At 31.9% G+C, this 72,089-nt stretch overlaps 3 protein-coding genes across 3 annotated transcripts in view; 1 reads left to right on the forward strand and 2 right to left on the reverse strand.

Moving 5' to 3' along the window:
• Window positions 1-7,784: 7,784 nt before the first annotated feature.
• Window positions 7,785-37,196, reverse strand: LOC143075953 (uncharacterized). The gene is made up of 8 exons (XM_076251555.1): window positions 37,139-37,196; window positions 32,669-33,394; window positions 29,091-29,223; window positions 25,520-25,940; window positions 24,211-24,433; window positions 23,150-23,363; window positions 19,760-19,813; window positions 7,785-19,412 (listed from the first exon to the last, which is right to left on the reverse strand). The coding sequence occupies exons 2-8, from the start codon at window positions 33,363-33,365 to the stop codon at window positions 19,178-19,180; spliced, it is 1,977 nt and encodes a 658-aa protein (XP_076107670.1). The 5' UTR covers window positions 33,366-33,394; window positions 37,139-37,196; the 3' UTR covers window positions 7,785-19,177.
• Window positions 37,197-46,511: 9,315 nt separating this feature from the next.
• LOC143074054 (transforming growth factor beta activator LRRC33-like) lies at window positions 46,512-48,551 on the forward strand. Its single transcript, XM_076249604.1, is given in 3 exon segments — window positions 46,512-46,685; window positions 46,687-47,305; window positions 48,535-48,551. Coding segments are annotated over 3 exon segments (810 nt in total).
• A 16,679-nt stretch (window positions 48,552-65,230) lies between these two features.
• Window positions 65,231-72,089, reverse strand: part of LOC143074055 (uncharacterized) — a 21,297-nt gene continuing 14,438 nt past the window's right edge. The window contains exons 4-8 of the mRNA XM_076249605.1: window positions 70,041-70,157; window positions 68,084-68,256; window positions 66,986-67,146; window positions 66,250-66,440; window positions 65,231-65,325 (exon numbers count right to left, since the gene is read on the reverse strand). Of these exons, the coding sequence (XP_076105720.1) occupies window positions 65,273-65,325; window positions 66,250-66,440; window positions 66,986-67,146; window positions 68,084-68,256; window positions 70,041-70,157 (695 nt within the window). The 3' untranslated portion in view covers window positions 65,231-65,272. The remainder of the gene's footprint in view (window positions 65,326-66,249; window positions 66,441-66,985; window positions 67,147-68,083; window positions 68,257-70,040; window positions 70,158-72,089) is intronic.

Here is a 72,089-nt window from a genome sequence, read left to right on the forward strand (position 1 = left end):
ATGTTAATTATAGACATTCCTTAAAAATTAAATACACACATTTCTTCAAGTTCCTTTCAAAAAACATGTATACATATCCAAATAAGGGGAACAAAAAACGATTGGTAAAAGTTGTCAATCTTAAAGCATTTGAAAAAAAATTGGAATGTTTTACAGAAAAAGAGAGCCTCTAGAATTTTCATATAAAAAAGAATACAAAGAAATGAATACTTGACTGTTAAGAGTTGTGGAAATAACAATAATTTGAAATATTTTGTCTCAAATCTGAGTGTTTTTTAGAACATATTGAGTAAGAATGTTTTTTTTACAACAATTGAGAAAGAATAAGTTATTCTGTATACTACTGATTTATCTGCAGTTTATTATTACTTTACTTTTTTCTTGAAAATTGAAGTTGTTTGAAAGAGATTTTGCATCATATGCCACTTTTAGGGCAGCAAAATATTCATGAGATTTGACATTGATTAACCCTTTTTGCCTTATTGTGAAACAAGGTTAGCTTTTGATATTGTGTTTTTCTGTATGCATAATGGTCAGTTTTATACACGTAGCTTGTAGAAAATAGCAAGTTTGTTTTAATGTATTTAATTTAATTTAAATTTTTGACCAAAGATGTATAGTGTGCTATTTCAGCTTATTTATTTTGAACCATTGTCATTATATTTGTCTGAAAAAAAGGATGCATGCAAAATTTCTTTCCATATTTTGCAATAATAAAATCATAGCAATAGTTAAAAGATTTTAATGATGATGCTAAAGTTTTAGTTTTAGTTGTCTGAACTTGAAGATCTATCTATTTATTTTTGCACAAGATATTGATAATGTGAATTGTATATATATTTTCTTTTTATGATTTATGGTGCTTAATTTAAATCAAACAATTTTAATTTCATGTGAAATTAGTGTTTTTTAGTCACATTCATAAAATGCTATTTTAAAGTAAAATGCAAAAGAAAATTTGACAAAAATAAGCTGATTTTTTTAAAAGAAATATGTGAAATATGCTATAAATCAAAATGAAAAATATATACCTGTATAGAATATCTGAAATGTTACCTTAAGATATAATACTTTTTGGAAAATGGTTTTACCTGTATTTTAATCACAGTTATTAATATTTGCTTAATCATTAATAATAAGTCCCACTTGTTTAAAACTTGTGTATTATATTATCATCAGTATTAATAACTTAAACTTTACAATATTGTATATTTAAAAATTATTATGTTATAAATATACACAAGTTCAATATTAGATCTTATATTCATAATTAGAATGTCATTTATAAGAAAAAAGTTTTTATTTATTAGTAACTCAACAATTCTAATATAGATAAGTCCTGCCATCATATCAAAGTAACTACTCAATTTTATTAACATTGTCTCCATAGCAACAAGAATGCTCTGTAAACATATTACTATCGTGCAGACAACCGTAGAATGTTCTTTTTTTTTTTAACAATTTATGTAAATGTTTCGGATAGCCAATGTTTCATCCTTAGGAATTGGCATAGGTATGATAGTATCTTGACACTAGTTTGGAAGTATTTTGAGCAAGTCACTTTTATATTTAATGAATGACTATTATTTATTTTGAATTTATTGAACCATAAAATTAATTATTGACTCTTCACATTGAATAATCCACGAAGTGGATAATGTAAAATGTGAAGAGTCAAAAATTAATTTTATGGATCAATAAATTCAAAATAAATTATTGCCATTCATTATAAATAAATTTCTATCAAAAATAAAGCTCAAAAAACTTTTTAAATTATTTATATTAGCAATAACAACATACACACATCTTGGCGTATGAATACACAACGTCAGAGTGGGCATGTTGCCATAAAAATTGACAACATTGAAAATAAAACTAATACTTTTAACCAATCAGAAGACAGTAAATACGCCAATTTTATTTATTTCTTGTTGAAGTTGAGGGTTTACTTTGATTTCCATGTAAATTTCTGTATCTATAGATTCACATTTGTAACCAGTGATTTTATATCAATACAACTTCCAAGAATCAAAATAACATTCCAATGTCCAATGACATTCTGGTTAGTTTTCTATAGCATAACATGGACTTTGCCATATCTTCAAAGGGGAAGAAATTGTGTGTTTGCACCTTATCTGAAACCATTTGCATATTTTCAATGAAACTTTCACAGAATCTTTATATTTAAATTGCATGATGATTAAACAACTTTGTGGGGTTTTAGACAAACCATAAACCCTATTATATAAGCATAAACATGTAAAATTAACTTTAAGCAAAATATAATTGTCTTATTCTTGTAAAAAAAAACGTTTTAATATTGAATGAGGCTGAGATTTTATGTATAGATTAAACTTAAATATTTTTAGTAGCAGTTCATAATAAATCATGTGATATTTGCATAATATATTTATTGAATTTCTCTTATATTCATATTTTTGACTTATTTCATTTTGTAAATATTTCAAAATCTCCATTGCATTTGATTTTTAAGCATTTCCATGCATTGATTCAAAGTAATTCATACGTTTTATTGATAGCAAGTGATTCAAAGTAATTCATACGTTTTATTGATAGCAAGCTTGAATGTATAAATGGTGCTTCAAAGTCTGCCAGCTTCAGAGATCTTTTAGCTCTTTGATAACTGGCTTATATGTTTTCATTTATTATAAGGCCAAATACATTCTTATTTGTGATTGAGATAGGAACTGTACATTTATTCTTGGACTGTGTTGCACTTAGTGACTAACTTCAATTAAAGTTGAATGCTGATTTGATTTTAATTGTAAATTAAAATTGTTTCATAACAAATGGTACAATATAATTAAAACTAAGATTTAAATGCTATTTAATGTTAATTACCTTTCTAAAATGCCGTTTTCAATATTGAATTGTGATTAAATTTGATTTAAATTTCTCACAAACAATAATTTTGGGAAAATTACACTGTTTAATATTCTTTATCCCCAAGTTAACATGATATATGATCGACTACTTTGGAAAAAAGAAAAACCCTTTAAAGGTGTTGAGGCAAACATTTATTCGATACTCGCCCGTTTTATGCTGTCACTAACATTGTTTGAGGGGGACTTTTATGTGCAGGTTAATGAAGAATTAAAAATTTTGAACTAAATATAGTGTATCCTCAATGATATAATATTCAAGAATAAATATACTGTAACATTCAGAGTACATGGTGCTTTAGTAATTGTCTTGTAAGATATTAGTACATAATGTATGATTTTGAATGAATATCTGATGAAATTACCATTGTGTATGTAATTTTTATCTCAGATAATGGTAATGTTGTTTATGAAGACTTTCATATTTTAATGTATTGCAAATATATGTTTGCATTAAAATTTAAAATTTATCTGCACTTATGACAATTATTATTTCAATATTTTACTTGTCAGCTACTTTACAAATGTAAACTGCATTATACTCCTGTGTGTTATTTAAGGGGATATACATTGGTAAAAGGAGGGTATTTGAATTCAGTAGATTGATCAATGGTAAAAGTATCACCAAAAAATTATTTGTAAAGCTGATAATGGAATTTGAATAATCTGCGTTGCTTAGTAGCAAAGGGTATATTTATGAAAACGACAGATACCAGTTTTTAGTTATTTAAAGTCCCTAAACTTGGGGTTTCCTCTGTAAAGTAAAAAAAAAATATATAAAGACTTATAAGTGTAGTACAAAATGAAGTAATGCTGTTTTTATGGTCTTTTTATATAAATTCAACTTGAATTTGATTTGTTTTTAAGAGATTTCTGTTTTGAAACGATGTAACTTTGAATTGTGCAATAGTAGTTTCTTTTTCATTGCAAATGTGGAAAATGTATTTGTGTAGATAAATTGTTACCATATGCTGCTTACTATAATATTGAAAATAATGCAATCGTAGGAATGAAATTTAATTAGTAAGTTTGAATCCTGACAAATATCTGGCAATTTAACAAGCTGCAGTTTAGTACTGAAGTTAGTTATTGACACACAAGCGAAAATCAAAACATATAAACTTGGAATTTTGTGTTCCCTGAATCAGTATTTGCAACACACAGCTTATCCCAAATATTAGATAAGTAGTACAATTTTAATTATCATTTCTCATTGCATTTCTGTATGTATTGTCCAATTTTATTTTCTGTATAAGCATGGACCAGTAACATTACTCTATATCTATGACCTTTTAACTTGTTATGTTTTAACCAATAATCTGTCTCATTCTAAGGGGAGATAATCATATGTGGATCTCAGTGTGTTGATATTGTGGTCTGTATATTCCTTGCTCATTCTGACTGAGATACAATAATAAAGTTTAAAAATTCAATTATTTTGTTGTTTATTTTATTATACCCCGGCTTTAAAAAAAGGGTGGGGGGGTATACTGTTTTACCTGTCTGTCCATCCATCCATCCTTCCGTCAGTCCGTCCGTCCCATGAATATTTTTTGTCGCATTTTTCTCAGGAACTATAGAACTAGGATTTCTGAAATTTGGTTCCAGGGTTTATATTAGTCAGCTATACCGCTTGATGCGTTTTCAGATTCATCACTCAACAACTTCCTGTTCACCGAACACTTGTATGATTTTACACATGATAGCCAAGTTGAAAATTTTGGTCACATTTTTCTCAGGAACTACAATACAAAGATTTCTGAAATTTGATTTCAGGGTTAATATAAGTCAGCTATACAGTGTGATGCGTTTTTCCGATTCATCACATTTACACTATTAATATTATCCACTTGGAGTGGGGGTATCATCAGTGAGCAGTAGCTAGCAGTTTCACTTGTTACATTTGTTGTTCTACTTTGTGAACAAGATAAGGATTTGAGGAAAGATGAAATTTGCAAGAATCTTATTTGACCAAAGCAGATTAAAAGACCTTTCCAGATTACTGAACTATAAATGCATTTGGGTACAATCATTTGTATGCATCGCCTGCTATAGGGGCATGGTGAGTAAAACAGGATCCTTTTAATCCATTTTTGTCAAGCCTGTGACTTTTGTTGCAGAAAGCTCGACGTAGGGATAGTGATCCTGCGGCGGTGGTGTTAGCTAACATCTTTAAAGCTTTATATTTTAGAAGGTGGAAGACCTGGATGCTTCATACTTGGTATATAGATGCCTTATGTTATGATTTCCGTCTGTCATATGTCCACTGTCCTTGACCTCATTTTCATGGTTCAGTGACTACTTCAAAAAAAGTTGTAATTTTTTGTAAAGTTAATTTATCTCTTATAATGAGTAATAGGGTAACTATATTTGGTATGTGCATACCTTGCAATGTCCTCATGCCTGTCAGTGTTCACTTGACCTCAACCTTGTTTCATGGATCAGTGAACAAGGTTAAGTTTTGGTGGTCAAGTCCATATCTCAGATACTATAAGCAATAGGTCTAGTATATTTGGTTTATGGAATGATTGTAAGGTGTACATGTCCAACTGGCAGGTGTCATCTGACCTTGACCTCATTTTCATGGCTCAGTGGTTAAAGTTAAGTTTTTGTGTTTTGGTCTGTTTTTCTTATGCTGTATGCAACAGGTCTACTATATTTGGTGTATGTAATGATTGTAAGGTGTACATGTCAAGCGGGCAGGTGTCATCTGACCTTGACCTCATTCTTATGGTTCAGTGGTCAAAGTTAAGCTTTTGAGATTAGGTCTTATTTTCATACACTATATATGCAATGGGTCAACTGTATTTGGTCTATGGAAATATTATATAGTGTATGTCAGTCTGGCAGGTTTTTTTTTACCTTCATTTTCACGGTTCATTGCTCAGTGTTACGTTTTTGTGTTTTGGTCTGTTTTTTTTTTTGTTTAGTTTTCTTGGTTAAGTCTGTTTTTGAGAAACTATAAGGAATAGGTCAACTATACTTAGTGTATTGAATGATTGTAAGGTGTACATCTTTTTCTTGTTTGGTTTATATGACCTTGACCTCATTTTCTTGGATCATGTTTAGTTTATGTGATAATTGTAGTAAAGCTTTATATCTAGGACTATCAACATAATATCAATGATAAGTAAAAAAGGCGAGATATTTCAGAATGTGCAAACAAACATAATGAAAAATTTTCATTTTGTTGAAAATTTAATTTTGTGGTTCACCAATACCAATGACATCCACAGAAATTGGTATCCCATGAATAATAATGAATCCATAGAAGTAGGTTCTGTTGAGGGACCATCACATTGACATTAAAATGCACCGTAAACAGGGAAATTTTCGCTATTTTTCGAGGTAAGACTTGAAACACAAAATAAAACGACAGCTAAAATTTCAAGGAAATTCTAGTCATAAGATGAAGACCATACATGTATACGTGTATGAATAGGATATGAAGAGGACCACTGTAGAACACGATTTTTACGGACCACAGATCGATATCTAAAATCATAACTGTATTTCTAAATGAAAAACAATGTTAAAAATAATGACTTTAACTCAAGTTAATCTCATTAATTAACATTGAAGACATCTCAAGCAAGCGTACATTACGGATATTGTTATGTACACAACACTTGTAACAAATAGGTTAATGACATCTGTCAATCAGTTAAAAGTATAGCATCGTTTGACAGCATTTAATATACTCTTAATTAGGTCTTCTTTTCTGTTATTGCGTATGTGCTTTTACAACCAGACAAGACACAATTTTTAATCTCTTTTAACAATAATAAACCAAACACCAAAAAATTCTGATTGATTTTATCTCTTTGTTTACAATACATGTAAAGTTGTTCACTTTCTATTTCCCTTATGAAAATATTTATATAGGCCATAGGGAAATTGTGAATTCAAAACGGCCTGAATTAAGATTGTGTTCACAAAACGCAAAATAAAGACGGTGCGAAAAATCTTTAGTTCACATATAAATTCTAAATAAAACCCTTTATAAACTTTGATTGATTTTCATATGCTGAAGACATCATCTTTCAATTAGTGTAATTGAGGTCTGGAGGAAGTACACCACTAATTAATGGCCCCATTGCTTTCTATGTTAAATTCCTCAATTTCGAGTGGTCACAGCTCTTTTATCTTAAGTTCAAATAAAGTGACAATCATTGCATGTCAAAGCAACACCTTCTGGTGTCCTGTACTGAAAAAATCAACATACCTTACATTGCATATAAGAAAGAACTGGTTCCCGGAACTTCGGATGTACCAAAACAGGTATTTCCGATCTGACAAAAAGGCAAAATGTACCCTCCTTTTTAAATTTCATGCCATTTTTTTATTATTCAAATTTATCAGTCAAAAATTGTTCTGCAATGATCACCAGTCATGCAGCTTTCATTTGATACCAAAATTAATAAAATATTCTAAATATATTGAAAGTTATGTCCATGCATAGGAACTATTTTGTGTTAAATATGTACTACTTTCTGGTATGTGCTTTCTGGCCGGGCCTGAATTAGTGGTGTTACACCTGGAGTTAGCATGTGAGTAACTGGTATTCATTGTTAGTAGTCCTTTGTTAATCCATGTTTCAATGTTATTTTGGGGCCAGCTGAGGACCACCTCCCAGTGTTGGATTTTCTCTCTCCATTGCAGACCCATTGGTGGCCTTTTGGCTGTTATCTGCATTTTGGTCGGGTTGCTGTCTCTTTGACATATTCCCCATTTCCAATCTCAATTTTATTTATGAGTCAAAAGCCCTTTTTTCAGTTTACCTTCATTAGGAAAGCTCAAATCAAGACATTTGAAAGCCTCAGCCAATGGATGCATAAATATGCTTCAACCCAAGGAGCTATATAAATTTAAAACAAAAAATACAATTAAACCATTTAATTTTCTAATTAAATAATAACAAGTTAAAATGAACTGTACTAACATAATATCAAATGATATGCATAAAATAAGGATACTAATTAAAAATATCATATACATTTATCTGCTGCAATAGTATACCTAATATTACTTGAGTATAAAGTCAAATGGAATTTCTAGTATAATATACATTATGTAATACTTCTGTCAAAATACCATAATGAATATGTTTGACATCTTTTAAGTTATTAAATAATTAAAGTCAAAAATAAAATTTAATTTCAGCTTCTTAAGCCAATTAACAACTTAAGCAAGAGCTTCTCTTTAAAATAAATTGGGTCTAATATCATAAAAAAATAACAAATACAATCTATGAATACAATTTCTACATAAAAATGAGACTAAGATCTCAAATTTTGAGTTTAAATCTGATATATCTTCTTCTTAAATACTTTTATAACATGAATAAAAATGCCAGTTTTAAATAATGCAAAGCAGACCAAATTACATTTATGAATAATAAAAATAAATATTGATTTCAGAAATTATATAAAATCAGACTAACTTACACTGAAAAAAAGACATGGCTATTTCCCCCGAATAACTTACATGATCATTGAAGAAACTTAAATAAAAAATATTTCTGTTTTTATGTCCACTGATTTTTCCATATACAAACTGATTTTTGTAAGAAATTTATTAGCTGTCAATTATCTCTCTAGGTATGACTTTTGAATTAAATATTACATACAGAAATACATGTTCAATGATTGTTCTGCAATAGATAATAGATACAGTAACATAATACTGAAGGCGGACATTTACTTTTACAGATACTTAAGTCTGGGGTTGACGTCATAAAACTTTGCTCATTGCTTGGAGCACAAAAATCATGCTCAATACATGAAATAAAACATTTTTATTGGTTGCTTTTCGAGTACGAGTACAAAAAACTAACTCGAAAGTTTTATGACTGCAAGGCCAGGATTGAACTTTACCCATGTAATGGTCTTTATTACAATTATATATAATTCAAGTACAAGTGCTGTAAATTTTCTGAATTCTAAATTTACAGAAATCAAATTTTAGTAAGATTTATCAATCTAGTTTTTGTAATATTGTGAATTTTTCATACAACTTTGACTTAATAAGACTACTTTTTATTATAATTTAATAATTTCTGACAAACATACTTTTTTCTTAAAAAAAAAAGAAAACAAATTTGACTGCATTATGGTTTCACAAGCTCTGATTGGCAGTACTGTACCATTTTCTTCAACAAGTGAATGCTGTTTACAAGACAACAGGTCAATACAAAAATATGTTTTTAAAAATAAACATTTCAAGTCATTTTGTTTAAATCTTGAAATTGTAAAGACATTTTTGTAAATTGGATATATCCAAATTCAATCCTGTTGCAGTAAACAAGTTGAGTAATATATAATGTACATGTATACGAAACACAGAAATGCTGTCTTTTAATAATAAACATACATGTTCACTTGTTAATCAAGCTCAGACACCTATCATAAGCCTTTATAAAATTGAGACAGGGAAGTGTGGACTGATTTAAAAAAAAAAAGAAAAAAGTACTGAATTATGAGTCAAATGAACTTATGTTCCAATTGCAGAATCGAGAAACATAAAATGGAAATGCATTGACTGTGAACTTTTCATCTGTGCCACAGTAAAATCAGTTTTACAATTTATATATATTCTTTTTCATTATTTTTCCAGCACTTTAAGACTTTAAAATGCAAAAGCTGCAAGTTGTTTTTCTATTTAAGACTACACCCATCTAAATAAAAAAAAATATGATTTTTTAATCTTATTTTTTCCTTTGAATTCACATATCTTAGTTTTAATTTAAGTTCCATACAACAATGATATTTGGCTTGATATTTGGTCAGACCCTTTAAATAAAAGACCATTAAAAAAACAAAAGAAATGCAAACTTATCAAGTGATGTTCACGTATTAATAAAATGCATTCACTGCAGTTGTACAGACTAGCAAACAACACCACAGTACATGTTAAAAACTAAAATTTTTAATTGCACGAACTCAAAACCAATAAAATGGAAGTGTATTGACTGTGATTATTTATTGTACACTAACAGGGGAAAACACACTATAAAATGGAAGTGTGAAGACTGTGAAATTCTATTGTGAAATAAATCAAGAAACAAAAAAAACAAAAAAATTATGTTAAAATGCTTAAATCCTTTAAATATTTTGTAATAAACTTAGAAAAACACAAAATATAAAATGGAAGTGAAATAAATGTGAAATTCTTATGTGTTCTTACTGTAGAAATACATATATATAATATTTTTTTTACACAGAACAAATTAAATGGAAATGTTTAGACTGTGAACTTTTATTGTGCCATATCTAGTAAAACACAAAAGATAAATTGGAAGTGAATATAGCGAAATTCTCATTTGTACTCACCGTACAGACCAAGAAAGAGAAATAATATCTAACAAAAAAAAATAATTTGGAAATGTCTTGATTATGAACTTTCATTGTGTCTTAACTTGTAAAACGAAATAATAAATGGAAAATGGAAATGCAAAGAATGTGAAATTCATATGTTTACTAACTGTACAGACAAAGAGAAATAATTTCTTACACAGAAAAAAATAAAATGGAAATGCATTAATTGTGACGTTTTTGTGTGCGATAAACAAGAAAAACACAAAAGATAAATGGAAGTGTAAAGATTGCGAAATTCTTATTTGTACTCACCGTACAGATAAAGAAAGAGAAATAATATCTTACACAGAAAAAAATAAATGAAAATGTCTTAATTATGAACTTTTCTGGTGTCTTAACTTGTAAAACGAAAAAAAATAAATGTAAAATGCAAATACAAAGAATGTGAAATTCTCATGTGTACTATTTGTACCTGTAGACAAAGAGAAAGCATTTCTTATGCAGAAAAATAAAATGGAAATGCTTTAACTGTGACATTTTATAGTGCAATTACAAGAAAAAATGCAAAATATAAAATGCAAGTGTGAAGATTGCAAATGTCATGTGTTCTAACTATACAGACACAGAAAAAATGAAAATGTTTAAGTTGTGACCTTTTGTTGTGTAATTACAAAAAACACAAAATATAAAATGGAAGTGTGAAGACTGAAATTCTAATTTAACAGAAAGACTATAAAATGGAAATGTATTGACTGTAGTATTCTGATGTGTACTATTTGCAAGAAAAGGACATTCCGTAATATTCAATAATTGAGTTATTAAAATTCAAGTACCAGGACTTCAACACAGAAATCGAAAATAGTAAAAACTTTCAACACATGCGTAATTCATACTGTATGATTATACAGCAGAGTTTCAACAGAAACTCTTAAAAAGATCTGAAGAATATTAGCACCTCTTTTTGTATAAAATATGTACAAACTTCAGAAAGAGAAAATTAAGTCCAATTGAAATGCACTGAAATTAAACTCTTATCCTGCTTTAACTGATTGTTATATAAATTATTATGTATGTATAAATTATTGAGAGTCATTTTTTTTTAACTTGTTTGAAATAAAACTTCAAAGGCAGAAACAATCCACTGGAAATGTTTACAATGTGACTTATTAATGTGTGACAACTAGTAAGAACAAGTGGTAGTGTAATCCATGGGAATGGCAGATAAAAACTGACACAATTTTTTTTATAAATACAACCTATGTACAAACTTTAAAGAAAGAATGCAGCAGTTCACTGGAAATGTAGCACATGTGAATCACTTTTGTGTGACAAGTTTTAGAAAAAGTTCCAGGGACCAGCCAGATAAAACTTGAGACAATATGTTTATTTTAAAATGTACAATCTGTGTACAACATCCAAATACAGAAAACAATCCACTGGAAATGTAGCACATGTGACTCACTTATGTGTGACAAGTTTTAGAAAAAGTGCCAGGGACCAGCCAGATAAAACAAGAGACAATTTGTTAGTTAATGTACAATGTGTGTATTCAAAATGTGTACAATTGCCAAAGACAGATCCATTGGAAATGTAGCACATGTGACTCACTTATGTGCAACAACTGTAAGGACAAGTGCCAGTGTCATCCATGGACATGGCAGGTAAAAACTGAGACATTTTTGTTTCAATAACCTGTGTACAAACTTTAAAAACAGAATACAATCCACTGGAAATGTAGCACATGTGAATCACTTTTGTGTGACAAATTACAGAAAAAGTGCCAGTGTCATCCATGGACATGGCAGATAAGACATGAGAAAATTTGATTTTAATAAACAATCTGTGTACAAACTTCAAGGACAGAATACAATCCACTTGAAATGTATAACATGTGACTTACTTTTGTGTGACAACTTAAAAAGAACAGGCGCCAGGGATCTGTTAGCTTAAACAATATGTTTGTTTATATACAATCTATATCAAAATGAGAAGGGGCACGACCTTTTTTGTGACGTCTAGATGGGGTGTTTTTAAGCTTGGGATCTTAGGATTGATCCTTTCAGGATCCAGGATTTTTTTTCTTCGAATTTCGGGATGTCTGGATTAAATTTTTTTGAATTTAGGACTCAAGATTTCATTTTTTTAAGCCTGAGAGTTCGGGATCAGGACCCCTCCGACTCCCTCCCCCCCCATTACAATTGCCAAAGACAGAAAAACAAATCCACTGGAAATGTTCCAAATGTGAACTGTTAATGTGTGACAACTGTAAGAACAAGTGCTAGGCACATGTCAGATACAAAATAAGACAATATGTTTTTACCGTACAATTTGTACAAACTTGAAATACTTATTAAATCTTATCGAATCTTGTTAAAAAATGTATTCAATGCTTTATAAAATCATAGACTTTAAAGATGTTTTTTTAACTATTTTTTTTAGTAAACACTGATGCTTCTTTCAGAAACATTCCAGATTGAGGAAATCAAGGAAGGTTTGTGATAATGGTACTTGGAGAAAATGGGAAAATCAACCCAGTTACCTGGCAATCCATGAAAATTAGAAGTACATTAGCTAGCGAAACACTGGCTTTAGCAGATGGTATTGATTGTGCAATATCACTAGTAGTCCTATAATATATAACTTTGGAGTTTACATTCAACGTTTTTTATCGGATTTTTTTTTTTTTACTATCATCACACTAGCTACTTTGTATAATGAGCTAATAGTTGATAAATGTACTTCAGGAGGAGGTAATCCAGTTCGCGGTGTTGACAATAAGGACCTTTTTGAGGCGGTACATTCAAAGAAAAATGTATTTGAAAAGAGACAAAGACTGGAAATTTGCTGCATCAAGGACATGATCAAAACAGGAGAGTTAACCGTCCATTAGATTGAAACAAATGGACAAATTGCTAATGTAATGACAATGTATGGTGCCAGTGCACAGAACTTTTTACATTGTTTTGAGACTGGATTTGTTAATACTGTTTTTGTGAAGTACATTAATTTGTGACACTTACAAAAGTGATATATATACAATGTATTCGAGAACAGTAGTTAAAAAAAAAAAACAGGAAGAGAAATTAGTTATTATGTAGTAAGGCAATATCTATACGGATCAGATTGTTAACTATTTAGTTTAGTAGTTTATTTTATTATTCACAAAACATAGATGTCAGAAACAAATATGTATGCAATGTGTACCGTCAACTGTTAACATTAAATCTTATTTGAAGTACATGTATATTGAATGATTATTTCTTTCCAGAGGATAACAAAATCATCAGCCTAAAGGATGTAGGCATGCAGACCGAAGAATGAAATTTTTACCGACATCAAGTGTGATGAACATTCTCAGTAGGATTGTGTCTTGTTTTGTAAGACATCTTGTGGCAGTATAGATGTACACAGTAATTCATTAGAAACAGAAACAGAATCTGAATTAAAAAATGTCTATAATCAAAAAAACTTTGAAAATGGATTAATCTGTGCAAAAAATACAACAATTATTACTTCCTATGAATATTGTTGTTATCTATATCTGACAGGTGTTTGAGCTTGCAGTCTGTATTACATATTTTTTACGAACTTTCTTACTATTTGGTTAAATACGACTTTTCATAATATGTCAAAAAGTCTGCAAACAGAACAACTTATTAAGATTCAAGCTAAAACAGTTACAGTTCATATATTAACTTATTTAAATATTTAGAAATGAGTTATCACAAAAGACAAATTTGTTCAAAATTAAGTCAATAAAAAATAATACAGATTTTATCCTAACTAGAATAAACACATTGTGTTCAACTAAACAAAATTAAGCCCACAAATACATATTAGATGATTTTTGTTATATATAATATCCATAATATTTGTTATATAGTACCTGATTTCAAATCACATTTATATTTACAAAAAGACAAACTGTGTGTACACTTAAACAGATCTTCAATAATTCTTTGGTCATTTCCAAATGAATACATCTTGCTACAAGTGATTTACCCTTTTTAAAATAGATAAAATCTGACTACAGTCAAAAACAGCCTTTTTAAAAAACTAAAGTAAATATTTTTTAAAAATATCCAAAGAAACCAGGCTTATAATTTGTTATGCCAGACACACTTTTGCCTGCATAAGACTCATCAGTGGTGCTTGAATAAACAAGAATGAGTCCCAAGTACACGGATGCCCCATCTGCACTATCATTTTCTATGTTCAATGGACCGTGAAAATGGGATAAAATCTCTAATTTGGCATTGAAATTAGAAAGATCATGTCAAAGGGGACATGTTTATTAAGTTTCAAGTTGATTGGATTTCAACTTCATCAAAAACTACCTCGACCAAAAACTTTAACCTGAAGCAGGACAGATGGATGGATGAATGGACGAATGAATGAATGGACGAACAAACAGACGCACAGACCAGAAAACATAATGCCCATAAATGGGACATAAAAAAGTTGGGGAAAGGAATAAGTTAACCCATGTATAACTTTGGATGTAAAGGAAAACACTATAAATTGCACAAAAATGAATAACCATACATTAGTATTGCAGTAAACATATAAGAAATTTGAAGATATTGTAGATCCATTAGATATTAATTCTTGAAACAATTTGTAAAATATTCTAATACTTTTATGAAAAGGCATACATATATATATTCATTAATCACAAAGTTGTCTTCAAGTAAGAATTCTCCGTTTTGACTACAATATATTATATGGAATGATTATTGTGAAAATATGTTACTTTTCCCCTCATTTTTGTTATTTGAGCAGTATATATAAAGTTATACAGCTGTTTCAACAATTCAACATGCACTGATTAACTGTAAGAAATGTAAAACAGTTGCACTTCATTTTTTTATAATAAAATATAAAATGTTGGTAAAATTGAAAAGTTTTGATTAAAATTTAATCTTAGTTTCAGATTTGTGAAGTTTTCTTTTTTTAATAGCACCAAAGAATGAACACTGGTGGAAAGAAATGTATGCCCATTTTTTTTTAAATAATAAAACTCAATTCAGATTATTGACATCCAAATGAAGTTGCATAAAAAAAACAAATCAATTTACTGAGGTAAATATCTTATTTAATACCATACACAATAATATACCCACGATTTATTAAGAGTAAACTTCATTATATTACAATTTAAATAAAGAAACAAATATATACCCTAACAAAATTCTTTCTAAAACAATAACCAAACTACGATAACAATCTGAGCTAAAATATATATCACTGTAATACACGGATATGGAATGAAAAATATATCTATTTATACGAGATCTAGGAGTATAATATATAACATGGCACTTTTTATTTTACAATACAGCTTGGATCCAGGATTTTAAAAAAAAGGTGCCCCGGCATTGGCAATCTAACGTTTAGAGTGATACTTGTAAAAAGTCAATGCATTTATCTTATATGAATTATTCAATGCATTTATCTTATATGAATTTTCTAAGTCCACCTCTGCAGTATATTGGTACTGTACTTCAATTTAAAAGACAGACCCTGATACATTGGACATATGAACTCCGAATTGTGAAATGTTGCAAAGGCTAATTACAGATTTTTTTTCTTTAATTCAGCAAAATTTTAATTTAAAAAGTTAATATTCTCTTCGTCTTGATATTGTACAGGAAAATAACACATATAAATTATGTGCATTCAAAGCATTTTTTCTGGATTTTTATAAACCTTCATCAGGAAAACTTTAACCTAACATTTTATTGTAAGAATTGTATAAAAACATCTAGAGCTATTACCAAAAGGTGCTGAATAAGAATACTGAATTTCTTCTACAACCAACTTTGACTTAGGATGTTGGAACCATAGTTTCTAAAGAATGTCTGAATCTTAGTTCAATAAATTAGTGATTTGCTCATAAAAGGCACTCAGAACTATAGTTCTCTTCGTCAAAAAATTAAAAAATTGTCTCATGTATTAACCAATTTTGTATAAGCATAAAAAGGCAAGAGCAGAAATCTCATCTTTTTTATTTGATATTTCATAAAAATTCTAAAATTTTCATGTCTCGTTTCACATTATTGTGTGTCTCCAAAAATAATATATATACAAATGAGAGACTTTTTACATTTAAAAAGGAAAAAAACACAAACTTTCAAAAAATATGTTTAAAATAAAATTTAAAAAAAATATTTAAAAAAAACAATCTGCTAAAAAAATGAGATTGGATTAACCTGATAGCAATGTGGTCCAAGTATTATTATACTTTTCTTTAAAGATAATATCATACCCCAGAAATGATTGAATAAGTATACCTTCAGAATAAAATTTACTTTGGTATTTCATTTGGCACTTACACATATTTTAGAGTGAGGTATAGGATTTTTTGTACACAATGTTTGACAATTTTGCTGAAAAAAATTGTGCTGAAAGCTTGTTTTTATTTTGCTCAAATAAATAGATGTGCCGTTGAAGCCTGGAAATCGTTCAGAATGGAAGTTTGTATGAAATGATATTCAGGGGTATGCTTTTGACAGACATGTACAAATTGTTTCAGTTCTTTCAAAGGAATACCACAACCACTGCATAACACACATATATCATCTTAACCAAACTTCAGGTCATCGAAATCGAAATATGACTTAGAAACATAATGTCAACTTAAAAAAATCCTGTGTCACTGCTCTCATATATAATTGACTGTTTTTAATCATGACAAAAGTTTAGAAAGACATTTTCCACGTAAATTTCTTAACTATTGCGAGAACAAACAATACAGGAACCTTGATTGTCATTTGTTGATGTGGTTCATAAGAGTTTCTTGTTTTATTTTATAGATCAGACCATTGGTTTTCCTGTTTGAATTGTTTTACACTGAAAGCCAAATTTGAGATCAACGTATAACAAAAAATAGACATGAATTATACAGTCTACACCCAAAACTTTTTCAACTCCTAGTTCGAAGACCAATATTCTGACATTTTTCTTATTAATCCAAACAAAGTTTTGCAAAAACTTACTAGTCTGAATGAAATTTTACTAGTCTGGGGCATCGGACTAGTGGCTAACTGTGCAGACTGATTATAAAAATAAAATAGCCTATATATGAGATCTGATTTATACATTGACATGAAAAACAATCCTAAAATTTAAAACCTGTTTTATTGGAAAAAAAACAACCAATAACTTAGCAAAGCTTAGCAAATATCAACAGTATAAAACTTTAAAATGTGAACACCATTATAAAATGTGAACACCATTATAAAATGTGAACACCATTATAAAATGTGAACACCATTATAAAATGCCAAAAATAAATGTAAAATATAAGCAAAGTTTAACATAAATTCAACCCATTAATGGCATATGAAGCAAAATATCAACCATCGATATGTCAAAAATAATTCAAAGCAAGCGAACAATCATTACAGATTTAACAATAAATATATATGGCATATAGTCCAAAGTTTTTTATCAAAAGTGTAAACAAAATTTTTAAATAAAAATATAGTTTATTGTTTGCAAAATTAATGCTACTCGGTATAGAAATTCCTGTTGATCTTTTAAGAAAAACAGTGGATCAACAATGGACTATCAACCATCATTATACATTCCTGTCTCACTTATAAGCAGATTAAAATTTTAAACTTTTCCAAAAATCTTCACAAATGATTAACAAGCTAAGGGAGGTAATACATTAGAAAAACATAAATATACCCAGTTAATACATATAAAACAAATTTACCCAATAAATACATGTAAAACAAAAATAAACTATAAATCTATAATATTAACATTTAAGGACCATCTAGTCATCAAGGCTCTTTAAGATACAAAGAAAATATTCACATATTTAACAAGTAATTTCAGCGTCAAGGTAATTGAATTACAACTAAAGTGTAAAAATATTAATTTTGTTTCAAACATGAAGAGTATACACTTGCTGATTTTGGTAAAAAACACTTGTCCTAGTGATAATTCTAAGTGAATGCTGGTGATTACTGGTGTTGTTTCAGTCTGAAATATTTCCATGTTTTAACAGATAGAAAATGTAAAGGTCAAAACGCAGAATTACCAGAAATCACCCTGTTTCACTGTGATTAACTCAACTCAATGGTTATTTTCAACAGAATCACATAATGTGTACCAAGACTATGCAAATAACCAAATTTCTTATGAACTTAAAGCACACCTTTGTTACTTTAAAAAGGGGTTTATTAATTGGTTAAAATTCACAATCTTTAATGCAAAACATGTTTGTGTTGTTCTATTTTCAAGTTTTATTCCTATTTCTGATTTTTCAGGTATGGGCCATTGGGATATCTTAGCATTTTTCAAAAATGTGACTTGACTCTTTTGCATGAAAGCCAACTATTAAAGTAAAGTTGTAGACTTCTTCTTTGTTTTATTTTTCGAGGTATATTAAAAATAGATAAATTCTTTCTCATGTTCCTAATGCTGCCTTTTTTCTATAAAGGAAGTCCCATTAAATAAACAATTAAAAATTGAAATTCCTTAGAAAGAACAAATCTTATATATTCCATATATTTTTTAGAGTAAGGCTTCATTTACATTTACTTAGTATTTAAACTAATAAATTGTAAAAAAATTAATATCAATTAATAATGCAGTTTCTTTCAATGTATTGATACAAGTTTTTGCTTTTTATTAAAACTTTACAAAACTCAAAGGCATGTATATTCTGTATCTTCCAATTTCGGAATTAACATTAGATTCAGATTGCTAAAAGAACAGAAAATTTATCAACAAATTTCAATTCTATCTATTGTAAAATTTACAAAAACTGGGATAAAAAGTATGTAATAACTTCCATAGACTGCTTTCCTTAAAATAACATATAACTACCATTAAATGTAAATGCATGTTAACCCTGTCAAAAATTAAATAACTTTGAACAATTCTAAAATTTTGATAAAACAAATTTTACCACCTTATAGCTAAATTTAGAAAACTTTCTGATCAGGGTTCAAGGTCGTCTACTTTCATTTTCCTTTTCAGTATATTTCCCCTGCTGTCCTCAATCAATACAACAATAGTAATGGCACTAGATGGCATGTTATCAATACGGGACAGTTTCAAAGTGAAAGTCATTGGAGGTGGATCATGAATAAACTCCCAATGATGGAACACCACCCCTTCTGGATCTTTTCTCAGCTCCACTAGTCGAAGACCACATGGTGCTGTAATTTTACTCCTGCAAAGAAAAAGAAAGATCTAAACATTCATTTTTCACTAAGAAACAGAATATTCAACATGAAGCCCTTATTTTTCTGAATAAAATGTTTTGTAGTTTTAATTTAAATTTCCTATCATGTATGTAAAAGTACAAATAAATACCCCATCAAAACACAATCACTAGAAATAGATACCTAAATGCCATCTTACTCTCTTAAAGAAAACTGGACATTTTTAAAACTTATCTTAATGTAAACATTTAACAATAATAAAATATTTTTGTCATAATTTTATTCATCTGCTAAGAAAAGTTAATAAGTCATCTCTTAAAAGAACTCCTCAATGTGAATATCATTACAAACTTACCCTGAGACAGACGGTAAATATTTCTGATTGCATTGACTGGTCTGATTAAACCATCTGTAAATCAAAATTGATAAATTTTTAATGAACATGTACTCATTTTTGTATTAAGGTTTTAATTATTTTGTATGTAAATCTGGAAGTTAGCTTTCTTGTTCATTGTCACTTGAATTATCATTCCAAGGTTTTTTTTATAGCTGAATATGAGTTATGGGTTTTGCTCATTGTTGAAGACTGTGAGGTGCCCTAAAATTGTTAAATTCTATGTCAATTGGTCTCCACCATGGTGAAGCGTTGTCTCATGGCAATCATAACACATCTTCAATTTTTTATGTATATCTGTTTCCAAGGCAACTTCTGTTTTTTTTTCTCACAGAAAAATTTATTAGAATCATTGTATGTTTTACTATTACGAATTTTGCACTGTAAATCTACTCACTGAGGAAAAAATGTACTTTCATGGATATCTGATTAAAGGCTTGCGAAAGTGTGCATACAAGCCTATAAAATATTTATACTTTGTTGAAAATTTCAATTCCTTGTTTACCTAGATATAATCCATAAACCAGGTGCTCCGCAGGGCGCAGCTTTATACGACCGCAGAGGTCGAACCCTGAACAGTTGGGGCAAGTATGGACAAAACATTCAAGCGTGATACAGCTCTGAATTTGGATTGTGATCAAATTTTTGACATTTTTTTTACACAAAACAAATGTCAAGATTTTACAAATCAATTAAAGATTTCTTCTTCAAACTTTTTAAATCTAAAATTAAATAGTTGACACAGCATAGGTTTCTGACACAGAATGAATGTGGTCTAATGAACTTAAAAGTTTTTTTTTGCCTTTGAGCAATTCACTATGCTGTTGAATATTAATCCTCTCAAAAAAATGTTTGAAGAAATTTTCTTTTTATTTATGAAATCTGAAATGAGAAAAATTTAAACCCCCCCTTTTTTTTTCACATCCCCGTTTCCCTTTTTCCAAAACTGATATCAATTCAAATTTCTAAAGGAGTTTGCAACAATAACTACTCTTTTAAATACATCATAAAATATTAAAATGTAAAATAAAGTGCTTGTTATCACTGAATGGTAAAGATTGGTTGGTAGTAAAAGTGAATATACATTGTTTATTGTATAAAACAATAAAAAAAACTTCATCAGCAACATTTTATATTGGCAAATTTCCAATGAAGTTATTTACATAAAGTTATTGGCAAATAAAAATAGAAAATGACATCATAGTCATGTCTTTCAAATGTCCAACATACATTATCTAAAAACATTTTAGATAAGATAAGGAAAAAAAGCTTCATCATCAACATTTTATATTGGCAAATTTCCAATGAAGTTATTTACATAAAGTTATTGGCAAATAAAAATAGAAAATGACATCATAGTCATGTCTGGCAAATTTCCAACATATATTATCAACTACTATTCTATACAAAGAAAGATAACTCCAATTGAAAATTAATTGCTATTGCACAATATTGTGCAATTAGATATTTCTTGCTATTGTGCAATACTGTGCAATTGAAAATTTCTTGCTATTCAGCTGTTGCTATTGCACAATACTTGATATGGAATCCTGATTTGGACCAACTTGAAAACTGGGCCCATAATCAAAAATCAAAGTACATATTTAGATAAAGCATATCAAATAAGCCAAAGAATTTATTTTTTGTTAAAATCAAACTTAGTTTAATTTTGGACCCTTTGGACCTTAATGTAGACCAATTTGAAAACTGGACCAAAAATTAAGAATCTACATACACAGTTAGATTTGGCATATCAAAGAACCCATTTATTCATTTTTTGATGAAATCAAACAAAGTTTAATTTTGGACCCCCATTTGGACCAACTTGAAAACTAGGCCAATAATTAAAAATCTAAGTACATTTTTAAATTCAGCATATCAAAGAACCCCAAGGATTCAATTTTTGTTAAAATCAAACTAAGTTTAATTTTGGACCCTTTGGACCTTAATGTAGACCAATTTGAAAACGGGACCAAAAATTAAGAATCTACATACATAGTTAGATTCGGCATCTCAAAGAACCCCAATTATTCAATTTTTGATGAAATCACACAAAGTTCAATTTTGGACCCTTTGGGCCCCTTATTCCTAAACTGTTAGGACCAAAACTCCCAAAATCAAACCCAACCTTCCTTTTATGGTCATAAACCTTGTGTTTAAATTTCATAGATTTCTATTTACTTATACTTAAGTTATGGTGCAAAAACCAAAAATAATGCTTATTTGGGCCCCTTTTTGGCCCTTAATTCATAAACTGTTGTGACCTCAACTCCAAAAATCAATCCCAACCTTCCTTTTGTGGTCATAAACCTTGTGTTAAAATTTCATTGATTTCTATTTACTTATACTAAAGTTATTGTACGTAAACCAAGAATAATGATTATTTTGGCCCTTTTTTGGCCCTTAATTCCTAAACTGTTGAAACCAAAACTCCCAAAATCAATCCCAACCTTCCTTTTGTGGTCATAAACCTTGTGTCAAAATTTCATAGATTTCTATTCACTTAAACTAAAGTTATAGTGCGAAAACCAAGAAAATGCTTATTTGGGCCCTTTTTGGCCCCTTATTCCTAAAATGTTGGGACCAAAATTCCCAAAATCAATCCCAACCTTCCTTTTGTGGTCATAAACCTTGTGTTAAAATTTCATTGATTTCTATTCACTTTTACTAAAGTTAGAGTGCGAAAACTAAAAGTATTCGGACGACGACGCAGACGACGACGCCAACGTGATAGCAATATACGACCAAAAAATTAAAATTTTTGCTGTCGTATAAAAAGTATACACAATCTAGATGTGTTGAAATGACACTAATGGCCCTTTTAAAAATTCTGAAGGTGTATCAAAAAAAAGTCTGTATAATTGTGATTTTCAACAGTTTTCAAAGTCTTAAACCCTTAATTTCGGCAAAAATCAGCAGAGTGGAACTAAACTTAAACTTGATCTGTAACTCATCATGGTTAACTCAATTGCAAATATAATGGATTGTTGAGGAATAACGGAATGACAGAAAAGGGTAACACTATAAAGTACCGACAACTTGGTTACAGGGCCATAAAAATGATAATGAATTTATAGTAGTATAATCTAATGGTAATGTAAAAGAACAGCAGATGACCTATATCAATTTTTCATGGTTTTATAGAGATGAAAAGGGGTGCATATTACACAGAACTGCATACAATACACAGTTAAATATGATAAGTGGCTTGTGGAAGTCTGCATACTAGCCTACAGAATTTTTATACGTTGTCGACCATTGTTTACCCTAACCATTCAAACCCATAAAAAAGTGTACACAACAAATGATAAGGAATCCATATTAGTATAACCTGAATGTACCAAAACATACTTATGGTAATGTAAAAGCACAGCTGATGACCTATACCAATGGGCCCCGCCATCTTGGTACATAATATCTGGAATTCTGATTGGTTCCTCTGGAGAGTTAGGTAGCATGGCTGGCACTGTTGTCATTGGGGACTGTGAAGTAGACCGTGATGGCATACGAACAGGTGACTGAGGTGCTGAGGTAGAACTGGTGGAGGAGCAGGAACTGTTTCTTTCTAAAAATAGATTTCACGGTATATACACTACAATGTATTCTACTTACTGTGATTACAATTTTTTTTGTAGATTACAGGGAAAATTAAATTTTTCATGTATTTGATTTCATGGGCTTATTTAAAGTTCAAGCCCAAAGAAAAAATACTTTGTTAACCATACAAAATCGTGGTTGGATTATAGTGCTCAAAATCCATGAAAAAAATGGTGTCCCGTGAATGACAATGAAATGACAGTATAAGGTGTGTTATCGGACCACAGATGAATTATCACGTTGTGATTGGTTAAATGCCGTCACGTGGTGACCCCCTATGAGACCGTATGGGGTTAGTAAGTTTCATATGGGGTTCATGACGCGTTAATGGCGATGTCATCTATTAATGTTGTTGTGTTTCATTGTTTATTTTTCAACAAAACGCCGCAGAAAAAGTCCAGCGTCCGATAAATTCGTTATACGGTTAACTACTGACCCCCTACGGATCCATAGAGGGTGAATAAAATTCATAGGGGACTCGGCCTCCGGCCTCACCCCCTATGGATTTTACTTACCCTCTATGGATCGGTACGGGGTCAGTAGCGAACCATATATTATAACTTATATTGTTTTGTAACAGTCCATAGTGCTGTGGATTTAATAAGTTATTTTTTGTTATAATGAATGAAGGTAAACTTGTGTTTTCGTGGATAGTGGATTACATGGTTTTGCCATAATCTACATACCAGATTATAAAGGATTTGTATTCCGTTAACATATAAATTTATGGCTAACCTATTCCCACGAAATCCATGGAAAATGATACCCAATGAATTATAATAAATTCACAGTAGTTAATAAGACATTCATCGTACCTCGTCTACAAGTTTTGTTTAGAAGCTTCCCTTCCTGGCTAAGAAGAAGTTCCGTCACAACTTCAAATCCATCTTCATGACGTAACATCTGATGTTTCTCTGTTCCATCATAATTCTTAATGCTAATGGTCATTGATGAAGGTGATTTTTTGGACTTAAACCCTGTTTCCAGTTTGACAACTAAAGGTTGAGGTGATACACTATTGCTGCCAATGGAGGAAGGCTGAAAAAATATAATGCAAATTCAGAACTTGTTGTGTACATTTATTATTGCGATTTTTGAAGAATGGACGCATATGCCAGATTAATTATTGCGATGTCAGGAAAAGCTACCTACAAATATATGGATCAGATATCATAATTGTGACTCCTTATTATTGCGATACGCATCCTGAGTCGCATTATTGACATTAACAAAAACCTTGCAATAAATTCTGAATTTACAGTATTCAAGTTGTGAAACCTGCACAAAAATGAGATTCCATATTTACGGTATATAAAACAGAGACATCCTTGTTTCACTCATACACCCATTAGGGTCATTCAAGGAAAACTTGTCAAGTGGAGGTTTTGGTAGACTCAATTTTTAAAAAAAAACAACCACTCATTTAAATTTTGTTTGGTAACAGAATTTTATTTGCTTCCGACCCATCCCTCAGTAAAAATATCTTGTGTAATCCTCTTATATTCTTGATGCTATTGATTTTAACTTAGACCCTTTAAATGAATATAAGAATGTGCTTGTTCTCCAGTTTTCTAGTTCTTTGTCAGATAGGATTGACCGTTGTCTTTATCATTAATGTAACTTGCTTCATCACTACCAAATGGCAGAATAAAAACCTTGTCTTTGCAAAGATCATGACAATATGTATACTGTTTTTTTATGTCAGTTAAAAATGTTTTGAATGGCTAGCTAAAGCCTGCCTCTGAGTGTGGGATTTTCTTGCTGTGATGAAGACCCAATGGGTGGCCTTAAGCTGTTTTCTGATTTTTTTGAAGGGTTGTTGTCTCCTTAACACATTCCCCATTTCCTTAATTTTCACCTTTTAAAGAAATCGTAATCTCTTATAAACTTCCAACTCACCTTTCTTATTGGACTATTAAAATAAAGTTTGCAAGGTGCGTTAGATGGACTGACACTAGATTGCCTCCCTTTATCTTCATGGGAGGTCTGCATTAAACTATCTTTACTGGAGCTTCCTGAGCTTAGTTGTTTTGATTTTTTATGTTCAGGATGGTAGCCACATAAAGATTACCTACTTTTCATTTTTTTATGACCACTTTTATCTCTTATAAATATTATTCTCACCTTTCTTATTGGACTATTAAAATAAAGTTTGCAAGGTGCATTATATGGACTGACACTGGATTGCCTCCCCTTATCTTCATGGGAGGTCTGCATTAAACTATCTTCACTGGAGCTTCCTGAGCTAATGTGTTTTGATTTTTTATGTTCAGGATGGTAGCCACCTATAGATTTGCCATTTTCTTCGTTTGTGGATGTTTTTGGAAGACTTTCTCTGCTGCTAGACTCTCTGCTACTGCTTGGCTCTCTGCTCCTTTCTGAACTTTCCCTGCTGACCTTTGACCTCTGAACTGTAAACACTCTGTGGATGTCATCAAACCCTCTAGCCATGATTCCTGTAGGAGTATGGGCCAGGTCAAAGGTGTGGCCCAATTCATGTAGTGAAGCACCAAGTCCTGTGGCATAGTTACCCCAGTAAGTTTCTCTAGAAGCAAACAAAAAGAAAGTCATATATTTCTTTGTAAGACGATTATGTTCCTATTTTTGGTTTTATCAAAAGTAGTTATTTTGTAGTTAAATATTTTAACTTCAGTTTTATTTCTATTTTATTGTAATGTTTCCTAATTTAAATAATGGATGTTTGACGTTTCAATTCTTTTCAGAAGTTGGTTTTTAGACAAATTTTGGTATTCTGATAGTTCAGCATAACAAGTGATTACATATTGCTTCAATATGATGATACTATTAGGTGAAATTGTTTTCTTACAGCATGTGTTAAGGATATAATTTCTATCGATTGATTGCCATTTCCTTTACCTCCAGTGGCAAATATCTTATTTGTAATCAGCATCATAGTACAGTCATGACAGTGATTATATATTGTTTGAATGTGATTCTACCAGAACTCAATTTCTTATTTGCTTGAATTTGATGCTGCAATGTATCAGAAGTAATTTATTTATTTTCTTTTACATTATACTATCAGAAATCAATTCTTATTTTCTGGAATGAGATGCTACCATCAATTCAAATTCAAATTATGAAAATAATTCAAATTTCAACTAAAAAAAATAGGCATGCATATATCTTTATAAAGGGACATAACTCAATAATAGTAAAAGTAACACAACCCAAATTTGAACTTGATCTGTGTTTTGTGGTAATAAGCATTATACATAAGTTTCAAAACATTTGGTTAAGCAAACTAAAGTAAGAGAACAGAAACTTGTTTTGGTATGTATAGACATACAGAAAAGCCAAAAGATTAATTATTAACTTCAGAGGGTCTGAATTTCACTGAAGAACCGTGAAATCCAAGACTAGATTACAGGCTTTTTAAAATGCTGTAAAACTTACCTGTCCTTTGTGAAAATACTACTGAATTGGCATAATTCCTGTGATGATGATTTGTTGATAATGTCATATGAAATGAATTGAGTTCCCTCCACCAAATAGCATTGATCATGACATAGAACTAACTAGTGGTATTTTGTCATACATGTAGCATTAACCATGACACTAGACTATTAAACTAATGGTATTTTGTAAAATTAGAGTCAAGTTTTATTGATGTTGAATATGTATTTGAATACGAAAAAAATGTCAATAATGAAACAGCACAAACAAGAATGTGTCCAAAGTACACGGATGACCCACTCAATCATTTTCCATGTTCCATGAATCGAGAAATAGGGTAAAAATCAAATTTGGCTTTAAAATTTGAAAGATTATACAATAGGGAACATGTGTACTAAGTTTCAAGTTGATTGAACTTCAATTTCTTCAAAAACTACCTTGACCAAAAACTTTAACCTGAAACTCCCACTTTCATTTTCTATGTTAAGTGGACCGTGAAATTGGGGTCAAAACTTTAAATTTGGCACTTAAATTAGAAAGATCACATTATAAGCGGACGGACAGACGAACGAACAAAGGAAGCCACAGACCAGAAAACATAATGCCCCTCTACTATTGTAGGTGTGGCATAATAGGTGTGGCAAAAAAATCCAAAAGATGTCCAGATTCAAATAACTTTTTATATATCATGTATATTGACATTTTGTTTTACTGACATTTTTTAATTAATATCTATTTGAATTCAAAAGTTTAATTGTTTTGCAATTTTTAAACAATGGCTTATAAAATATATGAATGTACTAATTTCATGATGTACAGTAATTTAATGAGGTGAAAAAACAACATGATTCTGTGAAAAGAAAGTCATTGGTAACAAAGCCCAAATTCCACATAAATAGGTCACCAAAAAAAAAATGATCATGCAAAAATAAGCTATATATCCCAGAGGAACCAGTAATGACGCACCTAACGTTGTATTCGTCTCTGCGTTTAATCAACCATTTAAAAGAAGTAGAAAAACGGAATGGAATAAAAGATTGATTACTTGTAAATATATTTCAATCATTAAACAGTAGATTTTTGAAACATTAAAAGCAATAAAAATCATGTTTGCTAACATTACAAACGGACTGTCAAAAAATGATGGGTACCAGTAATGACGCACTGTAAACAAACCAGTAAAAAACACTTGCTCGTACCTGATAATCGAAAAATTGCTTCAATCTGGATTCTTTAAAGTTAACACTGTTCAACAAATTCTATTTTATTTAGAAATTTTTAAATTTTCATACAATTTAATGATCATAGGAAAGTAGAACAAAATTTTTAGCTATTTTTTTTTCTTTCAATTTTATTATAAAATTGTACAAAATTTATGAAACTGATATATGTATTCCATATATTTGAAAATAAAAAGTAATTGCATTCATAAAACACCAATGACAATAATACATTATCAATGTTTACCTCATACATTGAATGAAAAAAAAATCGATAAACCATAGAAAATCATATAAGCGACGATCATTTGTTCTACTGTGATTCCCGCTTAAATGTAAAACCATATCACATGACAGTCATGTGATTTCAAAAACACAAAATGGGGAAGCATGCGGTTACATATTTTTATTGGCCAAAGAGGATGCAGTACTGATAATCATCCAGGGAAGGGTAGAATGTTTTTGACCTTAATAAAATGGCGGAAATTGCATTATCTTTAATATTTCAAGTAATAATAACATTTCTGGGCAGAGTTTTAGGCATCTTTGTTGTAGTCAGATGACCTTCACCAACATGTTATGGAACGGTAAATCTTGATGACGTCACGGCTTTTGTTTAGAAATATAAAACCGAAAACTAAATCGGTGCGTCATTTCTGGTCCGCGTCAAAACAGGTACCAAGACGATATACATTATACTGTAAGTTCAGAAATTATACAAAGGTTTTTATTAATGCAAATGATGTGTCTGAGTGAGTATTTCAATATAAATAAGATCTCACATCATGGGGTTATACATGTACATGTAACTGTATACAGCCTTTACCACAAACATTTGACAAATGCAATCATTTTAAATCTGGATTTTTGGTTGGTAAGTATCAAAATTGTTATAATGAAAGCAATCATTTCTGTATTTCAGTATATAGACACAACAAAAACTAGTTTAGACGAATTCTACAAAAATTTGTTTGACAAAATAAAGAAATTTTACAAAAACATTTAGGGGGAAAGAGAGGGTAAATTTGATGGCAAGAAAGTGAAAAGAAGAATATAACCTATAAGCACTATCATCCATAAATTTTCTTCTGTCGATCTTTCTGTTATCTGTAAATCTTTGACTAACTTCATCCACACTTCTGGCCCATGTATGAAGACTTCCTGTCCCAAATAAAGCTAGACCTCCGCCACCTGTATAACAAGATCACAATCGTGAGAAGAAAAATATAACTTACTAATATACTGTAAATTACTGCCATGTTTTTATTATTGTGAACCAGATGCTCCACAGGGCGCAGCTTTATACGACCGAGAGGTCGAACCCTGAACAGTTGGGGCAAGTATGGACATAACATTTAAGCTTGATACAGCTCTGAATTTGGACTTTGATTAAATAGTTGACACAACAGAGGTTTCTGACACAGAATGAATGTGGTCTAAGAACTTAAACTTAAAAACTTTAAATTGGACATTTACCTACATGTATTATGGTCCAATATCCAAAATCTAAATACATGGTTAGATTCAACATATCATAGAACCCCAAGAATTCAATTTTTGATGAAATCAAATAATGTTCAATTTTAGACCCTTTAGACCTCAATGTGGACCAATTTGATAACCGGGCCCAAATATCAAAAATCTAAATACATGGTTAAATTCAGCATATTGAAGAACCCCATATATTCATTTTTTGTTGAAATCAAACAAAGTTTAATTTTGGACCACGATTTGGACCAACTTGATGTTTTCTCGTTTGAATTGTTTTATATTGTCTTATCAGGGCCTTCTATAGCTGACTATGCGGTATGGGCTTTGCTCATTGTTGAAGGCCGTACGGTGACCTATAGTTGTTAATAATGTCTGTGTCATTTTGGTCTTTTGTGGATAGTTGTCTCATTGGCAATCATACCACATCTTCTTTTTTATATATTGAAAACTGGACCCATAATCAAAAATCTACGTACATGTTCAGATTCAGCATATCAAAGAACCCCAAGAATTCAATTTTTGTTAAAATCAAACAAGTTTAATTTTTGACCCTTTGGACCTTAATGTAGACCAATTTGAAAACAGGACCAAAACTTAATAATCTACATACACAGTCAGATTTGGCATATCAAAAAACCCAAATAATTCATTTTTTGATGATCATGAAATCAAACAAAGTTTAATTTTGGACCCTTTTGGCCCCTAATTCCTAAACTGTTGGGACCAAAATTCCCAAAATCAATCCCAACCTTCCTTTTGTGGTCATAAACCCTGTGTGAAAATTTCATAGATTTCTATTTTCTTATACTAAAGTTATTGTGCAAAAACCAAGAAAAATGCTTATTTGGGACCTTTTTTTTTGCCCCTTATTCCTTAACTGTTGGGACCAAAACTCCCAAAATCAATCCCAACCTTCCTTTTTAATATGGTCATAAACCTTATGTTAAAATTTCATAGATTTCTGTTTACCTATACTAAAGTTATTGTGCAAGAACCAAGAAAAATGCTTATTTGGGCCCTTTTTGGCCCCTAATTCCTAAACTGTTCGGACTAAATCTCCTAAAATCAATCCCAACCTTCCTTTTATGGTCATAAACCTTGTGTTTAAATTTCATAGATTTCTATTTACTTTTACTAAAGTTATAGTGCGAAAACCAAATGTCTTCGGACGACGACAACGTTACGACGACGACAACGATGCTAACGCCAACGTCATACCGATATACGACCAAAAAATTTTCAATTTTTATTGTCGTATAAAAATGGGACAGGGTAAACCTGTTACATGTGTATAATTGCAATAATTAAAACACATGAAACACCCATTTTGAAATTTTTGTTATGAATTCAATAGGATTTTTCACAATATTGCGAATATTAAAATTGCATTTGAGTCCAAAATGACCAAATTGCAATAATAAATGCACACACATTTTTTTTTCTAAATTTACAGTACAATGTACTTCATATTTTTCCCTTTGAATACATCAATCTTGGGTTTGTCTGCCATTGAAATTCAAGGAAATAAAACATTTCCTATATTTTATCATCCTCATGGCTTGCCACACCAGGCATTGAAGTCACACTATAGTTTCAAATTTTGCTATAAACATGATAAAGAGTAGTTAACATGGTTAATTTCACCTATGAACATGATGAATGTAAAAAAGTCCAGAATTTTGCCTTATACTTTCAGAACATTTTGTGTCAATAAATGTGATCCAATATCCAATTTTTGACCAAAAAAACATGTTTCTTCATCATGTACATGTACATGCATGAAACCATGGCTAAAGCCTAAAAGGATCTCTTATTTTAAAACATTTATTGGACTATTTGCACAATTTATTTTCCAGTTGCATGCCATCATGGTCATTGTTTATTCTAGTCAGACAGTTTCAGGGATCATTCACCAAACACACATACATGTACATGATATATGACCTAGTTTCTACAATTTGAAAATTTAAAGTTTATCTTTAAAATGCATTGCAATTTCTCCTAAAGATATAGATATAAATGCTTGACTTTACCTTAAAACTGAACTTCCATTTTCAAATGTTAAAATAAAGAAGTTTTCTAGCAAACACATACAATTTGTACATGAGCACATGTTTAACATGTTTAAAGTCTATATACATTTATGTTTGATTAAAACTTCCTGTTATTTTTGTGGGAAAAAATGGGGAAATCCATGTGTACATAAATTTAAGTTATTTATACATGTTAAATATACATGATACATGTACATGTATATACATATATATATGAATAGAACAAGAAAAAATCTAAGTCAAATGTTAATTCAAAGAATAAAAATATAATTACATAAATAAAACCTTGGCATTGTGAACCGGATAATTCTATTTTTTTTTTTTGGGGGGGGGGGGGGGGGGGGGGTATTTTTTTTTTTTTTTTTTTTTTTTTATTAACCCTTTCCTCCGTGGAATTTATTTTCTTACATACTTGATTTGCATAGGATTTTTTTAATAAAAAAAAAATCATCGGGTTTAAAGTATTAATGCATTGTGAAAATGAAGATTTCATCAATGAAATTCAAATCAGATATTCTTATGAATATCCTTTTCATATTGGATGCTAATTTTTTTAAGTCTGATGCAGACATTTCGTAGTCAAAGGGTTTCAACTGAGGTACTACACAGGCGTCAAAAGGCGTCATTATGGAGTAAAGGGGGTGGCGTCAAAAAGCTTCATTATGGAGTAAAGGGTTAATTTTATTTAGACCAAAGAGTGTAAATCTAAACAGAATATTGTTTGAAAAAAAGTTTCAAGTATTGAATTTACTAGTCTGTTACATGTACTAGTAACTTTAATAGACACAAAATTTGGACTTCGAGAAGCTTTTTCATACTCCTTAATCATGTTAATACTACATGTACCTGGTTGGTGGAAACAGAACGAAGCACCAATGAAGTCTTTGATTTAACAAAACAGAAGATTGAACCCAATGACCTCCATTTCTTGAGGTCAGCATGCTATCATGAGGCCTTAAAGGGGTTTATATAAGTAGATTTCCTTTTTTCTTTTTCTTCTTTCTTATCAAATGCAATTTGAACAGGTTATGAAAATTTCTATATATATGCACACAAAAATTTATACCAACACATATTTATTTTCATCTTACCTAAAGCAGTATGGCCTTTTGTAGATTTCAATATTTCTCCGTGAGTTTTTGGCACATAGTTTTCTGGAGGGAAATATCTTGTGAATGACATAAAACAAAACCATTTACAATAGTCTTTTGACGCTGAATCAAACTCAATTAGTTCCCGAGCAAAGTATGACCACAGTTCATCCCCTGTCATACTATGAGCTTCATCGCAAGTTAGTTTACTTTGGAATATTTTACAACCTGGTTCATTGTCTTGGCCATGCTCAAGCTGGAATGTAGTTCTTTGGAATCCGTGTTCTGACATTTTTTCAGCAGTAAATGACTGAATTAACATGGCTGCAAGAGTTATCTTTTCTTGGGCACCTTGCGGTGAACAATCTTCATCATCTGGCCCTTGAAAATAACCATCGTCATCAGAACAAATGATGTAAACGGGACGTACATAATGTCTGAATAATGGAGGATGGAAAAACAAGGTCAAAGTCAAAAGTTCGCTTCCCCATTCTATACATATTAAGTTCTTTCCACACACAAGCTTTACCAAAGCTTTGAATATCCCATCAACAATTGGCCATTCTATCTTATTTGTTTTCTTACAAGAAGAGTTCCACACGGTGACATCACCTTGACAACATAATTCTAAATCACCAATGAATAAAGGCAAGTGATAACTAATTGTGTCACCATCATTTAAATTCAGAATTTTCATAATCAGAAGGTGCTGTCATTGAATATCATCTGAAAAAAAAAATCTAAAAAAATAATATTAGACATGAAATGCCTTTCAATAAGGTACAGTATAAATTTGTCACTTTCTTTTTTTGAAATAGATCTATATCTTATCAGTCATCATGGTCATGTGTCAATGCATATAAAACTACATATTTTTCATAAGATTTATGAGGGGGGATAGGACCTTTATCGGAACTTCGAAATCTGGTGTTTTTAAGCTCATGCAGGAAATTCTTTTTTTGAGTTTCGGGATGTTGGGATTTAAATTTATTCAAATTCGGGAACTCAGGATTTCGTGTTTTAAAGCCCAGGTTTTCGGGACCAGGACCCCTCCTACCTACCCCCCCCCCCCCCCCCCAAATTTATGTTTGATTTTAATGAAAATTGTGTTGAAAGGTAAAGAATTGTCTGATATAAATCAGGGTTGGCAAAAACCCGGGTTTTATGAGTATTGCCCAGCCCAGTGGGAAATACTGGGAAAACCCGGGTTTTACTGGGTTTTAGTGGGAAATACTGGGCAATACTGGGTAATATAAAATATTTGTCTGAATTTTAAAGAGGATTCAGTGATAAACACAAATGCAATACATTCAATAAGATATTTATACCCTATTTTGTTTGTTTAGCATTTGTCTAGATTGGCAAACTGTAAATAGAAAGCAAATAAATCATTTTTTTTCAAATGAATATAGCTCCTATTAAGAATTAACAATTACATGTATTTAAGAAACATCACATTTAAATAATGTATATGTACTGTCACTAATTAATAAGTAATTATTCAGATTAGAACACAGATTTGTTTATGTAACAATAATCAGTCCTTTCAATTTTATAAGTGTTAATGCCATGACCCTGTAGGGTGTTTATTTAGCAATATGAATGTATTACAATCAAAATTAACAATTTACTTAAACACTGAAATAAAATGCATTTTTCAAAGTTTGGATTATTGAAACAATACTTGGTAATTAAAAGGTATAAAATTAATAGAGAAGAGAATGAAATTGAATTTTCTAGAAATGACTGTCAATGGTTATCTGTATAAAAAGTATATATTTAGCTGTTATACTATGAAACTATAACAAGTTTTTACTATTTTGTGTTAAAAAAGGCTTAAAAAATCATATTGGCCGGTAATGCCCACTATCACCCATTTCTGGGAGTATTGCCCAGCCCGGGAAAACCCGGGTTTTCCCGCCCGGGAATTCCCGGGTGGGTCATACTTTGCCAACCCTGATATAAATTTTACATGGTCATAAATTTTTACTGAGTTAACTTTGTATTTGGTCTCCAGCAGAGAGTTAATATCAAATAAAAGTTTTGCAGTTTTATTTTAATACCTGTCACAAGTCCCATCCAACATTGCAGTGCATTAATGTACAGTGGAGTCACTGGTGTCCCTGCGGCCGGTGATACTGCGCATTACCTGATTTCGTTATTTCAACACCGTAACACAAATAAAATTGTTCTTCTTATTATTTTAGCATTCCGACGGGATAAAAATGAATAAAATTGATAAGTTCCAGATTGAAATAATAACTGCAATCCCGTCATGCCCGTGATTTACAATATTTGGCCAATTTCCATTAAAAAAAATACAGCATCAGATAAAATTTTCAAATTGAAATAATTTTTGCTCTGCATCCTTGGCAGTGTGCTTGGTTTGAATTAACATGATTAAGCTACCTTTCGTAGCAGCAAATCTATCCTAAATAATCTATTTTTGGAAGGCATGTGCAAAATCTCCAGGCATAGAAGGAACTCTCAGAACAGGGGTTTTCCCAATTTCAGACACACATTACACAAAATCTTGAGGTTGAAACCCTACAAACTACATGTGTAATAATTTTATGAAATAAAATAAGTATCTTATGAATGTATTCACACAATATTATCCAATTATTTGTTTTATCAGTTGAATGAAGTGCTGTCATAAGTCTTAGGTGTGCGGATACACCGGACTGCACCGTAACAATAATGAGCACGAATTTCATCACAAAATTGCTTGTCTCCACCGGGATTACAAGGCAGCGCGTATACGGACTGAGCTAAAGAAGTACTTCTTTAGCTCAACGGCTTACGGCTGACTAAGTATCTACTAAGTTTTTCTAAGGGAAGCAATCCTGTCACACTTCCCCCACCTCAAGAGTCATTATACTCTATAACAGGGTTGGCAAAGTATTACCCGCCCGGGAATTCCCATGTGGGAAAACCCGGGTTTTCCCGGGCTGGGCAATACTCCCAGGAATGGAGAATACTGGGCAATACTGGGCAATATGATTTTTTAAGCTTATTTTAACACAAAATAGTAAAGTCTTGGTGTAGTTTCATAGTATTACAGCTAAATATATACTTTTTATACATATTTAACCATTGACAGTCATTTCTAAATTAATGAAAAATTCAACTGCATTCCCTTCTATGTAGACAGAATACAAGATTTGCACATTTAAGGAAACCTTGTTAATTACCAAGCATTGTTTCAATTTAAATCCATACTTTTGCAATGTTTAAGTCAATTGTTAATTTCAAATGTTATACATTCATATTGCTAAATAAACACCCTAAGGGTCATGCCATTAACACATATAGAATGATAGGGCTGATTATTGTTACATAAACAAATCTGCATTTTAATCTGAATAATTACTTACTAATTAGTGACAGTACACAGACATTATTTAAATGTAATTGTTATTTCTTAATAGGAGTTATATTTATTAAAAAAAATAGTTTTTGCTTTATATTTACAGTTTTACCAATCCTGACAAACAAAAAAGGTTATATATATATATCTTAAATGTATAGCATTTGTGTTTGATCACTGAATAAGGCCTATAAAATTCAGACCAGCATTTTATATTACCCAGTATTGCCCAGTATTACCCACTAAAACCCAGTAAAACCCGGGTTTTCCCAGTATTTCCCACTGGGCTGGGCAATACTCATAAAACCCGGGTTTTTGCCAACCCTGCTCTATAATGATGATATTTTCATCTTTTTTATATTTATATTTTAACCTGGCTAGGTAATTCTTCTCACCGTGCGTTATTATTGTTGGGCGCCAATGTAACCGGAGAGCACAAATTTCATCACAAAATTGCTTGTCTCCACCGGGACTCAAACCCGGTACCTCTGTGTTACAAGGCAGCGCATATACCCACTGAGCTAAAGAAGTACTTCCTTAGCTCAACCGCTTATGGCTGACTAAGTATCTACTAAGTTTTTCTAAGGGAAGCAATCCCGTCACACTAACATAAATATTATTGGTTCATTACCCAACCCTGTACTCTGGCAATTGGTCTCCAATGTAACAATAATTTTAATATTAGTGTTACACTTCCATGTAACCATAGCAAGGGCCTTAATTAAAATTGATTTTGACAGCTTCAACAGTAAGAACAAAATCAAAATTTTTAAAATGTTTAACATATTCTGAAACACAAAATTCAATTTTAATATATAACATGCTTGTGTTTTTATATATATACTGCAGTATAGGCTTTAAAATTTACCAGTTGCACAAGTTTTTATATACTCATAATAATTTTCCGGGTGTAAACACAGCGATTTTTGTCTATTTGACATGATTTATGGGTCAGATCATCATCATGCAGATTCATTGTAATTCTGCTGTTCTTTTGGAGTACATGCAACGTGAATTATTCGATTCGATGGCTTCCTAATTATGATGTTATTATGCATACTGAAAGAATGGTGTTGTGCCTATTTAGATTAATATCATACCATCAAAATTCTTGTAACAATTTTCAACCTTATTTTGTATTTCAAAGTTGTCTCCCCTGGAACGTCTGTAGTTTGATGATCTCCCCTTTCATGGGCATATTGTACTTTATGGAGTGGAGTATTGGAGTGGAGTGGTGGAATGAACTTTGGAGTACAATTTTCGGAGTGAATTTTTTAAGTGAAATTTTATGTGAATAATGCACTGTAGCAAACTATACTGTAATGAAAATAATAATAAAAAAATCTACATGCAGTTGAATTTTAAAATATGACAGAAACATCAGAGATTCTACATGAAAAATTAAATTTAATCAAGGAAAGTCTTACTATACAAATCCTTGATTTGATGCAACATTTCCATATACATCATCAGCCATTTTGAAAAATCACGAAATATTCCGTGACTTTTTTAAATCGATTTTTGACAGAAATTGCATAGAAATTAAACTGTTTTAAATAGTATTTTTCGCCAGAAACATGTTTGAATATTAATCGATTTGCAAAGTTTTATTTTTATTAACGGAATTTCTATATTTGTTGTACAAGAAGACATGGTATCGGTACATTTAGCATTGCGCAAACGGAATAATAACGAGAAAAAGTGCATGTTTTACGATTCTCAATTGACAGACTTTAATCAAAAATTAAACTGTCAGGACCAACATTGTTAGATAGAAATATGTTTGAATATCAAGGATTGATTTGCAAAAGTTAAAAACGGGCCAGGTTAAGGAGAAAATTGAACTTTATTAAAACACCTATGCATTTTATATGGGGCAATATAATACAAAATGGCGGCTAGCATACGTCACAAAAGTCGCGTGATGTCTGACTTAGTTGGATATGCTTTTATAAATAATTTATATTCCCCTGTCATGATCTACTGATGCATAGCTAAGAGTTTGACATACTTTATGAATAACGTTTGAAGACAGCCTTGGGATTTTCAAGTTCCAAATGGAGAATACATCCATGAAGACTGAGCCTCAGACAAGAACCACCAACAACCACTAAACTACAGGCTCTTGAGCTCTTGACTTGGGAAAGACACAATAAGAATTTGGCGGGATTAAACATGTTTGTGAGCGCTCAACCCTCCCCTAACCTTGGACAGTGCATGTGGCGTACTGACGTGACAACACAACACGATAAGAACACACTATATATATCAAACTACAAAATACAATTGATTTTGCACTGTTTCTCTCAGCGGCACACTTGAGCCTCTGTTGCCTAGCTATCATTTCAGTAATAGAACACAATTTAATAAGAGAAGAACTGCAATTACAATGTTATGTCTGTGAGAAATTATACCAATAGTTATCAAAGGTGCCAGGATTACAAGTTATTTAATACGCCAGACGCCCGTTTCGTCTACATAAGACTCATCAGTGACGCCCAGACAAAAATAGCTATAAAGCCAAACAAGTATAAAGTTGAAGAGCATTGAGGACCCAAAGTTCCAAAAAGTTGTGCCAAAAACGACTGAAGTTGTCTATTTCTGGGATTAGAAAATCCTTAATTTTTCGAAAAAATTAAAGTTTTTTCAACAGGAAATTTATTAAAATGACCATATACGTGTAATTGATATTCATGTCAACACCAAAGTGGTGACTACTGGGCTGGTGAAACCCTCGGGGACGAAACGGCCACCAGCACTGGCATCGACCCAGTGGCGTAAATAGTTATTAAAGGTACCAGGATTATAAGTAAATACGCCAAGACAGTTTTCTATTTTAAAGAGGATGCAGCAAAAGGTCAATTTCGGTTACAAAAATGAGGTACGGTGCAGTGCATGGTTCCTTGCATTTTAAAACCCAACTGTATATGGACGTGTAACATTCGACACAAACACATATATGTGGACCTATCATGGCTTATTCTATGCCAAAAAGTGCCTGCCAAGAATCCATTTCTTTTTTTGTAGATCAGTCCTCTGGTGATAAACTTTTTTGAAGTGGGCTCGGTCAGATTTTTTTTTTTTTTTTTTTTATCAAATCCTACATTTTAACTTTTGATGTAGCACACTAAAGAAAACTATGGTAAGATGTTTACACTTATTTGGTTTATCTTAGATTCGAAGTTTTATTCAATTCTGTATGCACTCTGTCAATACAACCTCTCCTATCCTAATATTAAGATATGCATAATAGTTTGACACCCTTTTCAGAGGGCCCCCTTTTTAGTTGAGATACAAGTTGGATCGATTCAGATTGAGGGAGATATCAATATAATATAATAATTTATGAAAATGGGTACTCATGTGACGAACAGGGCTTTAACTACCCTCACACATAGTCAGTAACTGCGGCAATGAAAGTTAATACATTTACGAAAAGAGGTTATAATTTTAGACACCCCAATGATGACAATGGCTGATTTTTCTAATGGAATAACTTGCGCCAATAAATTGAATCGACTTAAGATTAAACTTAGTGGTCCAAATAAATTTTTCAGTAATATTTTTTTTTCATACATGTAAAGAGAATAATGTGTTGCTACCTCCTTCAGTTTGGACTCAACTTCAAGAATAAGAACAAATAACGAACCTGACTTAGAAGCCTACCACTCTCATTATAACGAACAATCTGATGCTTCATATACGGCAATGTTTGTGTCTTAGATTATTTATACTCTCACAAGGGCCCAAGACATGACATACACTAAAATCCGAAATGACGGCTCAGAAACTACGAAAAGTCAGTCACAATTCCAAAAAGTAAACTTTGCTCTTGAAAAGTAAGAGAGAAGAGAGCAGCAAGGGATATGTTTCTATTTTAAGTTACAAATACCAGCCTTTGGATGAATGTTAAACAGAGACATATTATAGGTTTAACTGAACATGTAGGTTTGATAGTTATTAGGCGTTGACTTAAAACAAATGGTCTCTTCCTTAAATTTTATTTCCAATTATAAACAAGTGGACCTTTAAGTGTTTTAACCGGTTGACAATCTCTTCCGCTTTTGTTTATTTGATATTTACTATTATTGGATTTTTATGAATTTTACAAAGCTCGTGTATAATTTATATTTGAAATAAGGTGTTATATAATACCAAAGACATAAGTAAGAATTCATATAATGTATGCTTTATTAATCAACCTATCAATTCTTTATGATAATTTTGAAAGAAATACATGTTGAAAAAGGATTGTCAAATCTTATCTTTTTGCGACAACTGATCATTGAAGGAAAATCGCATAAAATGAATAAAAAATTGTAAGGGTTCCGCGGAACCCAGTGTCTCGCCTACTTTTTCTGTTAATCGCAGGCTCAACAAAATTGATGAAAAAAATTCATAAAAAAATTCCTCTCGATACTATCTTTTGATTGTAAGCTTCTGTTCAAGTTTGGTAAAAATCCAAGATAGTTTATGAATCTAATAGATGTTTTTAAAAATTTAACTGCAGACGGTATGTAGTGTTAACTGGAAGAAAATCTAAGTCTATTTATAAGTAAAATATGAAAAACAGCAATCCTTCTACATATTAGTGTTTTATCATATACAAGCTTCTGTCCAAGTTTCGTACAAATCAAGGATAGTTTAAGAAAATTATCAAAATTTGAAAAAAATTAACCATAGAGTGAATGTAATGTTTAATTGCAGAAATGTTAAGTTCATTTATAAGTAAAATACGGAAAAAAGGATTTTCTTTACTAAATATACATTTGGATACTATCTTATGATCATAAACAAGCTTCTGTCTAAGTTTGGTACAAACCCAGGATAGTTTAAGAAAGTTATCAAAATTTTAAAAACGTTAACGACAGAGCGAATGTAATGTTTCCTTGCAAAAAAGCTAAGTCCATTTCTAAATAACATACGGAAAAACTGGATTTTTTTTTTAATAAATATACTTCTGGATACTATCTTATGATCTGAAACAACGCTTCTGTTGAAGTTTGGTACAGATCCAGGATAGTTTAAGAAATTTATTAAAATTTCAGAAACATTAACCACAGAGTGAATATTTGTGAACGCCGCCGCCGCCTCCGTCGCCTACGCCGACGACGGAAAGTAGGATTGCTTTGTCTCGCTTTTTCGAGAAAAGTCGAAGGCTCGACAAAAAAAGAAAAGAAAAGAAACCATTTATTAGCACTTTTATATATAGAAAGTAAATGTTCATGTGTAAAATAATTAATAGCAATCGTGTTATATCATTCATTTGCAATGTCACTACTGCACAGGCTTTATCATCTCCTTTTGATATAATCCCTCGAGCATGTCTTTCGGAATGGTATTGGTGTCTAGTGTTGATACAGGTATAATATATTGAAAGATCCATGGAAAATTCTTTCGACACTGGATGCATTGTTTTTCACTAACAGTTGTATTATTTTAATCACCATGAATATAACATACTTATAAATGTTTAATGTACAAATTCGTCATGTCGAGGTAATGGTATATATAAAATATAAGTGCGGTTTAATTCTGAGAGTAGGTTTGAATTCTTATGAAAGTTTCGCAATAAGAAGGTCACTTTGTTAACTAGAAAAATATTTTTCATCGTTAAAACACTGTCAGTTGACACCAATGAGTCAGCAAGAACTAACATTACATCCATAACTCATGAGCCAATAAGAAACTGCCAGAAAAAAAAAATAAACAAAGAAGGCGAAAAAGCAAACAAGTCTACAAAACGATTAATAGAAACTTAAGAACAGAACAACTCAAACCCCGAAAAACCGGCGGTGATATCCAGTACTACAGCAATGTAAACTGATCCTGCTACACTAGTTACATCTGTATGTTTGGTGATATCCAGTACTACAGCAGTGTAAACTGATCCTGCTACACTAGTTACATCTGTATGTTCGGTGATATCCAGTACTACAGACGTGTAAACTGATCCTGCTACACTAGTTACATCTGTATGTTCGGTGATATCCAGTACTACAGAAGTGTAAACTGATCCTGCTACACTAGTTACATCTGTATGTTCGGTGATATCCAGTACTACAGCAGTGTAAACTGATCCTGCTACACTAGTAACATCTGTATGTTCGGTGATATCCAGTACTACAGAAGTGTAAACTGATCCTGCTACACTAGTTACATCTGTATGTTCGGTTTTATCCAGTACTTCAGCAGTGTAAACTGATCCTGCTACACTAGTTACATCTGTATGTTGCTCAGGGAATAAACACATAAGTCACATTCTAGAAGAGAGGAAGGGATAATGGAGCGCATCCGTGGTCACCTGTGACACAAATATTTCATTACGGCCGACCAAAATGCGTATGTAAATAGTTATAAAAGGTACCAGGCTTATAACTTGATACACCAGGCGCGCGTTTCATCTACATAAGATCCCTCAGTGACGCTCATATCAAAATAGTTATAAAGCCAAACAAGTACAAATTTCCAAAAAGTTGTGCCAAATACGGTTAAGGCCTGTGATCAGAAAATCCTTAGTATTTCGAAAAACTCGTACTTTTGTAAACAGGAAAGTTTTAAGAATGATTACTTTCGAATGTAAAACTTTCGAAGGGATGACTTTATCTTTAGTGTTTAGAAGCCTTTGAGTAATAACTCCCATGTCAGAAGCAAACATCTATCAAATAAATCATTATAAGACATACAAGGCTGCACTGGAATATCAGATCAACTAGAAGATATATTATTCCATATTCAGACGCCTCTGGAATGTTGCTAGAGTGAAATGGAATGTTCACAATTGGTAGGATGAACTCATCTCTTTGCAATAAAATCTTATTTTCAAACGATCATCATGCTCAATTTCTAGATGAAAGTAAAGATATGACATATTTCAATTCGATAGAATATCTGCGTTAGATATACTTTTGAATACTAGAGGTCAACATTTTAATAGCGGAACGTGAAGTTAAAGGATAACCAAGATATGAGGCGGCCATAAATGTATATGTGCTACCCTTTATTTCAGGTCCGATTTGGATAGTCGTGTTCTACATAGTCTCCATACTTAGCATCTTAAGTGGCCTTCATCATAGTTGTTAATTATCTTCCCACGTCTATGACGTGTAAGTTCTATAATAAGTAAGCTTAATTGTGTTTTTTTCTTCCTTAAAATAGTAATTTCAATTATTAAAAGTAAAACCTGAAGTGTCTAAGCCCATTGGCAATCTCTTCCGCTTCTGTATGCTTCCCCTTTAGTATATATAGTTGTTGGACTTATTTTCAAAAAGCCTGTATTATCATCTTCCTTTGAAAGGTGTTATATAGAAACATGAAATCTGTGAGTATGAATATATTGTATGATTTATGCTTTTCTAATTCAACTTGTATATACTTGTTAGTACTTTTAAATGCAATCCATTTAATCCGATTACTATGTGTATACTTAATTGTAAGGTGAATATATTGTAAAAATTATGCCTTTCAAATTTAACTTTAACACACTTGTTAGTGCTATGTTTATACTAAATTGTAAGGAGAATATTAAACAATATTGTAAGGGTATGTATAAACAACTTCTATCTGCAGGATAAGAAAAATAATCATAAAACTGGTAAAAATGCGAACTTCATCTGAAATTCTATGCGACTGTTATACAAGTGAGAGGTTTGGGCTAGCTATAAAAACAAAGTTAAAAACCCCATTTTCTACATTAGGAAATTTCTTTACCATGTCAGGAATATGACATTTGTTTTCCATTCGTTAGATGCGTTTCAGTTTTTAATTCTGCTATTTTATGAACGACTTTCCGTTAAGTTTTTCCCTTGGAATTCAAATTTTTGTTATTTTACTTTTTTCATAATAGACACAGGCCACATAACGAAGGTCTCATACAGACGACTTAAGAAACTTATTTTCTTATATAATAAGGCCGTTGGTTTTCTTGTTTGCAATGTTTAACACTAGTTATTTTGGGACCCTTTATAACTTAATTGCTGTTTGGTGTGAGCTAGCCTCCGTGTCGAAGGCCGTACGTTTACCTATAATTTTTAACTTTTTATACATTGTGACATGGATGAAGAGTTGTCTCATTGACACTCATTTCACATCTTCTAATTTGAATAGACCTGTTGATAGTTTTTAATTTTAAATTATTACTCCCACCAAAGACATCATATTCAAAATAGCTTTTTAATTTGAAAAATAACCATTTATTAATTATTCAATATTCGTCTCTCTCAGGCAAAACTGACCTTAGATAAGTTTGGCTATATTTTAGGCTAATCTTTTAATTACCAAACGTGACTTATTCCCGATTGTGACTGTTTTGCCGAGTGTGAACTCGTATTACTATAAGACGTGGTACGGTACTTATCCATCCCAAATTCATGTATTTAGTTTAAATGTTTAATGTTATATTTGTAATTCTCATCGGATTTTGTCAAATGTGTTGACGTCTTTTCTATTATATTTATGTGTTATGGTAAAGAAAATTAATCACCGCCTTCATTTATCAGATTTGATTTCGTTCAAAGTAATCAGTACGATATTTTACGTTTGAAGTTAGATTCATAACAAACCTGACATAGTTTTATAATATAGTTAATTGCTACCTCAGTTTATATTAATAAGAATTAAAATGTGCTTTGTTATTAAATGCAATATCAGTATTTAGTTCAAATATATAATCTTAAATTAATCCTAATTCTATCTTATTCATTCTTATGTGACGTCATTTTTCATTTTTTGATGCTCTGTTTTACTAATTCAAATGACGTCATTTTTTCGTCATTTTTCAGTTTCAAATAGGACGTCACTTGGCGTAGAGGTTTAAACGTATTCGGATGTGTCTACTTTTGTGTTTCAAATGTCTGGTTATGTAAATGTATTTCAGTTGTTTCCTGTAATTAGTTAATACTTCAGCTTTATCATGTACATCTTTTGTATATTCATTTTATTAAATTTACTGTTTGCAAAAGTATAAATTACTCTAAATTATAGGGATTTTCTGGTAACTTAACAGAAAACCCTTGCCGTTTTTGGCACAACCTTTTTGATCTTTTGGTCCTCGATGCTGTTCAACTTTGTACTCGTTTCGGCTTTCAAACTTTTGTATCTGTGCGTCACACATAGGTCTTGTGTGGACAAAATACACTTCTGGCGTATAAAAATTTTGAACTTGTTGCCTTTTGTTGGCTGTTGTTCGTGTGATTCTTTGTCAATTGTGTTCTCCAATTTATTTATATTGTAGTCCTGTGTTGTCATTTTGATGTTATATTTCATATGGCCATAAAAGTGCGAGGTTTGGCATGCCACAAAACCAGGTTCAACCCACCATTTTTTCCTTTAAAAATGCCCTGTACCAAGTCAGGAATATGGTCATTGTTATATTATAGTTCGTTTCTGTGTGTATTACATTATAACGTTGTGTCGTTTGTTTTCTCTTATTTTTGAGTGTAAATTCACATTGCGATAAGACGTGTCACGGTACTTGTCTATCCCAAATTCATGTATTTGGTTTTGATGTTATATATATATGTTATATTTGTTATTCTCGTGGGATTTTGTCTATGTGTGTTACATTTTAGTGTTATGTCGTTGTTCTCCTCTTATATTTAATGCGTTTCCCTCGGTTTTAGTTTGTTATCCCGATTTTGTTTTTTGTCCATGGATTTATGAGTTTTGAACAGCGGTATACTACTGTTGCCTTTATTTAGGGTCCTAATTTGTCATAAACCTGCTTACGCATTTCAGAATTTATAAATCTTTGTTTTAATCAAGTTCACCAAATACGATTTCTTGAATTTTCGTCAAGATTTACATAAGTATAACACGGCAAAATGCAGTTATTTAGAAATTATACCAAAACATCTTAATATATTACTTTATTAACGAACAGAGGGAATCCAAATATTTGCCCTTTTCATGTTATGTACTTGAAATTTTATTTTTGTGAGTAATCCCGTGGTCAACTGGGATATTTATATATATTTCATATCAACCTTTAAAAAAGACTTTCTCTATTTGCAATAGGGCTTTTTTGTAATCAAGGTCCCAGACCGTCGAAAAATATATTAGTCCAAAATTATATTTACACTTTTTCAGGTCTTCAATTCATCATCGATATGGAGTTATCTTGTATTCCTGACTCAGTTGATGCTTCAAAGTTTCTCTTCTGGCAACATAACAATTCCTAAACATTTCCAGTGGTTGGAAACGAGCGTTGCAAGTGGATCAAATCTATATTGTCCGAATTGTTGCCAACATGAATGTGCTAATTATGATTTCATACCAGAAAGTTCAAAAGTTGCTTTGTGTTGTGCAGAGTTAGCAAAACCGTTTTGGAATTTTCCAAAATATTCTCATCTACAAACAAATTTACATATAGATTACAATGATGACTTTAGCGAATTGCACATTAAACAACCTAAACGTATTAATAGTGTCACATTTTATGTCCTACGTTATCATGGTTATAACGGAAAACGTCTAATGTCATTTTTACCGTATAACATATGTGAATTTCAAGATTTGGTAACAGTCAACCTTAGCGATAACAAAATACAGAACCTACCAAATATCAGTTGCCTATTGAATTTGGACACATTAGATTTATCAAAAAATAATATAACTAATATCAGTTCGTCCAATTTTAGTCAACTTTCATTTTTTACGATACCTAGACCTTTCAGATAATGTTATATCTTATCTTAAACCAGGCGCATTCAATTATCGACCAGGGAGTTTAATGCATATCAAACTGAAACGAAACAGGTTATATAGTATCGATATAACGAATTTCTACCTTGGTTATTGGTTCTATGAATTGGATTACTCGCACAACAAAATATCCGAAATAACAAACAAACTAAACTGGAAAATATTCAGAAAAGATAAAATAGTAGGCGGAGGATTAGTTAAATTGAACGCAAATCATTTAACCCATTTTCCAACGCCCGAAGAAGTCGGCTTAACAGATGTGACTCAGGCATTTAAATTAGCTTTTACGTATGCATATCAAATCGGCGATAACCCTTGGCATTGTGACTGTGGATGCATCAAATATATCAAGAGCGTAGACCTGGCTTCACGCAAGTTTAAAGGTTTCAAAAATAACAACTTATCTTGTTACAGTCCACCTCAGTTAAAAGGTTACACACCAGATGCATCGAAAGGCAATTCGTCATTTTACGATCTTTTTATTTGCAATATTACAATGAAAAACAAATGCCCACCTCGATGTTATTGTTTTCAACAGCCCTCACAAAAGCGAGTCGTAGTAAACTGTGATCTCAGTCAACAATGGAAATTACCGACTCATGTTCCTGATTTTGACAACTTAGATATAAACTTAAGTCGAAATAAAATAAAAACTGTAGAATATTTGGGTTACTTGCGAAAAACAAAACGCATTGACTTATCTTATAATAGGATAGTTTATATTGATCCTTTAATCTTTGAAATTAAAACTCTGACTAATATCAATCTTTCCCAAAATAGAATAAATGTTTTGGATAAGTCTGTTCTTCTGAGAAGTCCTTGTAATATTGTATTTGGGGAAGTAAAAATAGTATGCACATGTGAAATGCTTTGGATAAAAATTTGGTTAGAACGTGGCAATAGTCAAAACTGCAACACAAATCATGTCAAATGTGAACTAAAATCTAAACATATAAATGCAATGTTGTTATCAAGAGAAGATTTTTGTCCAGTGGAAAGAAATGACACTGTTATTTTTATAACCTTACTCACGGCGATTTTTTTTTTGTGTTTTATCTGTTTTGTAACCTTTATGAGTTTAAAATATGAAATCAAATTAATTGTGAGAAAGATACAAACTCGATGCAATACAACAATAATGAATTCGAAAATAGATTTTGATGTTTATATATCGATGAATATAGAAAACCAAGATGGAACAGCATGGGCCATACGAACCTTGAATGTGTACCTTGAGCAGCATGGACTGAAAACGTGTATTCCGTATCGGGACTTTGAGCCCGGTGGTTTCCATGTTGAACAAATATACACAAATATTATACGTAGTCGTTTCTACATCGTTGTCCTGACAGAGGATTATCAGGAATCTCAACACCAAAATATAGAGTGGAACCATATATGGAGCTCCTTCAAATGTGAGGATGGAAAGAACATTGTTGTGATTAACTTTGATGCTTTAGATAGTGCTAACATTTACGATAGGAGACTAAAAGCATTTTGTAGACTAGGTTATGCGTTTGAATTTTGTAATTTTGATCACCATTTACTCTGCAATATCCGAAACTCATTGAAACTATCTCCTCGAAACAATAAAAAGATAACGTCTTATTCAGGCAATAGATCAGATCAGAATATAAACTCAGAAAATTAAAAAGCTATATACAACAATCGGATGTCTAGGATCTTATCGTAAGTCATTTATAGGACTTATTCTTAAGGGTATGCTTTTAATAGTTAACATACACATATTTACTCAAGGGTTTGTTTTAAACAGATTATACACTTTTTACTTTAGTATTAAAGTTATATTAGTTACATAGTATGCTAGTGACCTAATACGATATATATGATCCCCATATTGAAATAACCGACCCAAAATAAATCGTATTAGGTCACTAGAACACTGTGTAACGAATTTATCTTACCGGGTATCTTTACATGTGGGGTTTTGACAAGTGGCATATCAAAGTGATCAAGTAGTCAATATTAATAACCTACTTCAATTAGTCTATACAAAACCAATTGCCAACAATAACAATTTGTTAGCTTTAGTGTGTTTCTTGAATTTGTTTTCAGTATCAATTTTTTCGTCTGTCGAAACCATTCAGATTTTCTCTAAACACCGCGTTGTTTTTACAAAGGGAAGTAACATCATTACCCACCGTGTAGTATTGAAATAAACCGTGCTTACTGACCACTTATTAAATATTCACTGTCATCAGGCGTTTTTTTTTAACCAATAATATTCCTAGAAATGTATAGGAGGTAAGATACTGTTTAATATCCTTGCGTGACTACTTGAGTACTTTGTTTTGTTGCCTTTAATATAAAGTATATATTTTTATGAAGTGTGTGTGTTTTTTCCAAACATAATGAATATATGAGACTAATAAAGTGATATGGTAAATTGTGTTATTTGCCTTACAGTTAATAGACATCGGATTGTGCTAGTGTCTGACGAGAAATAGTCCGTTTTATTTCTTTTAAATGACGAAATTGTCAACTTTAGTGTTTTTAATAAAAAATATTAATCTTCAACTATATACACCTATTAGTCAATACCTAAATCAATACTTAAATACAACACATACAACTAAATTTACTTAATTTCAGAAGATAAAATGTTAAGCAATAAAAACATCAATTTATAAATTATCAACCGTCCTATGCGCTTTTCTTCATTTACCTTCATCAGGAACGCTCAAAGCCTAATATTTGAAGGCTAGGATGTACGAGAACCGAAAAAGTTGAAGAGCTTTATTACCTAAAAAGGACATAAAAATAGCCAATTCCATCAAAGGTCTACTTTGCATGATGGAGTTGAAATCTTAGTTTCTGGTAATTCTTTTTATAGAAAAAATTGTAATAAATAATGTCAGTACCGAAGTAATGACTACTAAATTAATGAAACCCCCGGGGACTTATATCGTCGTCATAGTTACATGTATCATTGCGGATTTTTATTAGCAATGATGGTATGGATTTGACATTATAGATATGTATGGATGCCCATTACTTGTTTACGTTAGTTGTATGGTTTAAGGAGGTTTGCTACTTAGTTTTTAGACATTTTGTCAGATTTTCGGAATCCTCTGGTTTTATCCATGTTTTGCCCATTAACCCCCTTTTTTTCTTTATATTTTCATTCCATATATTTAAATAAGCCATTTTTCAAAATCTTATAAAATCCTCGTTATTTTTTCCTTATTGTTTTAAATTGATAGTGACCAATGTTAAATGAATGAAAATCTACAGAAAATTGTTTCCCGCCAATTTTTCAACGACTTATATCTCCAAAACAAGCACAAAGACCCTCCATTTTTTCTGATTTTATAGTTTCTTTAATTGTATACTATCAATTTATAACAGTCTTTTAAAAATCTTGTTATTCTAAAACAGAGTAGCGAACATCCTTAAGATAGCATTGTGAATCATACATATAATGTGTATTGTTTTTAAATTAAGTAAGGGTTTTGAGATCTGCATATATAAACATGACTGAGAAAATTTGACTACCAGTCTTGTTTAAAGCTAAGTCGGCGTTGTTTGAATATCTTAGAACATTTGAGGACAACATCTATATATCGGAACTTGAAGTTGCAGGATGATTTTTAGGTGTAAGCCGAAGAGGAAGATATAAATGTATATGTAAAGGGGGGATATGTGGTACCCTTTCTTTTCAAGTCGCATTTGGAAAGACGCATTCAACATAGTCCCAAAAATTATAACTATTTAATTGAAAGAAGACACATTTATAGTAGAATAGTTCCTAACATAGAGATATATAATGCGATGTGGAACTATTTTGCTAAATAAGGAAATCTAACAAGCGCCAAATGAATGAAAGCCTTTTAATTGGCTTTCATCATAGTTGTTAACTTTCGTCACACGTCTATGAAGTGTACGATTTAAAATACTTAAGCTTAATTGTTAGAATCCTTAGAATAGTGATTTCGTTTCTAATTAGTTAAAGTTGAAGTGTTTCAGCTCATTGTCAATCTCTTCCGCCTCTGTGTGCTTCCCTTTTGGTATATATAGTTATTGGAGTTGTATTTATTTTCCAAAAAGCCTGCATTAGGGACTTATCATTATTTACCTGGGAGGGGGGGGGGGGGCTGGTCATTTTGAAATCAAACATAGAAAATTTCTTGATCCCCCCATAATATTTTACTGTTTTTATTTGATCCCCCATAATATTTTACTGTTTTTATTTGATCCCCCTGTAAAAACATTAAAACAAATGTAAACCCCCTCCCCCTATTAAACATGCCAAAATTTTAATATGCAAAACACTCATTATGTAATTTCACGAAAATATTGAAAATGAAATATTCTCAATGGATTGAGTACAAACACATATTTGTGGGTAAACTGCTATGAAATAGGACTCTTCCATAAATATTAGTAGGTAGAGCAAGCCAGTGCTTTGAGTAGCTTTTTCTGACCTTTTTTCTAATTTCCTTCAACTTTGTATTTGTTTGGCTTTATAATTATTTTGATATGAGCGTCACTGATGAGTCTTATGTAGACGAAACGCACGTCTGGCGTACTAAATTAAAAGTCACGGGCGGGCGGACAGGTATAAATGGACCCAAAGGGATCTTGTAATGAAAACAAAAAGATACATTAGTGGTGTTCATCATCTCAGAATCATCTTTTTGTATTACTATTCAACGGTTGTATTCAGATTAGATGAATATTTAATCATTTATTGGGGAATTTATTGCTCGAAACTATCTTCTTTCGTGATGCGTGTGATTTGTATTTTTGGACACACTTTTGCACAAATCTGTAGATATCGTTTTATTTTGTACTTTATATCTCAATCTATTAATCTGATTATAACATTACATCTTATGTGACACAAAATGGTAGCTTCCTTCATCACCAAAGTCTTGTGATGTCAGTTAATTCTATATAAATTGTGTTAAAAATATATTTCGATTTGACTGTTGTAATGTTCTTCTTAACATTTTGTCTCTTTAAGTATGTGAACTACTTATTTCCATGTGCAAAAAATCTTGATCCCCCTCTTTGAATTTATAAAAAAAATTGAACCCACCTTTTTCACATACAGAAAAAAACTTGACCCCCCCTGTATTTTTACCAGCCCACCCTCCCAGATATAAAAATGATAAATCCCTTATTATCTTTATTTGAATATAGATATTATATGGAAACATGAAAATCGTGAGTTTGAATATCTTATGTGATTTATGCCTTTTTAAATCAACTTGTACATACTTGTAGGAACTATGAAACGAAATACATTTAATCCAATTACTATGTTTATATTTAATTGTATGGTAAGAATAAAAAAGTGTTGTAACGGCACGTATACTACCCCAAAAAAGAAACGATACAAGGCAACGTTTGTTGCATATACATTGTGTAATGAAAAAGGATACACTGTACCAAGATACTTTATTGCCCAATATTTACACAGCATTATTTTATATCAAAACCATTGATTTAAGGATGTAATCTTCTGACTTTTCAGTCTCGTTCAGTCTCGTTGAAATCTCGTTCTTGAATTATTTCCAAAACATGTGATACAAGTGGAAAATATCAATGAATTTTAAAAATATTATAATCAAACATAACGCTGTCAAAAAATTGTGTATTTACAATGAATGGTTTTTGAGAAATCCAGTTTTCAAATTTTACGACCAATCAAGTCTGTATTTTTAGCCAAAATTTAGAGAAAATGGGTGAGGGATACAAAAAATGAATTTACAAAAATCATGTACATCCCATATAATTTTGGTCTTTTCAAATTTCTTAGATATGTATTTTTTCAATCATTTATAATAACAAAAAAGTTGAAATAATATGAATTTTGTTCTTAAAACTGAGAAAAATCACAAAAATACAAAATTGACAGCATGGTAAATTTTACACAAAAAAGCTTCAAAATATGATAATACTTTCTTATATCTACACCTACTTTAAGTAAAATTTATTCAGATTGGTCCACTTCATCTCTGTAGAAAGTTTGAAAAAAAGTTTAATTGTGGAACTGTGATTTTTTTCACGATTATAGCCCAAAAATAGGTAAAAATCGATGAAAAATGGGAAAATCATCAAAATTGGGCATTTTCAAAGGGCTGTAGCAAAAACAGAAGTGCACCACCATATGATTTTTTCTTCACCAATTGTTTTATTACAGTCTTATAAACCAAAAAATCAGGTTAAGAAAAAAAGTTTAATTCTAGAAAGTTTTGGCTCCTCAGAGGTGTACATCCTTATGGCAAAAACGCCATGTAACTTTTGTTATTTCAAAAATTGTACATTCAAACAACGATATTAGAACTTTTAAAAACTTTAAACTTAAAAATGATCTGATTACAAGTTTTAGAGCCTTTGTAGAAATTTGAATACTTTTAAATTCTCATCTTCAAAATTAAGTGCCGACTTTTGTCATCATTTTCCGTAAAACAGTTCAGACTCTTTGTTCAATACCACGGTATTTTTGGTCAGGTTCTTTTATATATATCCATTTGCTTTGCAAATAAATGTTTTTATTGGATAATTTAACAGTTTTCCTATTCATCTTAATTGATGATCAATTGCAGTACTTTTGTTGACTAGTTTATAAACAACAACTCTCATCAGGATAAGAAAAATAATAATAATATTGGTTTCAAAACAAACTTTATCTGGAATTCTATGCCACTGTCATACAAGTGATGTTTTTGATGTTTGGATTTTGCCATTTTATAATAGAAATTCTGTTATTCCCTTGGAATTCGGTAATTGTTTTTAAACTTTTTTCACAATTGATCAAAATAACATAGCGAGGGCCTCAAAAAGACATTTGGGACCCTTTATAGCTTTCTGCTTGATGTTTGCAAGGGTTCGTATTGAAGGCCGTAATTGGAAAAATAAATGTAACTTTTTGTACATTGTGACTTGGATAGAGAGTTGTTTCATTGGCACTCATACCACTTCGTCATATTTGTATAGACCTTTCAATTATTTTACTTTTAAAGTATTGCACCAATCAAAGAAACAGTCGGTAGAAATATTCAATTTGAAAATAACCATTTATTTATTATTTATTATTCGTCTCTTTCAAAACTGACCTTAGATAAGTTTGGCTATATATTTAGGGTTTACATGTTTTGCTTTTCGATTTTCTTATTGAGCACACATGCCAAATGAAACATAAATGACATTTGATGCATGAATAATGTGAGGAATATACGAATGTTAAGTGATACACGAATGACAGTTGCTGAATGAATAATATGAAGAAGATATAAATATATGAATGATATGTGGAACAAATGTATGTCAAGTGATAAACGAATAACAGATGATGCATGAATGATATGTGGAATATATGAATGCTAAGTGATAAAAGAATGACAGATGATGCATGAATAATATGAGTAACATATACAGATATGAGGAAGATATTAATGTTAAGTGATAAACGAATGATAGTTTATTCATGAATACGTGGGATATATGAATGTTAAGTGATACACGAATGACACAGTGAATTCATGAATGATGTGTGGAATATATGAATGTTAAGTGATACACGAATAACACAGTGAATTCATGAATGATGTGTGGAATATATGAATGTAAAGTGATACAAGAATGACACAGTGAATTCATGAATGATGTGTGGAATATATGAATGTTAAGTGATACACGAATAACACAGTGAATTCATGAATGATGTGTGGAATATATGAATGTAAAGTGATACAAGAATAACACAGTGAATTCATGAATGATGTGTGGAATATATGAATGTAAAGTGATACACGAATGACACATTGAATTTATGAATGATACGTGGGGAATATGAAATTCAATGTAAAGTGATACACGAAGGACACAGTGAATTCATGAATGATGTGTGGAATATATGAATGTTAAGTGATACAAGAATAACACAGTGAATTCATGAATGATGTGTGGAATATATGAATGTAAAGTGATACACGAATGACACAGTGAATTTATGAATGATACGTGGGGAATATGAAATTCAATGTAAAGTGATACACGAAGGACACAGTGAATTCATGAATGATGTGTGGAATATATGAATGTAAAGTGATACAAGAATAACACAGTGAATTCATGAATGATGTATGGAATATATGAATGTAAAGTGATACACGAATGACACAGTGAATTTATGAATGATACGTGGGGAATATGAAATTCAATGTAAAGTGATACACGAAGGACACAGTGAATTCATGAATGATGTGTGGAATATATGAATGTTAAGTGATACACGAATGACAGTTGGTAAATGAATAATATGCAGTATATACGATTGTTAAGTAATATACGAATGCACAAAATGTTGAACATGTGATTGTCAAGTGATACATGAATAACAATTGATAAATGAATGATATGTGATAAATAAGTGACAGGTGATACACAAAATATTTTAATAACATATGATACATAAATGATGGGAAGTACATGAATGCTACTTAATGCACAAATGACAAGTGATACATAAAATAATTTGATGACAGACGATGCATAAACGTTACATAGATGACAGTTAGTAGATGAGTGTTAGGTGAAACATAAACATCATTTGTTGCATGAGCGAGAAGTGTAACATCAATAACAGGTAATACCGTAATGATAGGTGGTACACGAATGACAGGTGATGTAGTCCGGCCGGTCGGTGAAAAAATTACTCAAATAATGAGGAAAGCACCAATTTGTGCATGATGGTACATTTTCGTGTACTGAGCAATATTAGCTATGGACCCACCCTCAAAATTCAATATGGCGGTTTATTTCAAGATGGCTGCCGTACGTTCTAAAATATTTTCCAGTATTACACAAACCACAGTGGATTTGATGCTGGAAGCACAAAAATCAACATATTTGAATGACTTGGTGTACTTAGCAAGATTTTGTTTTGATCTATCTTTGAAATACAAAATGGTGGCTATTTTCAAAATGGCCGCCTTAAAAAGGAGCAAATATTCATTATTGAGAATTGGCATGAATATAAACACTTTATTGATGTATAGTGTCATTTAGTATCTGTCCTTTTTGATTTTGCCTTGCTTGTCATTTCATACACAAAGTAGTAGCTTTCATAAAAAACTGCAGTAGTAGCTTTCATTAAAAGCTGCACTATTTGTTGTCTTGGGTCACACATAAAAGCTGTGATTTGAGATATTAAACTGTGAATTGAGAATCATTTAAACACATATCAGTGAAATGGCAGGAATTGAGGACAACAAGGACAAGAACATTGAAATGGCAGAAACTGAATCACTTCGGGATATGGAGAAACCCACAGCTGAAGACACTTTAACAGAGGACAGCTCAGACATGACTATTAAACAATTGCACAAAGAATTTGAGCAGATAGTGAATATAATGCCCTAAGAACAGCTGAGATTACCGCAATATAAAACAGAGCAAATCATCACGAATTGATAAAATATGTGTTGGTCTCATTACGTTTCAAGCTGAACAGAAAGAGGCAATGCATATTAATAACGAACAGACGAGAGCAATATTTCAGCAACTTCAGCAGTCTGAAGACAGGATAGACCACAATAATTGCTTGGCGGAATTGATGGTCAGACCAATAAGATATTCAATGCTGTGGTGAGACGAATGGACAAGCTGAAAACAACTGAGGAAGTAGACACAGTTTGATTTAAAAGTGCATTTGAACAGCAGGGTACCTTCCAACAACTGGCATCTGTTGTAAATAAATTAGTGGACAATCCAAATAAAGAAATTAAAATTCCTGCAATGGACACATCATCTAAGCCAAAATTTGACCTTAGCCAGTACAACGCATGTTTACCAAAAGTACACAACAAAACCCATGCCTTGGGTCTTTCCCCAATTATAGTTCGCATGAACCAGCAACCGCGCCAACTCTGTTGAAGGTGTCTTCACCTTAAGTCAAAAGTCCTATGTCAGGGTCCTTCAAAAGTTCAAATTATTCAACAACAATCTCCAATTACGAACATACTAAAAACCTCTAGTACCTATCAAGGATACCAGCAACAGGCTTATGTGTCGTCTTACGCACACGTACCATCTACTATGAGTCAATAATATTTGGTTCAGAGCAGCACACCATTACAGAAACAATTGGCTGCAAGTGGATTCTATCAAGTTTCTCCAATGCTGAATGCAATGCCTACTTACGGTATCATTCCCGTCGAGTCAATGGCAAATCCCACATTTATCTCTCCAATTATGACAACCTCGTCCGCTCCCGGAACTCTAACAGGCTTCCCATAACAGCAAGCTGACTCCACTGACCGATCTAGGAAAGGGCAGAGGAAACCAAAAGAGGGTGGCAACACCTATTCTTCAGACTCCTCATTGGAGAGGGAATATACCCGATGGCAAGAAAATCTTGGTGCAAGGGACCGGAGACGAAGCCCACAGCTCCCAAAAATGCAAAAAAAAACTCAATTGGAGAGGATCCATGACTTGGGAGGCGTTCATTTACCAATTTGAACGAACTGCCGGTAGATGACAATGGGGAAACAGAAAAATGTGTGTAGGTCCCATATTGCAGGCCGATGTTGGCTTTGAGTACGTTCGCACAGATGATGATTCCAAGGCCTTAAAAAAAGCATTCATTTGGAGCAGCGTTTCAGCAAGAAAGACGATCAAACCAGATTGGAACCGAAGCATTCCGTCGAGAATGTAAAGACAAAGATTCTTCAAGGCATGTAATAAAGAGGAACCCAGAAAATTCCAACAAGGCGTTAAATCAACTAAAAACCTCAATAGCAAACCAGATGGCGATATATGGATAAAAAAGTGCCAATTATAACCATCGACAAGTCTACTTTGCTGATGGCGCAGTATCACCGACCGATAAAGGAAATATGAGCAGCCTTTGGGATAATGAGGGGCATAACCTCACACAAATTGTCACATAGCTAGCTGATGTTATGCTTTCAACTAATCAGCATAACCGTGGATTGACCGATTAGTATAACCTCGGTTCTTCTGATCAAATAGTCATGGAAGATCACCAGTTCATGATCAATGGAAGATCACCTGATCAATATACACGTGGAAGATCTCCTGAGCAATACATTCGCGGTAGATCGCATGATAGAAATACACCCAAGCTTAATGCCTATCGATCAGCAACAACCCCACTAAGCTAGAGATCATATACTAGTAGTCCCTAAAGACAACGGTTAGCATCTCCACGGGCAAACTCCAGAAATCCCGGTTATTTCAGACAACGATCACCTTCACAAGGATACGAAGCAAATCAAAGTGCAACCCCAACAATGGAGTCTTTAAACAGCAAAGGTTCGGGCCAATAGGCCAACACACGATTCCACAGTCTATTGGTCATGAAACATCACCTCATCACAAAATCGAACAGAGGCCCACGGCCTCGTCCGATATTGTCATCAGACGAACCATTTGAAAGAGCTCAGCAGTACGAGGTACTGTACATGACCAGAATGTGAGCATGATTTTGGACACTGCTGCAATGATAACATTAGTAAATGAGAAATTAATTCCGGCAGGAAATGGAGATTTTGAGAACGTAACGCTACGTGGTTTGGGTTAACCGCTTGTTATTGGGAAGATTATAAAGAACGACTCTCGACATTAATAGAGTAAACAGACAATGGGATGTGTGCAAAGAGCCATTAACAAACGATGTTATACTTAAGCTAGATATTTTGGACACACTGAGCGCAGTGATAAACCTGAGTACTCCCACAATTACCATCAACAATTAAGTGATAAATGCGGTATTTGTTAACGGTAGAAACGGATTTTCATGCATGGGTACCAATTTTCGTGGATTGATAAAAACTTGCATACTCATGGATATTTCAATTTGTTGTATTGGCAAATTCTGCATACATATATCGAGATTTCAACTCAGCAAGTTTGCATAAAACGAACCATCACAGTTCCACCAAACTCAGAAATGACTGTTACCATTAAAACTAATAAAAGTGCTGACCAGAAGTGCATTTTATGACCATGCTCGCTGAATAGTTGCGAATTGGTTTCGCACGTATTTGGAAAGGCAAATAGTTGCCCCATAACCATTTTAAATGATGAAAATTGCCTATTCCACCTGAAGAAAGGTAAACCTATTGATTACATAGAATAATTTGACGATGTAGTGGGTACGGCAGATGAAAACGCGATAAGTGACGTAAGACGTGACATTGAAGAGACACGAGACAATGTGCCCTCGGCACTGCCTCAAAGTTCAGATGAGTTACCTACTATTCCACCATATTTAACCGACCTATATTAACGTTCAATCGACTCATTTCAACCTATTTCATTCCAACTATTAAAACTGAAAGCGTTTAAAGAGTAACATGTAACATATTGATTAACATTTTGAATTTCGATATTTGTTTTTGTATCTGCAGCGAAATTTGCAAATGTTTGTGTTACAGAAATAACCAAATTATTTTTTTTATATTTTAAAATTAATTGATAACAAATTCAAGAACATGAAGTCCATTTTTGAAGAATCATTACTTTAACTTCCGAAGTTATATAGAATACCTTTAGGACAATCTTGATATTTATACCGTTTTTCCGCCATCTTGAAAATGGCAGCCATATCGGATTTTTCAGAGTGGGTCCATAGCTGAAATCAAAGGGTATATAACCAAGAACTACTATGCAAAGTTTCATGCTTTCCTCATCAAGTGAGCAATTCTGCTCTATATCTGCACCAATCGGCCGGACTAATGCACAAATCAAAAGAAATAAATGAATGACAGGAAATGCAAAAAAGACAGGTGTCATTTTCCAGTGACATGCCACATCCCCATTTATCCCGGTCGAACCTCTATTGCAAAATCAATTTTTATTTCACTGCAAAATAAGTGCATATTTAAATGGTCTAGTCTATTGTCAACCGCATACGTTTTTGTATATCTGCTATTTATTACAAGTTAGATTTAAATATAATTCCAAAAGCCTAAAAAATAAGTTAAATGAAATACAATATGTGACATTTGTAATATTTATATATTTTATTATTTTTTTCATTTCAAATTTTACCTATCAATACTTTGTAGATTGTTAAGTGAAATACATGTTTTTAGAATCGTCAAGTTTTAGCTTACTGTGTACATATATGGTGCATGATGAAGTCTTCATATATATAAACCTCAGAACATGAGAACATGATATATGTATATATTTATATATATAATGACTGAATAATAGCCAACGATAAATCTTACGGGGCAATGGATCATATAACTATGATACAGTACACTACAAAATATCATATATAACAAATCTAAAAGGGTACAACATCACAAAAGAATTACAAATGTTCAATATTTTGATTAAGGTTAAATAGCTGATTTTGACTGCTTACTTGTACATCCCTCCCAATTTGAATAGAACCGTATAATTTAAACTGGTATAACTAAAAAAAATTAAAGTTGACAAAGGTGATGAAATAGCAACAGAGTTATGTGTAATATGCTTAATTAACTTAAGCTTTACGCTGGTAAATTTTTTCAACATTGAAGAGTGGGAGAAGGAATAAGTTCCTTAAAACTGTAAAGAGTCCAGTACGGAAGCCTGAGTTACTGGAAACAAGTGATGGTAGGGAAAATGAGTGACTCATTCTATGTTTTTTTCATTTATGCCCTCTTGGTAACTGTCTTTAGCTTTCTTGTCCAAACCTTTGAGCAAGTCTGTCAGCCCTTGACCAACCTTCGTCGTGATCTATGATAGTTTTTAATTATCAGCTTGGGCGTGCCTAGGTGATTTCAAATGACGACTAACGTGGAGGTCGGGCTTGCAGTCGATGACCATTCATGTGTTTGTTTAATGGCTGTTTGGTCTTGCAAACATACTGCATGCCATATCGACACTGAAGAAGGTATACAACATTCTGGGTTTTGCAAGTAAAATTGAAAATATAATGTACACAGACCCAGTGAAGTGACAAGTAAATGATTGAATATTCATTTCTTGGCAAGTCAGAAATCGTCGGTTACCAAGAGGTTTGTATCATCCTGCAATTGAACAGGTTTTGTTAGAGGATACGTCAGCTCTCACAAATAAGTCTTTCAAGCTTGCTGGTCTCCGAAAAGCTAAGACAGGAGGTTTGGGAAAGATCTTGGATAATTTTGGGTGCTTGGCAATAATTTGCCAATTGGCACGGATCAAACGTGAAAGGTTATTAAAGGTGGAACTGAAATGTTAAAACAAACGTCACTATTTTGATGTGCCTCTTCTGTTTGTACTTAAAAAGGTCATTGCGGCTGTTATTGTTAGCACGCGCACACCCCTTATCTATGTCACATATCTTATAACCTCGTTTGATCCAAAATCCGCGAAATTCCAGTAACTGTTTAGTGACAGCCTCCGCAGAGGAACAAATCCGCTTTACTCTGAGAGCGTGACTGTATGTGATACTTTTTTTTACAGTGTATGGGGTGACAGCTTCGGGGAGAAAGGTACTGATGTTTATCTGTAGGTTTACAGTAGAGGTCTGTTGATATGACACCATCCTTTGTAGACGTAGTTGTGTCTGAGAAAGATATTATAGAGTCGGAAATTTCATATGTAAATTTAATTGACTGGTGGGCGTTGTTTGCATGTCTGATAAAATCCTCCACTTTGTGTTGGGATTAAATGCACTTCATGTCAACATCATCGATGAAACGGAACCAAGACAGAGGTTTGGATAATGATGTTGAAATGATTTGTTTCTCTTATTTGCCCATGCAAATGTTGGCGTAAGACGGTGCCATTTTCGTCTCCAACTTTTTCCCCTTTATCTGAAGGTAATAACTATTGTTCACCAATAAAGGTAAAATTGTTGCATTTCAGAACCAGAGTAAGCAGCTGGACTAAACATTCGGTAGGGGGTTCTAAAATGGTGCGCGAGTTCCATATTTCCTTACACGATTGTATTCTGTCATCATGAGGTATGTCGGTATACAATGAGGTGACAAGGAAAGTTTCTGGAAGAAAAGCGTTCGTGGATTCCATTTGACATGTTTTACGAAGGTAATCTGAAGTGTCTTGAATGTGAGAAAGAAGATTTCTACATGATATCCTAAATGAAAGTCTACGAAATACCGAGATTTTCTCAGTCAGGTGGCAATTTGCTGATACAATGGGTCTACTAAGGTTGGTAACCTTGTGTATTTTTGGAAGAAGATACAATCGATCAGTCTTGGTGTTCTCTGGTTTTAAATATCCGATTGTATCCTCATCTATGTGACCGTCATCTCTCATGTTTTGAATGTCATGTCAGAAGGCTGACGCTCTGTTTCCACGATCTAGTTTGCTTTGTCCATTATCACAACGGCATTTCCCTTGTCTGCTGGTTTTATCAAAATACCATCTCATCTTTTCAGCGATTGTATGTTTTTTTCTCGTCAAAAGAGGTGTTATAAAGCGACGAGTACTTGTTGCTAGCTAGATAAACAACATCAGATTTGATTTTGTCGAAAACAGCTTCCAGTGTAGCTGATTTGTTTGTTTTCGGAATCCATGCACTCTTATTCTTAAACGCGGAATGATGATTTCTTCCTCCGAGTCAGACGTATCTGAGTCTTCCTCATTATCCTTGTATTCTTTAATTCTGGGGATTCTGATAAAAATTATTCAGGTCATCTTTCAGTTTCATATGATCTATGCTACTGGTGTTAGGGGAAACTTTCAAACCTTAAGTTAAGACTTTTATTTCATTCTCAATTGTTGACTTTTTCTTCGAAATCTACGGTTGCGAGGCTTTTTAATTGAATTTTTTGAAGGTCTGGTTAAAGGGTGGCTAATTTTTACGCCATCACGTGTTTATCTGCTAGACGTGAAGCTTATGTGATTCAATACGTCAATATATACAAATAAATCTTACAAATTTAGTTTTTTACTCATAGTTGCAAACTGAAATGTCTCAGGTCAAAAACATTTATGTTGTTGTCTTTGCAGTATTTTAATTTGTTGAATAACTAATTAAACCTTTCCCAATGCAATTTGAAACAAATCGTTCCACGCGTACAATAACTTGATAATTAAAACAGTGCTGATGTTATCGTTATTTTTTGAAAATCCACATAATTATTCAGTTTCGAAAATGAGGATCGAAGAAAAATGGCTACTTTCGTTTTATAGCACAAGAAATTATTAAAATTTCAAAGTTAATCGCAAATGTTTAGAAATGGTCAGTTTTTTTTTAGTGATTTTCATTTTCGTTTATAATCAGCAACATAATGTAATCCAATTTGAAAACTGGTATCGTATGACCGACATAAAATTTATTTAACGTTTTCTGATTGACTAGAAGCCAACTTCCAAGCAATGAACCAAAATCGGTAACTCATAATCGAAAAATGTCGATGGGCCAAAGATCTTGCTCTGGAATTAAATTAACGGTACCATTTTTTTTTGCACCAGATGCGCATTTCGACAATACATGTCTCTTCAGTGATGCTCGTGGCCAAAATATTTGAAATCTAAAGCTTATATAAAAGATGAAGAGCTAAAATCCAAAAGGTCCAAAAAGTATAGCCAAATCTGTGAGAGGAATCAGAGCTTGCATGAGGGAGATACATTCCTTAATTTATAATAATTTCTATCATTTTGTAACAGCAAATTTTAATAACACAAAAAAACCGTATTTTCATGCCAGTACCGAAGTAGTGGCTACTGGGCTGGTGATTTTAGACAAGGCTTTTATAACAACGATTTAGTTAATCGCCAACTGTTTCATTGATGATGGTTAACATGCGCCCAGGAAATTTATCAAAATTGTATTGAAAGGAGTTGGTTCACTAACTCATAATTTTGGCCCTAAAATCCTGATTTTTCTTAACTGCAATAAAGATGTGAAAAGTATGTCAAAACATATGTCAAAATGTTAAATTGTTTGAGTTATAAAAGATTTTTTTACCAACGACGTCATTAGAGATGCATTTCTAACGTCATAAATATAGGTGAATTTCAGAACGCCTTGCAGATTTTGGGGAAATGTATGTTATTTGTCTAGAAAATTAATACATGTAATAGTGGCGCCATCCCTTGCACACACATATTTTGCTGAAATATTTTAAGTATACCATATTCTCTACTTTTCAACCAACATTTCAATGGGCAAGGGTGGCGTCGCATATGAAATTATGATATAAGGTAAAAAAAAAAATAAGATGAATTTCTAAAACATTGAACTAAAATGAAAGCTATACCTGTTTCAGGCTTATCGATTAATGACTTTTGAACAGCGGTATACTAATGTTGCCCTTATTTAATATACTTTAAAAATATGAAGCAGATATACACTTGTTCTTATTAAGCTTTTAAAAATAACACATTTAGCAATACATACGTTGTTGGCATGACACGGGTTATGTTCTTCTCATATATGTTATGATGGTATGATACAAAACCCCTAACGGGAAGGATTGTGCCTGATGTTCATATGATGAAATCATAATCTTTCAGTCAGTTTGATTGAAGTCTGGAGCTGGCATGTCAGTTAACTACTAGTAGTCTGTTGTTATTTATGTATTTTTGTCATTTTGTTTATTTTCTTTGGTTACATCTTCTGACATCAAACTCGGACTTCTCTTGAACTGAATTTTAATGTGCGTATTGTTATGCGTTTACTTTTCTACATTGGCTAGAGGTATAGGGGGAGGGTTGAGATCTCACAAACATGTTTAACCCCGCCGCATTTTTGCGCATGTCCCAAGTCAGGAGCCTCTGGCCTTTGTTAGTCTTGTATTATTTTAATTTTAGTTTCTTGTGTACAATTTGGAAATTAGTATGGCGTTCATTATCAGTGAACTAGTATATATTTGTTTAGGGGCCAGTTGAAGGACGCCTCCGGGTGCGGGAATTTCTCGCTACATTGAAGACCTGTTGGTGACCTTCTGCTGTTGTTTTTTTCTATGGTCAGGTTGTTGTCTCTTTGGCACATTCCCCATTTCCATTCTCAATTTTATTTTATTGTAAATTTACTCGAACAATTAAAGTTTTCAAAATGCACCTTTACAAGACCGTTTATTGAGGTTATTTGCTTTACTCCTTTTCAGAAGGCGGAGTGGATGTATTCGGTTATTCGTGTTTTATTTGTTATGTTCTATTGCTTATAATCACATGTGAACTAAAGGTCAATGAAATTGGAACACAATACAGAAAACCCGTTAACATATTTGTAGTGGTCAAGTTGCGGTTTTAATAATATTCGGTGGTATATGCGATATTTCAACTTAACCATTAAAAAGCTTGGTTAAATATCTTTCTTAAAATCAGATACAATTCCTTTGAGTAACGCATTCCCTTAACCAACATTAAAGTGTTAATTTAGAAACATATAATTCTTTTGCAGTATGATCTTCGACAATAATTAAATACTTTGATTTGAAATTTCCTTATTTTTCTGTCACTTGCTACTGGAAACAGGTTAACACATAGCAAAACCATCTACTTTTTATTTTTAATATTTTAAATACTAAACACCATTGTAATTTTATGCACACATTTAAGAATAGAAACTCTATGATTATATTTAAATGTTATATAAATGTCAATATTGATATAACCATCTTTTCAGCCACTCCATAGGTTCCTGAAATGACAAATAAATTATCAGTTTATCATCATCAACCTGAATATATAATGTTACTTCTAGTTTATATATGAATTGTTTCGCCTTGATTTCAAGATCTCTTTCCCATAATATAATGTTAACCTCTTTATTATTTTCAAAATTGACAACATGCAAGTGAAATAATCAATACTGATTATTTTTAATTAAAACCATTTGCCCTTTCATCTTGCTTATTTACTTGATAAAGATTTGTCTATCTCCCATTTATCACTTTGGATAATAATAAATATGTTAATTGCATCACTTTGTTCAAATAGTATACATTGTTGTTGTTTAGGGGTCAGCTGAGGCCTGCTTCTAATGCGGGATTTTTTTGAAGCGTTAAAGACCTCTTTATAACCTTGGGCAGTTTTCTGCTCTTTGGTGCTTATTGTTTCTTTGACACATTCCCCGTTTTTATTTTCAATTCTATTTACCAGATTCTAAGCAATAATGAATTTGCTAGGTTTAAACAGTTCTGTGGTTATACTTTATGACATACGAAAACGAAGGTATCGAATGTCAGCGATTGGCTGAGCACTTATTTTTATATAGAAGTCCACCACTTATTTTATTTTCCAGGAATTGTCGTTTTTAGCTGAATATATTAACTTATTTGATATCATGCCTTAAACTTTCTCTGTATTTTTTTTATATGTTATAATATTTGTTCAGTTCACTGTTGAAATCCGTACAGTAGTCTATATTTGTTTTTTGTTATCCAAGTTCTGCAGTGTTTACGTGTGAAAGTTGTCTCATGTACCATCATACTTTATCTTCTTATTTTTCATATTAAAATGTAAATAGATAAACTTAGTCTTACTATCAAAACTTAGTTTGCAATAAGTCAAATAAATACCATAGTAAACATCCGTAATTTAACATATACATTATTTAACATACCATCGTTCAATGTAGTCTTATGCTGATTAGGAGCATATAATATGTATGGGTATTCCTTTCCAGGTAATTTATCATAGTCACAGGGGCGATAATTAGCATCTGCAGTATCTATAACTACCATCCAAAATAAGTCACCCGTACAGCTGACATAAGGACTGCTGATGTAGAAATGGCGATCAACGGTTTGATCACTGTGTAAAAGAAAAAAAGTATTTTAGCGCATATACATGTATACCAAGATCAATATACATTTTACTGTATATTTACATTATGTGATTTTGTAATCATTCATGCTTTGGTTACGTTTTTACAAGTAATGAATCGATAAAGTTTTTGGTAGACAATTTTTGCCCAAGATGTCATCTCTTGGAAACAGTCATTTATGGTACTATAAGAATTAATGAATTTGAAACTGTGTCACACTGAGGTATTTCTTCCCCCAGTCATAGCTGGCTTAAGTCTTATTTTGAACATCTCTGTTGAGTTTTGGTTTTGAGATTAGGTAATGACATCTGACAGTTTTGATTTGTATGTACATGCCTTTTATAAAAACGAAACGATAGCTTTTCAATTTGTTTTATCGTATCAAATGATAAACTAGATAATTGAGTTTTAATTACTTATTTGATTTACTAGAAATCATTAGATTAGTTTTTCAATTATCTTTCAATAATCTGTCTTTGATAATATATTGACATTATAGTAATTAAAAATAAATATTTTAGAAATAATTTACCCATTCATAGAGAAAAAGTTCACAGTAGTCGTTTGCGTCAAGTCGTTGAAAGAACTAGAACGAAGCCGTTCCAAACTAAACCAATTGTAACTTGTCGAAAGGTTGCCATCAAAATATAAGGCTAAATCCAATTTCCCATTTGTAACTAGCTCAACTTTTACCTTAAAATATGTTAAATTATACTATATTTTTAGAGTAATTGTAATAATTTACAGTAATTCATGATATGTACAAAAACATTTAGAAGTAGACCTCATGATTTCCTTTCCTTTGGTGACTCTATGAAATACATGTCCCACTTCGAACTTAAAATAAAGAATGAAAAAGTGTGCCTTCGATCTGCCTCGTAAATTGACTTATATAAATGTTATTGACAATACATGTCAGTTAGAAACAAAATTTTACGACATAAGAGATGATTGCATCTTCTTCATGATAAAATCGCCATTTCAAAAGATTACAACATCGCCTGTTCATGAAGCATATATACGGTTGATACAATATTCGAGAGCTTTAATATCACATAACGATTATCATGATTTAGAGTATCCGTTTACAAGTAAGACAAAAAGATAATAAATCAAAAATTACAATGCAGTTTGAAAGAAGAAGTATATATCTATTTCACATATATAAATATGCATGAACAAGTGTGTGTTTTTGGAGTAAGATATAACTGACATGTCGTACTGCATGTCTGTCTTTATATATTTCTATTTGGCGTATAGTGTTTTCTGTTTTTCTTCGACCATTTGTATATATAATATTATTAAATAATACCATTAAAACAGCCCTAATACTACCAAAGCGGCATGTGTCATACTGGTGACATCTTCCTGGTCATATAAGTCACATGATCTAGATTACATTTTTGAATGGTTCATACTTGTCATTTTTGAGGCCTTTTATGGCTTGCTGTGCGGTGTGAACCAAGGCTCCATGTTGAAGACCGTACTTTTAATAGTTTACTTTTACAAATAGTGACATGGATTGAGACTTGTCTCATAGGCAGTCATTCCACATCTCCTTATATCTACACATGTATTTACATAGTTGAAGACACAATGTTTTTGTTCTTGATGCACTTTGTTAAATTACCTTGTCAATTCCCAACTGGTTCCAGTTGTCAATAATAGAACTTCTCAGATGTCCAGCTGTACATGATTCATTAATGTTTACAGCTTCCCTCCCCATAGACGGCGTTCTCCATGTGTCCAGTACTGACTGATCATTTCCACTGCATGCCACAAATATTGGTTTATATTCTAATTCTTAATAAAGAGCAGTCGTATGTTAAAGAACATGATGAGAAGAGAAGGTACGAAAAGGGTATGTGTAGTTCCTTGAACTCGAAATTACTAAAATATGATTAATCTTCCATAAAAACCGTAGGGTAGATCGAATGTATTTTTCTGAGTTCTCCGTCTAAGCATGTTGAATAGATACTTTTCCTGCTTAAAAATCTTAAAATGGTAATCTTATAGTTCGTTTCTATGTGTGGGCCTAGTCGTTTGCTTTTACTTTTACTTCAGTGTTTCTGTTGGTTTGTTGTTTTTTCTCTTATATGTCTTATAGATGATGTGTTTCACTCGGTTTTAGTTTGTAACCTGGATTTGTTTTCTCTCAATCGATTCATGACTTTCGAAAAGCGGTAAACTACTGTTACCTTTGTTTATTACAAGTACTATTCAATATGCAGCAGAAAATTTCAAATTTCAAATTTAGAGATTAAACTGTTCATAAATTAAGGGTATTCAAAATTTTCAGAAAATAATTCTTTTAAAATCAATGGCCGATAATAATAGGGAATTTCGTAGGACATTTAGTGTTTCCTGGATTGAAAAATAGTCCCGTGTCCCCCTATTAATATTTGATATTTTGGAAGTATTTATACAAGCAATTTTCTCCATCAATTACAATAAATAACATGGTTTCCTCAGGCAGGAAAAGTTAAGTTTCCCTTAAGTTATTTAACCCATGTAAAATAACTCTGATTTTGTTTAGAAAATCTATTGCCGAACATTTAAACATTCCAGCTACCTTCAAACGGCCATAAGATATCTTCCTGTTTTTTTAAGATTAGAATAATATCAAACTTGAACATTAAGATATATATATATACGTTGTATGCGGTCTTTTAACGTGAAAACAACAAAATGGACATCTAATTGGCTATTTAACAGTTATGTACTATATACGTTATGGTCTTGAGCACCAAAAGAATAGACATTCATTGCGCAACTGGTACAGACAAATCGATACTGTTAATGATATTACAAGTTATATGTCCCATAGAAACTTGTTTATGATATTTATGAGAAAAGGGATATGATTTATATTTTTAAACAATCAGCAAACTCCATGCCATAAACAGCTATTAAAAGCCAAACCCATGTTGGAAAACATAAAACATAAAAACGTTTTAAGTGTATGTTGGGTAAAAAATGTTTTTGAGCGTTCAACCTTTACCTAAGCTGGGACAATGGCGCAACAACAGAACACAACAACAAACAGTAAAAATATTTTGAAAAACAAGGATAACATAAGTAATCGGTACCATGCACACACAAAAAACTGAAATAAACTCAAAGAAGCGATCTTGAAGTAATACCACAAAAGGTGTTTATGTTGAATGATATATACCAAATTGTTTGATGTCTATTTGTCTTTGTCTTTGTCAATTTACAAGGCTTAAGAAGCTACAATTTTTCTCTCAATTTAAAGCATTTGAACATTTTAGTTTATAAGGTAAGAACGAGTGAGCATAACAAATAATGAAATCAGATATTTGTTTAGCTACTATAAATACGTACCACATAAAACGTTAATAAAGGATGTCGGACACTATTTAAACACAAATCTGCGAATTGGCAATATATTTCAAATATAACATATAGGTATATCATGTTTATACAGACATTATGTAATGGATAGTGTCGTTCTTATTTTGATCATTATTTAAATGTCTTTACCAAGATCCGTTTTGAATTTCCTCGGATTATGGTATTTTTGTTATTTTACTTTTTACTTTAAGTGTTATGTATTTAATTCTTACCTTCACCATGTTCACATGATGTTCCAGTGTAGCCTGGTAAACAAGAACATACGTAAGAAGATCCGCTTATTGCACATGTTCCTCCGTTCAAACAAGGATCACCAAAGCACGGTGTAACTGAAATTCATAAACATACCTCATCAAATGCATTTCAAATGAAGACGAAAAAATAACAATGCGAACTGTACCATTTGGTATTTATAATTCTGTGTAATAATTGGGTCAATCAAAATAATATACATACAATAGACCAATAAAATAGAAAATATTCTGTAAAAAATAACTGCCGTTTGTATTTTTTTTTTCTATATATATTATATATCTTTGTATGTTAATTACTACAGCTCGTATATATATATATATATATATATATAATAGGGATGTCAAAAGATCTGAAATTTAATACTCGGATACTCGGTCATAATACTCGAGTACTCGCAAGTACTCGGGTGAATCTTAAACGTCTGATACGGTGCTTTTTGTCCGCAATTCGCTTTTTGTCCGCTTTTGCTTTTTGTCCGATAATTTTGCTTTTTGTCCGAAACTTTTGCTTTTTGTCCGTTGCTTTTTGTCCGTTTTGCCTTTTGTCCGATTATTTTGCTTTTTGTCCGAAACTTTTGTCCGTTGCTTTTTGTCCGTTTTGCCTTTTGTCCGATTATTTTGCTTTTTGTCCGAAACTTTTGCTTTTTGTCCGTTGCTTTTTGTCCGTTTTGCTTTTTGTCCGATAATTTTGCTTTATGTCCGATATAAAATGTGTATATTTTTGGCAGGTTTCATTTTGAACTTCAAAATACCATGTCTTTTTAGGAGTTAAATACAGACCATACTCACATTATAAATGATTTGTACATGAAATTTCATGTCTTTTACAATATATCGCATTACCTCTAAAATGGCTCGAAGCACTAATATCCTAGACCCGTAGGTGTTGGTCAACAGAGGGCAAGTGGAATACTCTTGTATATCCCTAAGTCTAAAAAACAACTATTGAAAGCTGGCTAAACTAAGACATACTCCAGGTAGGCCATTATACCAGAAGAAGAGGTAGTCAAACCCTTATAAATGGCTTATAGCACTTATGTCCTGGATCTACACGAGTTTATCAGCAACGAATTAAAAGGGGCATGAGTTTCGCCGGTATATCACGAAGTAAAAATAAACCTCATTATTGCCAGCTCTTCAAACTAAGAGATTCTCCACGTTGGCCATTATACCAGAGGCATAGGTAGGCAGTGCCTCTTAAATGGTCCATGGGCCATGGCACTTATGTCCTCGACCCGTACGAGTTGGTCAGAAGAGGGTAAGGGGAATACTCTAGTATATCACACAGTCCACCAAAAATAGTGACGGCTGCCCAAACTAAGACATTTTTAGGTGCGCCCTTATACTAGATGTTGGAGTAGTCATTCTCTTAAAAATGGCTCATAGCATTTATGCTATAGACCCGAACGAGTTTGTCAACAATGAGTTAAAAGGGGGATGAATTAGCCCGGTATATTTCGAAGTTGAAATAAACTGTTGCCCGCTGGCTAAACTAAGAAATTATCCACGCGGGCCATAATATGAGAGGTAGAGGAAGGGATTGCCTCTATAAAATGACCATGAGCACGTATGACCTAGACCCGTACGAGTTAGTCAGCAAAGTGTAAGGTTGGTACCCTAGTATATAATAAAGTCGAACTAAACTATTGCTGGATGGCTAAGAGATTCTCCGCGTGGGCCATAATACCAGAGGTAGAGGTTGTCATTGCCTCTAAAATGGCCTAAATCACTTATTCCCTAGAGAAGTACGCGGTATCATCAAAGGGTTTAAAAGGGAGTTGGAACCTCTGTTTACAAAGAAGTCGAAATAAATTATTGCCGGCTTGCTTAAGTACGAGATTCTCCAAGTTGGCCATTAATCCTAGGTTAAATGTGTGCATTGCCTTTTAAATGGCTGATAAAACTAACGCCCTATAGACCTGTACGAGTTTGTCAGCAAAAGGTTAAAGGGGGGATGCGATGCCTCTTTTTACAACGAAAATATAAATTAAGCCGACTGGCCTAACT

The sequence above is a fragment of the Mytilus galloprovincialis genome, chromosome 5 (genome assembly GCF_965363235.1).
Source record: "Mytilus galloprovincialis chromosome 5, xbMytGall1.hap1.1, whole genome shotgun sequence".
NCBI lineage: Eukaryota > Metazoa > Mollusca > Bivalvia > Mytilida > Mytilidae > Mytilus > Mytilus galloprovincialis.

Excerpts from the sequence above, each read along its gene's own strand:
- LOC143075953 (XM_076251555.1), bottom strand. The coding sequence starts at position 33,365 with ATGAAAATTCTGAATTTAAATGATGGTGACACAATTAGTTATCACTTG. Across the intron at positions 24,434-25,519 it reads TTAATAGTCCAATAAGAAAG|CCTTCCTCCATTGGCAGCAA; the intron begins GTGAGAATAATA and ends ATATTTTTTCAG. Across the intron at positions 23,364-24,210 it reads AAACAAAACTTGTAGACGAG|AAAGAAACAGTTCCTGCTCC; the intron begins GTACGATGAATG and ends ATCTATTTTTAG.